General features: G+C 45.2%; 1 protein-coding gene across 4 annotated transcripts; it reads left to right on the top strand.

The window, feature by feature from the left end:
- Window positions 1–39808: 39808 nt before the first annotated feature.
- Window positions 39809–45727, top strand: LOC123180564 (glyoxysomal fatty acid beta-oxidation multifunctional protein MFP-a). 4 transcript variants are annotated; one of them, XM_044592632.1, is made up of 19 exons: window positions 39815–39964; window positions 40055–40317; window positions 40602–40673; window positions 40882–40941; window positions 41052–41108; window positions 41224–41291; window positions 41381–41462; window positions 41772–41827; window positions 41936–42238; window positions 42326–42412; window positions 42734–42911; window positions 43025–43146; window positions 43273–43436; window positions 43521–43775; window positions 43951–44072; window positions 44155–44276; window positions 44713–44861; window positions 44968–45106; window positions 45231–45727. In XM_044592632.1, exons 2-19 carry the CDS (start codon window positions 40224–40226, stop codon window positions 45279–45281), a joined length of 2181 nt encoding a protein of 726 aa, XP_044448567.1. In that variant the 5' UTR covers window positions 39815–39964; window positions 40055–40223; the 3' UTR covers window positions 45282–45727. The 4 variants fall into 4 exon arrangements, with proteins under 4 accessions (XP_044448569.1, XP_044448567.1, XP_044448566.1 ...); XM_044592631.1 differs by having other exon boundaries at window positions 39815–40317; XM_044592633.1 differs by having other exon boundaries at window positions 39817–40317; window positions 42737–42911.
- The last annotated feature ends 26362 nt before the right edge of the window (window positions 45728–72089 follow it).

Genomic DNA, 72089 nt, shown 5'->3' with positions numbered 1-72089 from the left:
TGGAGGTTGTGTGGAGAGGACAAAAAAGAGAAAGTCTCACATCAACGCGGCTAATCAACGGGCTATGGAGATGCCCATCAATTGATGTCAATGTGAGGAGTAGGGATTGCCATGCAACGGATGCACTAAGAGCTATAAGTGTATGAAAGCTCAAACTGGAAACTAAGTGGGTGTGCATCCAACTTGATTGCTCATGAAGACCTCGGGCATTTGAGGAAGCCCATCATCGGAATATACAAGCCAAGTTCTATAATGAAAATTCCCACTAGTATATGAAAGTGATAACTCAAGAGACTCTCTATATGAAGAACATGGTGCTACTTTGAAGCACAAGTGTGGTAAAAGGATAGTAACATTGCCCCTTTTTTCTCTTTTTTTTGAATGGGCTTCTTTGGCCCCCTTTTTTTATTTAGGCTTCTTTGGCCTCTCTTTTTTTTCTTGGGGCAATGCTCTAATAATGATGATCATCACACTTTTATTTACTTACAACTCGATATTACAACTCGATACTAGAACAAAGATATGACTCTATATGAATGCCTCCGGTGGTGTACCGGGATGTGCAATGATCTAGCGTAGCAATGATATCAAAAACGGACAAGCCATGAAAACATCATGCTAGCTATCTTACGATCATGCAAAGCAATATGACAATGAATGCTCAAGTCATGTATATGATGATGATGGAAGTTGCATGGCAATATATCTCGGAATGGCTATGGAAATGAATGCCATGATAGGTAGGTATGGTGGCTGTTTTGAGGAAGATATAAGGAGGCTTATGTGTGACAGAGCGTATCGTATCACGGGGTTTGGATGCACCAGCGAAGTTTGCACCAACTCTCGAGGTGAGAAAGGGCAATGCACAGTACCGAAGAGGCTAGCAATGATGGAAGGGTGAGAGTGCGTATAATCCATGGACTCACATTAGTCATAAAGAACTCATATACTTATTGCAAAAGTTTATTAGCCCTCGAAGAAAAGTACTACTATGCATGCCCCTAGGGGGATAGATTGGTAGGAAAAGACCATCGCTCGTCCCCGACCGCCACTCATAAGGAAGACAATCAATAAATACCTCATGCTCCGACTTCGTTACATAACGGTTCACCATACGTGCATGCTACGGGAATCACAATCCTCAACACAAGTATTTCTACAATCCACAACTACCCTCTAGCATGACTCTAATATCACCATCTTTATATCGCAAAACTATTGCAAGGAATCAAACACATCATATTCAGTGATCTACAAGTTTTATGTAGGATTTTATGACTAACCATGTGAATGACCAATTCCTGTCATCTCTCCAAATAGATATAAGTGAAGCAAGAGAGTTTAATTCTTTCTACAAAAGATATGCCCACGCTCTAACAAATATAAGTGAAGCAAAAGAACATTCTACAAATGGCGGTTTCCTATGTGTAGGGAAACAGGCAATCCAAACTTCAAATGATATAAGTGAAGCACATGAAGCATTCTATAAATCCATACTCAAAAGATTAAGTGAAGTGCAATGAGAATTCTATAAATCAACCAAGGACTATCTCATACCAGCATGGTGCATAAAATAAAAGTGAAAACTAAATGCAAAAGACGCTCCAAGATTTGCACATATCACATGAACGAAATGAATCCGAAAACATACCGATACTTGTTGAAGAAAGATGGGATGCCTTCCGGGGCATCCCCAAGCTTAGACGCTTGAGTCTCCTTCAATATTTACTTGGGGTGCCTTGGGCATCCCCAAGATTGAGCTCTTGCCTCTCCTCCTTCTCCTCACATCGAGACCTCCTCGATCTTCGAACACTTCATCCACACAAAAATCAACAGAAAGCTCGGTAAGATCCGTTAGTATAATAAAGCAAATCACTACTCTAAGTACTGTTGAAAACCAATTCATATTTTGTTTTTGCATTGTAGCTACTGTAATATAACTTTTCCATGGCTTAATCCACTAATAGAAATTGATAGTTTCATCAAAACAAGCAAACTATGCATCAAAAACAGAATCTGTCTAAAACAGAACAGTCTGTAATAATCTGAACATTCACCATACCTTTGGTACTCCAAAAATTCTACCAAAATTAGGAAAAATAAACAATTTTTATAGAAAGACAGTGCAAAAAGTTTCAGAACCATTTGACGTTCTAGTAAAAAATATAAAATCGTGCACTACAGCCAAAGTTTCTGTCCTGCACCGCACAAACCAAAGCATTGTAAACATCCTAAAGGCAAACCTTGGCACATTATTTTTATAATACAATGGAATTGTACAAGGGGATAATTATTTTTGTTGAAAAGTTTCTGTAATTAAGATTCACAAAGTTTCCGTGAGCATGAACAAAGTTCAAGGAGCTCCCCCACTTCAACAATGCTTCTCTCTTTCACTTTCACTTTCCTTTTTGAAAAGGTTTTAGGTTCCCCTCTTTAATTTTTTTTGTTTTAAAACTATTTAAAAGCACTCAACAGAAATAAATGACTCTCTAAAACTTCCGGGTTGTCTCCCTGGCAGCGCTTTCTTTAAAGCCATTAAGCTAGGCATAAAGTGCTCAAGTAATGGATCCACCCGGATCCCAAGGTATATCAAAGCCAATTTTAATTAACAATGATTTAGCATTTAGTAGTGAGCACAAAGTAACATATATCAAGCAATAACGAAGTATAACTCTCTTCCTATGCATCGGCATGTCATACAAGAACAATTCATGAACATCAAGTAAAGGCCAATACATAGCATAAGCAGTTTCTTGCAATTTTATCATGTTGGAAACATAGAGAGGTGGAGATATAGTTCCTCTCTCATAATAATTGCAAGTAGGAGCAGAAAGCACATTCATATTATATCTATCAAAATCATCATGTGTAGTAGTAAAACGCAACCCATCAATATAATCCTTAATAAAGGCAAACTTCTCCGATATAGTGTAGTCGGGAGAACTCAAAAAGATAATAGGACTACCATGTGTGGGTGCAATGGCAACAATTTCATGTTTAACATAAGGAACTATAGCAAGTTCATCTCCATAAGCATAATTCATATTGGCATCTTGGCCACAAGCATAGCAAGCATCATCAAAAAGGGATATTTCAAGAGAATCAACGGGATCATAACAATCATCAAAGCATTCATCCTTCGGTAAGCATGAAGGGAAATTAAACAATGTATGAGTTGAAGAGTTACTCTCATTAGAAGGTGGGCACGGGTGATCAATCCGCTCTTCCTCCTTTTGTTCTTCGCTCTCCTCCTCATCTTTTTCATCCAATGAGCTCACAATGTCATTAATTTCTTCTTCCATAGACTCCTACAAAATATTAGTCTCTTCTTGGACAGCGGGGGAGTCCTCAATATAAGGTTTAACATAGGCATTAGTAGCATAATTATCATAACAATAGTCAAGTATGGCAAAATTTCCAGATTTGTAAAGAGTAGCATCATACTTTTCAATCAAAGAAGCAATTTAATAAGCACCCTTAAAAGCAACAAATTCTTCAATTTGTTGAACATCATAGTAATTATAAACACCCTTGGCATACGAAGATACGATTCCATTATCACTAAACTCACATTGGTAGGGAAGGTGTTTCTTAGGGTTTTCAGAACAACAAGTAACATCATATATTTCACATAAATTCCAAGCATAGCATTGCAAACGATGAATTTGATCCAGTAAAAGTCTCCCTTTTTGAGATAAGCGGTGTCGCACATAACAAGCATGCTCATCTAAAGATTGGCCCTCAACTAAGCTAGTTGGGGTTTCAGCACGAGCACATAGGGATCGAAGATGATCCAAGTAAAAAGCTTCAGGAGTGTGATAGATTTTGAGTGGTTCTTCAACCATTGGTTCAGTAGGTACAACTAATTTTTTTGGTATTTTGCGTTTCCTACCCATAACTAAAGATAGAAAACAACTAAGAACAACAAATAAAAATTACTTAGTGATAAAGCAAATAAGCACACACGAGAATATTCACCCCATGCTATGACTCCCCGGCAACGGCGCCAGAAAAAGGTCTTGATAACCCACAAGTATAGGGGATCAATTGTAGCCTCTTTTGATAAGTAAGAGTGTCGAACCCAACGAGGAGCTAAAGGTAGAACAAATATTCCCTCAAGTTCTATCGACCACTGATACAACTCTCTGCATGCTTAACGTTCGCTTTACCTAGAACAAGTATGAAACTAGAAGTACTTTGTAGGTGTTGTTGGATAGGTTTGCAAGATAATAAAGAGCGCGTAAATAAAAAGTAGGGGCTGTTTAGATAAAGACACAATAAAGTAAATATAGCGAGTGTGGAAAAGTGGTGGTAGGAGTTGCGAAATTGTCCCTAAGCAATTGACTACTTTACTAGACCGATAGCAAGTTTTATGTGGGAGAGGCCACTAGTAGCATGTCATCCCTGACTTGGAATTCTATGCACTTATGATTGGAACTATTAGCAAGCATCCGCAACTACTAACGTTCATTAAGGTAAAACCCAACCATAGCATTAAGTTATATTGGTTCCCCTTCAATCCCGTATGCATCAATTTCTATGCTAGGTAGAAGCTTCTGTCACTCTTGCCCTCCAATACATAGTCCAATCAACATACAACTAACCCTATGGTGTGATCCACGCGCGCGCTCATATGATGGGCACCAAAGGATAGCAACATAACCACAAGCAAATTAAATCAATCATAGCAATTCATCAACCACCGATAGGACAACGAAAATCTACTCAGACATCATAGGATGGCAACACATCATTGAATAATAATATGAAGCATAAAGCACCATGTCCAAGTAGAGGGTATAGCGGGTTGCGGGAGAGTGGACCGTTGTAGATAGAGGGGGGAAGGTGATGGAGATGTTGGTGAAGATGGCGGAGGTGTTGGTTAAGATCGCAGTGATTGAGGGAGTCCTGGACTAAGGGGTCCTCGGGCGTCCGGCCTGTTATCCATGGGCCGGACTGATGGGCTGTGAAGATACCAAGGCCGAAGACAATACCCGTGTCCGGATTGGACTCTATTTGGCGTGGAAGGCAAGCTAGGCGACCTATTATGAAGATTCCCTCCTATGTAACCGACCTCATGTAACCTTAGATCTCTCTGGTGTCTATATAGACCGGAGAGCATAGTCCGGATAGGACAGATTCATTACCATATACTCATAGGCTAGACTTCTAGGGTTTAGCCATTACGATCTCGTGGTAGATCAACTCTTGTAACACTCATATTCATCAAGATCAATCAAGCAGGAAGTAGGGTATTACCTCCATAGAGCGGGCCCGAACCTGGGTAAACATTGTGTCCCCCGTCTCCTGTTACCATCGATCCTAGACGCACAGTTCGGGACCCCCTACCCGAGATCCGCCGGTTTTGACACCGACATTGGTGCTTTCATTGAGAGTTCTGCTGTGCCGTCGCCAAGAGGGTTGATGGCTCGCCTTGTTGTCAAGGATAATATCATCTCCGGAGGAGCCCTGACCCCAGGCGAGACCCTCCGGCTCGGCGGCTTCGTTATGACCGCCGGCTTGGCTCTTAAGCCGACGATGACCTCTCAAGTCATCGAAAATCGCCTCTGCGTTGATCCCGAATACTCCGCCCACATGGATCCAATGGAGTTATCGTCGTTGAACGAACTCCTTGATTGCATGGCCGCCTTGGGGGTCGATACAGACTACGATCGGGTCGGGCTTAAACCCGACCAGAGAGAAATTAAAACTCCCCCGATCACCCATCAGATAGCGGTAGTTGAGGAGGAGAGCAACTCTTCCACTATATTGAAGACAAACTATGTTCGGATCACCGGTCTCGAAGAGCCGGATAATGTCCCGCAGGAAAGTATGTCTCTTCTTCCGAACATAGAGTCGGATGACGAGCCTAAAAAATCAGTCGATATCCCGGGGCCCAAACTGTCCGGCCCGGTAGACATCCAAACTCCGGATCCGAAATCGGGTCAGGGCTCGGATTCAATTCCACCCACCCACCTGGACATAGATACTCTCAGGAGCATCAAACAACGGCCTGAGGAAACAGTCCACCACTTCTGGGCCAGATTCCTCCTTGTTAAAAATAAGGTAAAAGACTGCCGCGACGAAGACGCGATAGCAGCATTCCCCAACAGCTGCGTGGACGAAGGTATCCTTAACGCCATTAATCGCTGCCACATACCAAAGTTCGCTGACCTAGCAACTATTGTACAAAAGTACAGCGCGATGGAAAGCGCCTGGAAAGCTCGGGCGGCTTGCTGGGAACCATCCCGGCTCCCCCTACAAGCAAAAAGGACGCGCCCTCGTGGCACGCCCAGCCGAACAGTCAAAAAACATAAACCTATTACGTTGCACGGCACCGTAAGGATGGCTCAGTGGCCCATGCAAAATACACACGACGCCGGATACCGTGGCAACCCACAGCCTTAGAGCATGTTGGATACTCCGGCAGCTAGCCAAGAGCGGCGAGGATATCCTTATCAAGGACACCCCAGAACAACACCCTCCAGCACACGACGACAATAGAGTATTGTCAGTCTTCGAGACATTCGCTTCAAACAACAAGCATAAAAGGGCCCTGCGCGATCTCACCGAAGTTTGCCAGGTCGCTGTAATTGACCCTTGGAACGACACGGCCATAACCTTCAACGCCAATGACGAACCTAAATACAGAACAGTCCGAGCGCTAGCTGCCCTAGTCCTCAGTCCCATCATGGACGACTTTTCACTTACAAAAGTCCTCATGGACGGCGGCAGCGGATTAAACCTCATTTACGAGGACACGCTCCTCAAGATGGAAATAGATAGGAGCCGCATCGAGAAAAGCAGCACAACCTTTCGAGGTATCATTCCCAGCCGGGAAGCTCGGTGTGCAAGAAAAATTACACTTGATATGGTATTCGTTACGCCGGAGAATTATCGATCCGAAGAAATAACTTTCCAGGTGGCCCCTTTCAACATTGGGTACCACGCCCTGTTAGGGCGAGAGGCCTTCATGCACTTTCAAGCCATACCTCATTACGGGTATATGAAGCTAAAAATGCCCGGGCCCAATGGAATAATCACCCTCGTTAGCGATCCGGACATAGCCCTCCGCGCCGAGAATAAAACCGCATCCTTGGCCCTCAAGGCATTGTCTGAGGCCCTTGCGGCAAAAGAACTAACCGCACTACGCTCCACCGTGGATAAGGACGATGTGATCCTGGACAAACGACCCAAATCCACTTCCTTCAATCCACCAGAAGAAATAGTCAAATTTCAGGTCCATCCAACAGACCCGAAGAAGACAGTGTCCATCGGAGCGCAACTCAGCCCCGCAGTCGACGCTGCACTACGAGACTTCCTATGCGAAAACTAGGATATATTCGCCTGGCATCCTTCCGATATGCCAGGAATCCCGCGCAAGTTGGCCGAACATAGCCTCAACATACTAAAGGGATATAAGCCGGTCAAGCAAACTCTGCGGCGCTTTTCCGAACCCAAACGACAAGCTATGGGGGAGGAGCTAGCCAAACTCATCGAGGCCGGATTCATCAGAGACATCAAACATCCGGACTGGCTGGCAAACTTGGTAATGGTACCAAAGAAGGATAAATCCTGGCGCCTATGCGTCGATTTCAAAGACCTTAACAAGGCTTGCCCTAAGGATCCCTTCCCTCTTCCCCGCATCGATCAAATCATTGACGCTACCGCACGTCACGACTCACTGTGCTTCCTTGATGCATATTCCGGATACCATCAAATCAAAATGAAGGATTCCGATCAAGCCGCAACAGCATTCATCACGCCATACGGGCCGTTCTGCTTCAACACCATCCCTTTCGGGCTCAAGAACGCCGGCGCCACCTACCAACGCATGATCCAAACATGCCTCGAGAAACAGATCGGCAAAACAGTGGAGGCCTACATGGACGACGTCGTCATCAAAACTAGACACGTCAAAACACTAATAGACGACTTGCGTCTCACATTCAACAACCTCCGCACATACGACATCAAGCTTAACCCGGAAAAGTGCGTCTTCGGCGTCCCCACCGGTAAGCTATTGGGCTTCATCGTGTCCAATAGAGGAATTGAAGCAAATCCAGCCAAAATCCGAGCTCTATCACAACTGGCTACACCAACCGAACTCAAGCAGGTCCAAAAACTTGTTGGGTGCACGGCAGCTTTAAGCTGCTTTATCTCCAGGTTGGGAGAAAAGGCGCCGCTCTATCGCCTTCTACGGCGCACCGATAACTTCGAGTGGACAGACGCAGCGACGGCCGGACTGGAAGAAATAAAAGCCCTTCTGGCAAGCAACCCAATCCTGGCCGCACCAAACGCCAGCGAACCAATGCTCTTATACATATCAACAACACACCAGGTGGTGAGCGCCGTACTCGTCGTCGAACGAGAATAGGACGGACACAAATTCCCGCTCCAGAAGCCGGTATATATACTACGTATCCACCGTCCTCACACCATGCAAATCCCGGTACCCTCATTATCAAAAAATAGCATATGCAGTCTTCATGGCATCCCGAAAATTGCGACACTACTTTCAGGAGTGCTCTATCACGGTGGCCTCCAAAGTGCCCCTCAATGATATAATTAACGACAGGGACGCAACGGGCCGGATTGCCAAATGGGCCATTGACCTCCTGCCATTCGACATCACATACAAACCACGCAGAGCCATCAAATTCCAGGTACTGGCCAACTTCGTCGCCGAATGGACAGAAGTCGAACTCCCTAAAGAGTACGGCGCGTATTCCAACTGGGTGATGCATTTTGACGGCTCCAAGATGTTGGCAGGGCTAGGGGCGGGCATCGTATTAACGTCCCCTAGAGGAGATATCGTCCAGTACGTACTCCAAATATTATACACAGACTCCAACAACGCAGCCGAATACGAGGCCTTGCTACATGGCCTCCGGATGGCCGTATCAATGGGCATACAACGCCTGGAGGTGTGTGGGGACTCAAACCTCGCAATATCCCAAATAAATGGAGACTTTGATGCCAAAGATCCAAAGATGGCAGCTTATCGCAATGCCGTTTTGAAGATGTCGGCTTGGTTCGAGGGACTCGAATTTCATCACATCGCCCGCAAAAGTAACCAGGCGGCAGACGTCCTTGCTCGCATTGGCGCTAAGCGCGACCCCGTCCCACCTAACATCTTCCTCGAAAGACTCTTTAAGCCATCTGTGGTATGGCAAGGGGGAGATAGCAACGACAGTCCCGCTCCAAACACAAACATAGATAACAAACACGCCGACATCATCGGAGGTTCAACCACCGAAGTAACACCATCGGCCCACCTCATTATGGCAGTAATTGCCCCGTGGACCGAACCATTCTTGGCCTACTTTCATAGGAAGGACCTCCCAGAAGATCAGAACGAGGCTCGCCGCATAATCTGGCGTTCGAAGGCTTATAAAGTTCACGAAGGAGAGCTCTACAAGAAAAGCACCACCGGAGTCCTTCAAAGGTGTATCTCCGAGGAGGAGGGGCGGCAACTCTTGGCAGAAATTCATGCCGGTCTTGGTGGGCACCACGCCGCAGCCTGGGCACTTGTCAGCAAGGCCTTCCGTACAGGATTTTGCTGGCCTACGGCCCGGGCAGACGCACAGGACCTCGTCCAGCGCTGCGTTGGATGCCAACTCTTCGCCAACCAAAGCCATATGCCCCCAACCGCCCTACAAAAAATCCCCATTACATGGCCCTTTGTGGTCTGGGGCTTGGACATGGTTGGACCCCTTAAAGGGGGAAGCCATAAGAAAAAATATCAGCTGGTCATGGTGAACAAATTCACCAAGTGGGTAGAGGCTAGACCAGTTAAAACGGCCGAGTCCGGACCGGTGATTGCATTTATATCCGATGTGGTGCACCGTTATGGTGTCCCGCACAGCATCATCACTGATAACGCTTCCAATTTCACAGTCGATGAGGTGAAAACCTGGTGTGCTAATCTGGGCATTAAGCTCGATTACGCCTCTGTCTACCACCCGCAAACAAATGGTCAAGTTGAGCGAGCCAATGGTCTTATTATGAGAGGCATCAAACCCAGGCTAGTGCGGTCTTTGAAAGAATTAGACAAACACTAGGTCGAGGAGCTCGACTCCGTACTCTGGGGGTTGCGGACCACGCCCAACCGCACTACCGGATACACACATTTCTTCATGGTGTACGGCGCAGAGGCTGTATTGCCCTACGATATTATACATGACTCACCTCGAGTGCGCATGTACGAAGAGAAAGAGGCCGAGTTGGATCGTCAGGACAGACTAGACGCCCTGGAGGAGGAGCGCGACGTCGCCAAAGCTTGTTCAGCATTTTATCAATAGCAGGCTCGAAGATATCAAAGCAGAGAAGTACGGGCCAAGACTTACAACGTCGGCGAACTCGTTCTACGCTTGCCGGAGAAGAAAAAGGACAAACTCAAGCCCAAATGGGAGGCTCCCTTCATAATTGACGAATTTCTTACCGGAGGAGCGTACCGTCTTCGCGACGCATCAGACGATCGCCTAGAGCCGAACCCCTGGAACGCGGCCAGACTCCGAAGGTTCTATGCCTAGCGCCGAACCATTTGTTAGTCTCCTTCTCCCTTGTAGTTCCCATAACTCTTTCCCCATTTTACACAATTTTTTGCGCTTTAAAGCTCTCATTCGGCTCGACTGAACAGTGTTGACGTAGACTTTTTTACATACGTACGCCCATTATACCTGGGGGCTTCTTTCACAGAAGTTTGTTAATATTACTTTCTGAAGCATCAAGCTTATCATACATACACGTTTTTCCCGTATGTCTTTTTCTTCACCATTATATGCATCGATATGACTTAAGTTTTGGCCAAGTTGGGTTGCCTGGCTCCTGTGCTTACCCCTACGTTCCTGATTGTTTGGCTAGGTGGTAAAGGGAGCACCTCTGCGATTGTTACTGCCGGGTCATCCGAATGTGTACCTCAGACTGGGTGAAGCCGAAAGCTAGCGTTATTAAGGGAATATTCGGTCGGTGGATGAAAAATATTTTTTCAAATCACTCCATTGTGAACCCCCAGAAGCTATACACACTGTGATTTTCACATCACAATCCAGACATGTCTACTAATGCATGCACACCCAGGGAAAGGAACCCTTAACGGAACTATTCTCCCTGGAAGATGTTTCTTACAATCTCAATGTAATATAACATAACTGGCCAGATACAACTTGTCTGTTCAAGCAACTATGACCCCTACGCTTAGTTTTCCATGCATACCCCGGCCTATTCGACCGTGACGGTATTCAGAAACACTCCGCACCTTCGGGTCCGGAGGTTGAAGCGAAAAGGCCTGCCATGACAAATGATATACAATTCGGCTAGAAATTCCACATAGCAAGGAAAGTACATAGTCACTTGGACTCACACACTTCTGCCTCTATACCATCTAACAGGCAATCTAATTTACAATCCTGCTGGGAATATATGGCGGCCACCTCTACCTGGTCATATACTAAACTAACGGGAATTTCTTTCCCATTCGACCCTACCGGTCCGACCCGCGCCATGTGATTAGGATCAAGCTTGGTATACCAAGTTTTCACCATGGCCCAAGCCTCTCGCGCACCCTCTCGGCAGGCAGATATCTTCCATAGCCGGATACGTCGCCGCGCTCCTTTAAAGAGCTCTACAAGCTCCTCCATACTTCCTGGAGGGGAGGCGGATGGCCATAGAGCCTTGGCAACACTCCGCATCGCCAACCGCGCCTGTTCGTGCACCTGCGACAGCTTCTGCTGCAAATCACTCGATGATCCGGACACCTCTCTTCAGGACGGCCCGTTAATATACCTGCAGTCATAGCTACATCAGTTTCTCCGATCTCCGAACTACTTTCAAAACAGCTCAGATACATACTGAATATACCACCTCGCGGCTTCTTGTTTTCCTTCACGGAATCGGCTAGCTGGGCCCGCACATCTCTCAGCTTTTCGCCTAGCTGGGTCTTGCAATCCTGGAGCTAGTTTTTCTCAATAATGACCTGCTTCAGCACACGATCGCTTGTAGCTTGTAGCCTCTTGGCTTCTTGCTCATTTGCTTGAGCGATCTCCAAAGCCTCTTTGAATCCCCCCGACCATTATGTCATGGTATAAGCAAGACTGTCAATATTTTGGGCATATAAGTATATTTTCTTGTTGGAGGGGAATGTTACCAGGTGACGCCTTCTTGAACTCTTTTAGTTCGGCAGTAGTAGCATTTAGCTGCGTCCGACACTGTTCCAGCTCTTGGGATAGCAGGTTGATCTTCTCTGTAAGAACCTGGTCATACAACGGTCCTTGAATCAGTTGTACCAACTGCTTCCAGTCCCGGTGCTACTGGCATAGGCTATCCTTTTTGACAAAGTAACATTACCTGCACATATGTTAGATATTGCCTCATGGCTTTTCTAAGCCCGTCTCGAGCAGCTCGGATGTATGCGTCGCCCGATCTAAAGGCATTAAATGCCTCGTCCGAGAACGTCGGGTCTCGTAGAACAGCCCTGTAGCGCCGATGATTCATGGCACTCTCTACTTCCGAGTTGGTAACGGAAGTATTGTCCGAACCCTCTGCCGAAGGGCAGTTCGGCTTTGTTCCTACATCGGCCGCCGTCTCCCTGACCGGATCTAAATCTTGGTGGTTGGGAACGCGGCCGGCCGGACCCCCGGACACAGTTCGGCAGACCTTTCTCCTGTAATCGAACAGGCGCATAAGTCACAGCAAGATACGGCCGCTGAAAAAATATATTTATCCGTACCTCCTCGACGAGGTCCCGGCGGTGCCTTCACTGTCCCTCCTCTTCGAAGGCCTGCCTGGCGCAGGAACCGATTTTCTCGGTATTGTCAAACGCCTCCCCTGTAAAACGCGCGACAATGCGGTGGGTGAAGCAGAGTAAGAACGCCCTTTCAGAAAAGGTGTTTCTTGCTTACTTACCTGTGAAGCAGGAAGAAGACCAGGATAATCGGCAATGATGGCCACTTCCGTGCCATCATAGCTCGTCTGGTAAAACACCCCCTCCGCGAGCACCACAAATATATCCGGATCCTCTTCGAAACCGGGATCAAGCTCCCGGTTGTGGTCCTCTGGCTGTGGGGCGGGACTATGGGATCCCTCGGTGACCTTTCGCTAGTGCTGTAGTAAGCAAACAAACCAGAAATTTATCAAAGGCAATTCGGAGATGGAGGGAGTAAAAATAGAGGGGTCGGACCTTACCCAACTGGGAGGGTTATACATGGAGTACCCGTCTCTGAGCTTGATGCGAAGAGATTCCTTTTCCTCCCCTTTGAACAGTTCGGCTAATATCTTAGCCAAAGCGGCAGGGGTATCCAGACCTTTCCGGCTATAACGAGAGGCGTCATCCTCCCCATTATAGTCCCACATGGGAAGCCCTCTGTATTGGAGCGGCTGAACCCCTCGCGCTATGGAGATCGCCATCACCTCGATTACTGTGAGCCCGGACTGAGCGAGCTCTTTTATCTTGCTCATTAGCTGACGAACCTCCGCGTCGTCTCCTTCTTCAAGACTTCGGGGATGCCAACTGTGGCGTTTCTTCAGCGGGGCGACCGCAAATTCGGGAAGGCCCTTTCGAACCAGATCGGGAAGCCGAATGTCCTCGATATAGAACCATTCAGAGGGCCAACCATCAGGTGCCTTTCTTGGTGTGCCAGATGGATATCCGGTATCGGCGACGCACCATACTTCGGCTCCGCCCACTTCAAAAATAGACCCTTCGTGATTACGCGGGACGAGGCAGAACAACTTCCTCCACGACTCGAAATGAGCCTCGACGCCCAGGAATAATTCACACAAAGCAACGTAACCCGCAATGTGCAGAATGAAGGCCGGAGTGAAATTGTGAAGTTGAAGGCCGTAGTACTCCAGAAGCCCTCGGAGGAACGGATGGATTGGAAATCCAATGCCTCTTAGCAGGTAGGGGACGAAACACACTCGCTCTCCCCGGACGGATTGGGGAAGTCCTCTGCCTGAGCCCCCTCATTGAAGGAAGCTAGCCCCGTCCAAACAGGGACTAGCTCTACAGGGGGAAGGAATCCCTGCATTTGCAACTTCGTCAACTGGCTATGAGGCACAGAACACCTCTCCCACTCGCCTTTCTCTGGGCCGGGACGAGCGGAGGAGCTAGGAACGCTGGCCATGTTGGAATGGTCTCTCCTAAGCAGTCTCTGGCGATTTCTTCTGCGTGGCGCTGGATGGATCTAGATCTAATCCCTTTAAATAGGCGCCCTTCCTTACGTAGAGGGGGTGTTATTCGCAAAAATGCCCGGACTTTCCACATTCGCTTGACACGTGGAGGAGGAAGATTATTTAAAACGCGCGGAAGCCGAGGAGGCGACATTGGATCAATGGCCGAATACATCGCTTGGAGATCATCGAAGGAGGAACCCGCCTTGCAATGCCGAAGACCATGAGCGTGCCGAGCACCTCTCTATTGAAGACTGGTTCGGGGGCTACTGAGGGAGTCCTGGACTAAGGGGTCCTTGGGCGTCCGGCCTGTTATCCATGGGCCGGACTGATGGGCTGTGAAGATACGAAGGCCGAAGAAAATACCCGTGTCCGGATTGGACTCTATTTGGCGTGGAAGGCAAGCTAGGCGACCTATTATGAAGATTCCCTCCTATGTAACCGACCTCATGTAACCCTAGATCTCTCTGGTGTCTATATAGACCGGAGAGCATAGTCCGGATAGGACAGATTCATTACCATATACTCATAGGCTAGACTTCTAGGGTTTAGCCATTACGATCTCGTGGTAAATCAACTCTTGTAACACTCATATTCATCAAGATCAATCAAGCAGGAAGTAGGGTATTACCTCCATATAGAGGGCCCGAACCTGGGTAAACATTGTGTCCCCCCGTCTCTTGTTACCATCGATCCTAGATGCACAGTTCGGGACCCCCTACCCGAGATCCGCCAGTTTTGACACCGACAATGATGATGATGGTGGCCACGGTAGCGTTCCGGCGCCACCGGAAGAGAGGGGGAGAGGGGCCCCCTTCTTCTTCTTCCTTGACCTCCTCCCTAGATGGGAGAAGGGTTTCCCCTCTGGTCCTTGGCCTCCATGGCATGGGAGGGGCGAGAGCCCCTCCGAGATTGGATCTGTCTCTCTGTCTCTCTCTGTTTCTGCGTTCTGGGATTCTGCCCTTTCACCGTTTCTTATATATCCGGAGATCCGTAACTCCGATTGGATTGAAACCTTCGCCAAGATTTTTTTCCGAAAATTAGCTTTCTTGCGGCCAAAGAAGAGCAGCAACCACCTTACTGGGGGCCCACGATGGTCAGGGGCGCACCCAGCGGGGGCAGACGCGCCCCCCGCCTCGTGGCCACCTCGGCCACCGTCTTGCGTTGATTCTTCTTCCCATATTATCCAAATATTCCAAAAATATTCTCCGTCCGTTTTTATCCCGTTTGGTATGGGGTTTCTGCGAAACATAAAACATGCAAAAACAGGAACTGGCACTGGGCACTGGATCAATATGTTGGTCCCGAAAATAGTATAAAAAGTTGCCAAAAGTATATGAAAGTTGTATAATATTGGCATGGAACAATCAAAAATTATAGATACGATGGAGACGTATCATAGATCTCTGGACAACGGTCAAAACTATCCTTAGTGGAATAAGGATATGTTTCTCGATTATGGAGGTGACAAAAGGTTCTTCGTAAAGGGTTACGTCGATGCAAGTTTTGACACTGATCCAGATGACTCTAAGTCTCAATCTGGATACATATTGAGAGTAGGACCAATTAGCTAGAGTAGCTCCGTGCAGAGCATTGTTGACATAGAAATTTGCAAAATACATACGGGTCTGAATATGTCAGACCCGTTGACTAAACTTCTCTCACAAGCAAAACATGATCACACCTTAGTACTCTTTGGGTCTTAATCACATGGCGATGTGAACTAAGATTACTGACTCTAGTAAACCCTTTGAGTGTTGGTCACATGGTGATGTGAACTATGGGTGTTAATCACATGGTGATGTGAACTATTGGTGTTAAATCACATGGCGATGTGAACTAGATTATTGACTCTAGTGCAAGTGAGAGACTGAAGGAAATATGCCCTAGAGGCAATAATAAAGTTATTATTTATTTCCTTATTTCATGATAAATGTTTATTATTCATGCTAGAATTGTATTAACCGGAAACTTAGTACATGTGTGGATACATAGACAAACTGAGTGTCACTAGTATGCCTCTACTAGACTAGCTCGTTGAATCAAAGATGGTTAAGTTTCCTAACCATAGACATGAGTTGTCATTTGATTAACGGGATCACATCGTTAGAGAATGATGTGATTGACTTGACCCATTCCGTTAGCTTAGCACTTGATCGTTTAGTATATTGTTATTGCTTTCTTCATGACTTATACATGTTCCTATGACTATGAGATTATGCAACTCCCGAGTACCGGAGGAACACTTTGTGTGCTACCAAACATCACAACGTAACTGGGTGATTATAAAGGTGCTCTACAGGTGTCTCCGATGGTACTTGTTGAGTCGGCATAGATCGAGATTAGGATTTGTCACTCTGATTGTCGGAGAGGTATCTCTGGGCCCTCTCGGTAATGCACATCACTATAAGCCTTGCAAGCAATGTGACTAATAAGTTAGTTGCGGGGTGATGCATTACGGAACGAGTAAAGAGACTTGCCGGTAACGAGATTGAACTAGGTATTGAGATACTAACGATCGAATCTCGGGCAAGTAACATACCGATGACAAAGGGAACAACGTATGATGTTCTGATAAAGATCTTCGTAGAATATGTAGGAACCAATATGAGCATCCAGGTTCTGCTATTGGTTATTGACCGGAGACGTGTCTCGGTCATGTCTACATAGTTCTCGAACCCGTAGGGTCCGCACGCTTAACGTTCGGTGACGATCGGTATTATGATTTTATGTGTTTTGATGTACCGAAGATAGTTCGGAGTCCCGGATGTGATCACGGACATGACGAGGAGTCTCGAAATGGTCGAGACATAAAGATTGATATATTGGACGACTATATTCGGACACCGGAAGTGTTCCGGGTGATTTCGGAGAAAACCGGAGTGCCGGAGGGGTTACCGGAACCCCCCGGGGAAGTATTGGGCCTTAGGGGAGAGAGAGGGCAGCAGCCCAGGGGGAGTCCGAATTGGACTAGGGGAGGGGGCGCGGCCCCTCTTTCCCTCTCCCTCTCCCTCTCCTTCCTTCCCCCTTCCCCCTTCCTAGTAGGACTAGGAAAGGATGAATCCTACTCCTACTAGGAGGAGGATTCCTCCTCTCCTTGGGTGCACCAAGGGCCGGCTGGCCTCCCCCCTTGCTCCTTTATATACGGGGGCAGGGGGAACCCTAGAGCCACACAAGTTGATTGTTCCAAGCTGTGTGCGGTGCCCCCCTCCACCATATTCCACCTTGGTCATATCGTTGCAGTGCTTAGGCGAAGCCCTGCTCCGATAGCTTCACCATCACCGTCATCACGCCGTCGTGCTGACGAAGCTCTCCATCGAAGCTCTACTGGATCGTGAGTTCGTGGGACGTCACCGAGCCGAACGTGTGCAGATCGCGGAGGTGCCGTATGTTCAGTACTAGGATCGATCGATCACGAAGCCGTACGACTACATCAACCGCGTTGTCATAACACTTCCACTTACGGTCTACGAGGGTACGTGGACAACACTCTCCCCTCTTGTTGCTATGCATCACCATGATCTTGCGTGTGCGTAGGATTTTTTTTTTGAAATTACTACGTTCCCCAACAGGGGGCGCCGCGCCCTCCTAGTCCACTTCGGACCAGCCCATGGGGGGCGAGCGGCCACCCCTTGAGGCCCTTCTCTCCTTTCCCGTATGGCCCATTAAGGCCCACTACTTCCCCCGGCGAATTCCCGTAACTCTCCGGTACTCCGAAAAATACCCGAATCACTCGGAACCTTTCCAATGTCCAAATATAGCCTTCCAATATATCGATCTTTACCTCTCGACCATTTAGAGACTCCTCGTCATGTCCGTGATCTCATCCGGGACTGCGAACAAACTTCGGTCATCAAATCACATAACTCATAATACAAATCGTCATCGAACGTTAAGTGTGCGGACCCTACGGGTTCGAGAACTATGTAGACATGACCGAGACACATCTCCGGTCAATAAAAAATAGCGGAACCCAGATGCTCATATTGGCTCCTACATATTGTACGAAGATCTTTATCGGTCAAACCGCATAACAACATACAATGTTCCCTTTGTCATCGGTATGTTACTTGCTCGAGATTCGATCGTCGGTATCATCATACCTAGTTCAATCTCGTTACCGGCAAGCCTCTGTACTCGTTCCGTAATGCATCATCCCGCAACTAAATCATTAGTCACATTGCTTGCAAGGCTCATAATGATGTGCATTACCGAGAGGGCCCAGAGATACCTCTTCGATACACGAAGTGACAAATCCTAATCTCGATCTATGCGAACCCAACAAACACCTTTGGAGACACCTGTGGAGCATCTTTATAATCACCTAGTTACGTTGTGACGTTTGATATCACACAAGGTGTTCCTCCGGTATTCGGGAGTTGCATAATCTCATAGTCAGAAGGACATATATAAGTTATGAAGAAAGCAATAGCAATAAAACTAAACGATCATTATGCCAAGCTAATGGATGGGTCTTGTCCATCACATCATTCTCTAATGATGTGATCATGTTCATCAAATGACAACACATGTCTATGGTCAGGAAACATAACCATCTTTGACAAACAAGCTAGTCAAGTAGAGACATACTAGGGACACTCTGTTTTTGTCTATGTATTCACACATGTACTGAGTTTCCGGTTAATACAATTCTAGCATGAATAATAAACATTTATCATGATATAAGGAAATAAATAATAACTTTATTATTGCCTCTAGGGCATATTTCCTTCAGTCTCCCACTTGCACTAGAGTCAATAATCTAGTTCACATCGCCATGTGATTTAACACCAATAGTTCACATCGTCATGTGATTTAACACTCTATAGTTCACATCGCCATGTGACCAATACCCAAAGGGTTTACTAGAGTCAATAATCTAGTTCACATCGCCATGTGATTAACGCCCAAAGAGTACTAAGGTGTGATCATGTTTTGCTTGTGAGAGAGGTTTAGTCAATGGGTCTGCCACATTCAAATCCGTATGTATTTTGCAAATTTCTATGTCTACAATGCTCTGCACGGAGCTACTCTAGCTAAATGCTCCCACTTTCAATATGTATCCAGATCGAGACTCAGAGTCATCCAGATCGGTGTCAAAGCTTGCATCGACGTAATTCTTTACAACGAACTCTTTATCACCTCCATAACCGAGAAATATTTCCTTAGTCCTCTAAGGATAATTTTGACCAATGTCCAGTGATCTACTCCTAGATCACTATTGTATTCCCTTGCCAAACTCAGGGCATGGTATACAATAGGTCTGGTACATCGCATGGCATACTTTATAGAACCTATGGCTGAGGCATAGGGAATGACTTTTATTCTCTCTCTATCTTCTGCCGTGGTCGGGCTTTGAGTCTTACTCAACTTCACACCTAGCAACACAGGCAAGAACTCCTTTTTTGACTGTTCCATTTTGAACTACTTCAAAATCTTGTCAAGGTATGTACTCATTGAAAAAACTTATCAAGCGTCTTGATCTATCTCTATAGATCTTGATACTCAATATGTAAGCAGCTTCACTAAGGTCTTTCTTTGGAAAACTCCTTTCAAATACTCCTTTATGCTTTCCAGAAAATTCTACATAATTTCCGATCAACAATATGTCATTCACATATACTTATCGGAAAGGCTGTAGTGCTCCCACTCACTTTTCGTAAATACAGGCTTCACCGCAAGTCTGTATAAAACTATATGCTTTGATCAACTCATCAAAGTGTATATTGCAACTCCGAGATGCTTGCACCAGTCCATAGATGATCGCTGAAGCTTTGCACACTTTGTTAGCACCTTTAGGATTAACAAAATCTTCTGGTTGCATCATATACAACTCTTCTTTAAGAAATTCCATTTAAGGAATGTAGGTTTGACATCCATTTGCCAAATTTCATAAAATGCGGCAATTGTTAACATGATTCAGACAGACTTTTAAGCATCGACACAAGTGAGAAAATCTCATTGTAGTCAACATCTTGAACTTGTTGAAATTTTTTTTTGCGACAATTCGGTCTTTGTAGATAGTAACACTACTATCAACGTCTATCTTCCTCTTGAAGATCCATTTTATTCTCTATGGCTTGCCGATCATCGGGCGAATCAACCAAAGTCCATACATTGTTCTCATACATGGATCCTATCTCAGATTTCATGGCCTCAAGCCATTTTGCGGAATCTGGGCTCATCATTGCTTCCTCATAGTTCGTAGGTTCATCATGGTCTAGTAACATGACTTCCAGAACAGGATTTCCGTACCACTCTTGTGCGGAACGTACTCTGGTTGACCTACGAGGTTCGGCAATAACTTGATCTGAAGTTTCATGATCATCATCATTAGCTTCCTCACTAATTGGTGTAGGAATCATTGGAACTAATTTCTGTGATAAACTACTTTCCAAGGTACAATTACCTCATCAAGTTCTACTTTCCTCCCACTCACTTCTTTCGAGAAAAACTCCTTCTCTAGAAAGGATCCATTCTTAGCAACGAATGTCTTGACTTCGGATCTGTGATAGAAGGTGTACCCAACAGTCTCCTTTGGGTATCCTATGAAGACACATTTCTCCGATTTGGGTTCGAGCTTATCAGGCTGAAGTTTTTTCACATAAGCATCGCAGCCCCAAACTTTAAGAAATGACAGCTTAGGTTTCTTGCCAAACCATAGTTCATATGGTGACGTCTAAATGGATTTAGATGGTGCCCTATTTAACATGAATGCAGCTGTCTCTAATGCATAACCCCAAAAAGTATAGTGGTAAATCGGTAAGAGACATCATAGATCGCACCATATCTAATAAAGTACGGTTACGACGTTCGGACACACCATTACGCTGTGGTGTTCCAGGTGGCGTGAGTTGTGAAACTATTCCACATTGTTTTAAATGAAGGCCAAACTCGTAACTCAAGTATTCGCCTCTGCGATCAGATCGTAGAAACTTTATTTTCTTGTCACGATGATTTTCCACTTCACTCTGAAATTCTTTGAATTTTTCAAATATTTCATCGAGTAGATATACACATATCTGCTCAAATCATCTGTGAAGGTCAGAAAATAACGATACCCGCCGTGAGCCTCAACACTCATCGGACCGCATACATCAGTATGTATTATTTCCAGTAAGTTAGTTGCTCGCTCCATTGTTCCAGGAACGGAGTCTTAGTCGTCTTGCCCATGAGGCATGGTTCGCAAGCATCAAGTGATTCCAAAAGTCCATCAGCATGGAGTTTCTTCATGCGCTTTACACCAATATGACCTAAACAGCAGTGCCATGAATAAGTTGCACTATCATTATTAACTTTGCATATTTTGGCTTCAATATTATGAATATGTGTATCACTACGATCGAGACTCAATACACTATTTATATTGAGTGTATGACCGTAGAAGGTTTTATTCATGTAAATAGAACAACAATTATTCTTTGACTTAAATGAATAACCATATTGCAATAAACATGATCCAATCATATTCATGCTCAATGCAAACACCAAATAACATTTATTTTAGGTTTAACACTAATCCCGAAGGTAATGGGAGTGTGTGATGGTGATCTTATCAACCTTGGAATCACTTCCAACACACATCATCACCTCGCCCTTAACTAGTCTCTGTTTGTTTTGCAACTCCCGTTTCGAGTTACTACTCTTAGCTACTGAACCAGTATCAAATACCGAGGGGTTGCTATAAACACTAGTAAAGTACACATAAATAACATGTATATCAAATATACCTTTGTTCACTTTGCCATCCTTCTTATCTGCCAAGTATCTAGGGCAGTTCCACTTCCAGTGACCCTTTCCTTTGCAGTAGAAGCACTCAGTTTCAGGCTTGAGTCTAGCTTTGGGTTTCTTCACGGGAGTGACAACTTGCTTGTCATTTTTCTTGAAGTTCCCTTTCTATCCCTTTGTCCTTTTCTTGAAACTAGTGGTCTTGTAAACCATCAACACTTGATGCTCTTTCTTGATTTCTACCTTCACCAATTTCAGCATCGCGAAGAGCTTGGGAATTATTTTCGTCATCCCTTGCATATTATAGTTCATCATGAAGTGCTAGTAACTTGGTGATAGTGACTAGAGAACTTTGTCAATTACTATCTTATCTAGAAGATTAACTCCCACTTGATTCAAGCAATTGTAGTACCCAGACAATCTGAGCACATGCTCATTGGTTGAGCTATTCTCCTCCATCTTGTAGGCAAAGTACTGTCAGAGGTCTCATAACTCTCGACACAGGCATGAGTATGAAATACCAATTTCAACTCTTGGAAAATCTTATATGCTCCGTGGCATTCAAAACATTTTTGAAGTCCTGGTTCTAAGCCGTAAAGCATGGTGCACTGAACTATCAAGTAGTCATCATACCGAGCTTGTCAAAAAGTTCATAACATCTACATCTGCTCCTGCAATAGTTCTGTCACCTAGCAGTGCATCAAGGACATAATTTTCTGTGCAACAATGAGGAAAATCCTCAGATCACGGACCAAGTCTGCATCATTGCTACTATCATCTTTCAACTTATATTTCTCTACGAACATATCATAAATAAAACGGGGAAGCTATACGCGAGCTATTGATCTACAACATAGATATGCAAATACTATCAGGACTAAGTTCATGATAAGTTAAAGTTCAATTAATCATATTACTTAAGAACTCCCACTTAGATAGACATCCCTCTAATCATCTAAGTGACCACGTAATCCAAATCAACTAAACCATGTCTGATCATCACGTGAGATGGAGTAGTTTTCAATGGTGAACATCACTATGTTGATCATATCTACTATATGATTCACGCTCGACCTTTCGGTCTCAGTGTTCCGAGGCCATATCTGCATATGCTAGGCTCGCCAAGTTTAACCCGAGTATTCTGCATGTGCAAAACTAGCTTGCACCCGTTGTATGTGAACGTAGAGTTTATCACACCCGATCATCACGTGGTGTCTCGGCACGACGAACTATAGCAATGGTGCATACTCAGGGAGAACACTTATACCTTGAAATTTAGTGAGAGATCATCTTATAATGCTACCGCCGAACTAAGCAAAATAAGATGCATAAAAGATAAACATCACATGCAATCAGTATAAGTGATATGATATGGCCATCATCATCTTGTGCCTTTGATCTCCATCTCCAAAGCACCGTCATGATCACCATCGTCACCGGCTTGACACCTTGATCTCCATTGAAGCATCGTCGTCGTCTCGCCAACTATTGCTTCTACGACTATCGCTACCGCTTAGTGATAAAGTAAAGCAATTACATGGCGATTGCATTTCATACAATAAAGCGACAACCATAAGGCTCATGCCAGTTGCCGATAACTTTTACAAAACATGGTCATCTCATACAACAATTTATATATCATCACGTCTTGACCATATCACATCACAACATGCCCTGCAAAAACAAGTTAGACGTCCTCTACTTTGTTGTTGCAAGTTTTACGTGGCTGCTACGGGCTTCTAGCAAGAACCGTTCTTACCTACGCATCAAAACCACAACGATTTTTCGTCAAGTGTGCTGTTTTAATCTTCAACAAGGACCGGGCGTAGTCAAACTCGATTCAACTAAAGCTGGAGAAACAGACACCCACTAGCCACCTGTGTGCGAAGCACGTCGGTAGAACCGGTCTCATGAACGCGGTCATGTAATGTCAGTCTGGGCCGCTTCATCCAACAATACCGCCGAATCAAAGTATGACATGCCGGTAAGCAGTATGACTATTATCGCCCTCAACTCTTTGTGTTCTACTCGTGCATATAACATGTAAGCATAGACCTGACTCAGATGCCACTGTTGGGGAACGCAGTATTTCAAAAAATTTACCTACGATCATGCAAGATCTATCTATGTGATGCATAGCAACGAGCGGGAGAGTGTGTCCACGTACCCTTGTAGACCGAAAGCGTAATCGTTTAGTAACGCGGTTGATGTAGTCGAATGTCTTCGCGATCCAACCGATCCAAGTACCGAACGTACGCCACCTCCGCGTTCAGCACATGTTCAACTCGATGACGTCCCTCGAACTCTTGATCCAGTTGAGGCCGAGGGAGAGTTCCATCAGCACGACGGCGTGGCGACGGTGATGATGAAGTTACCGGCGTAGGGATTCGCCTAAACACTACGACGAAATGACCGAGGTGTGTAACTGTGGAGGGGGGCACCGCACACGGCTAAGACAAATCTTGAAGTGCCTTTGGGGTGCCCCCTGCCCACGTATATAAAGGAGGGAGGAAGAGGAGGCCGGCCCTAGAGGGGGCGCGCCAAGGGGGGGAGTCCTACTTGGACTCCCGGTCCAAGTAGGATTCGGCCCCCCCCTTTCCTATTCCAACTAGGAGAAGGAAGGGAAGGAGGAAGAGGGGAGAAAGAAGGAGGGGGGCGCCGCGCCCTCCTAGTCCAATTCAGACCAGCCCATGGGGGGGGGCGTGGCCACCCCTTGAGGCCCTTCTCTCCTTTCCCGTATGGCCCATGAAGGCCCACTACTTCCCCCGGTGAATTCCCGTAACTCTTCGGTATTCCGAAAAATACCCGAATCACTCGGAACCTTTCCGACGTCCGAATATAGCCTTCCAATATATCGATCTTTACCTCTCTACAATTTCGAGACTCATCGTCATGTCCGTGATCTCATCCAGGACTCCGAACAAACCTCGGTCATCAAATCACATAACTCATAATACAAATCGTCATCGAACGTTAAGCGGGCGGACCCTACTGGTTCGAGAACTATGTAGACATGACCGAGACACATCTCCGGTCAATAACCAATAGCGGAACCTAGATGCTCATATTGGCTCCTACATATTTTACGAAGATCTTTATCGGTCAAACCGCATAACAACATACGTTGTTTCCTTTGTCATCGGTACATATGTTACTTGCCCGAGATTCGATCGTCGGTATCATCATACCTAGTTCAATCTCGTCACTGACAAGTCTCTTTACTCATTCTGTAATGCATCATCCCGCAACTAACTCATTAGTCACATTGCTTGCAAGGCTCATGATGATGTGCATTACCGAGAGGGCCCAGAGATACCTCTCCGATACACGAAGTGACAAATCCTAATCTCGAAAATAATGTAGAATTATTCTGCAAAGCATAAAGGAGTGTTTGAAAGGAGTTTTTCAAATAAAGACCTCGGTGAAGCTGCTTACATATTGAGCATCAAGATCTATATAGATAGATCAAGACGCTTGATAAGTTTTTTCAATGAGTACATACCTTGACAAGATTTTGAAGTAGTTCAAAATGGAACAGACAAAGAAAGAGTTCTTGCCTGTGTTACAAGGTGTGAAATTGAGTAAGACTCAAAGCCCGACCAAGACAAAAGATAGAAAGAGAATGAAAGTCATTCCCTATGCCTCAGCCATAGGTTCCATAAAGTATGCTATGTTGTGTACCAGATCTATTGTATACCCTACACTGAGTTTAGCAAGGGAGTACAATAGTGATCTAGGAGTAGATCACTGGACAGCGGTCAAAATTATCCTTAGTGGAATAAGGATATGTTTCTCGATTATGGAGGTGACAAAAGGTTCATCGTAAAGGGTTACGTTGATGCAAGTTTTGACACCGATCCAGATGACTCTAAGTCTCAATCTGGATACATATTGAAAGTGGGAGCAATTAGCTAGAGTAGCTCCATGCAGAGCATTGTTGACATAGAAATTTGCAAAATACTTACGGATCTGAATGTAACAGACCCGTTGGCTAAAATTATCTCACAAGCAAAACATGATCACACCTTAGTACTCTTTGGGTGTTAATCACATAGCGATGTGAACTAGATTACTGACTCTAGTAAACCCTTTGGGTGTTGGTCACATATCGATGTGAACTATGGGTGTTAACCACATAAAGATGTGAACTATAGATGTTAAATCACATGGCGATGTGAACTAGATTATTGACTCTAGTGCAAGTGGGAGACTGAAGGAAATATGCCCTAGAGGCAATAATAAAGTTATTATTTATTTCCTTATATCATGATAAATGTTTATTATTCATGCTAGAATTGTATTAAACGAAAACATGATACATGTGTGAATACATAGACAAACAGAGTGTCACTAGTATGCCTCTACTTGACTAGCTCGTTGATCAAAGATGGTTATGTTTCCTAGCCATAGACATGAGTTGTCATTTGATTAACGGGATCATATCATTAGGAGAATGATGTGATTGACTTGACCCATTCCGTTAGCTTAGCACTTGGTCATTTAGTATGTTGTTATTGCTTTCTTCATGACTTATACATGTTCCTATGACTATGAGATTATGCAACTCCCGTTTACCGGAGGAACACTTTGTGTGCTACCAAACGTCACAACGTAACTGGGTGATTATAAAGGTGCTCTACAGGTGTCTCCAAATGTACTTGTTGGGTTGGCGTATTTCGAGATTAGGATTTGTCACTCCGATTGTCGGAGAGGTATCTCTGGGCCCACTCGATAATGCACATCACTATAAGCCTTGCAAGCAGTGTAACTAATGAGTTAGTTGTGGGATGATGTATTACGGAACGAGTAAAGAGACTTGCCGGTAACGAGATTGAACTAGGTATTGAGATACCGACGATCGAATCTTGGGCAAGTAACATACCGATGACAAAGGGAACAACGTATGTTGTTATGCGGTTTGACTGATAAAGATCTTCGTAGAATAAGTAGGAGCCAATATGAGCATCCAGGTTCCGCTATTGGTTATTGACCGGAGACGTGTCTCGGTCATGTCTACATAGTTCTCGAACCCGTAGGGTCCGCACGCTTAAAGTTAGATGACGACTTGTATTATGAGTTATGTGATTTGATTTACCGAAGGTAGTTCGGAGTCCCAGATGAGATCGGGGACATGACGAGGAGTCTCGAAATGGTCGAGACGTAAAGATCGATATATTGGACAACTATATTCGGACATCGGAAAGGTTCCGAGTGATTCGGGTATTTTTCGGAGTACTAGAGAGTTACGGGAATTCGTATTGGGCCTTAATGGGCCATACGGGAAAGAAGAGAAAGGCCTCAAAAGGTGGCCGCACCCCTCCCCATGGTGTGGTCCGAATTGGACTAGAGAAGGGGGGAGCCCCCTTCCTTCCTTCTCCTTTTCCCTTCCCCTTTTCCTATTCCATGTGGGAGGAGGAATCCTACTAGGATTAGGGAGTCCTAGTAGGACTCCACGCTTCTGGCGCACCCTAGGGGCTGGCCGGCCTCCCCTCCTCCATCCTTTATATATGGGGGCAGTGGGGCACCTCTAGATACACAAGTTGATATGTTGATCTATTCCAGCCGTGTGCGGTGCCCCCCTCCACCATATTCCACCTCGGTCATATCGTAGTGGTGCTTAGGCGGAGCCCTGCGTCGGTAGCAACATCATCATTGTCACCACGCCGTCGTGCTGACGGAACTCTCTCGTGAAGCTCTGCTGGATCGGAGTTCGCGGGACATCATCGAGCTGAACGTGTGCTGAACTCGGAGGTGCCGTACGTTCGGTACTTGGATCGGTCGGATCGTGAAGACGTACGACTACATCAACCGCGTTGTGCTAACGCTTCCGTTTTCGGTCTACGAGGGTACGTGGACAACACTCTTCCCTCTCGTTGCTATGCATCACCATGATCCTGTGTGTGCGTAGGATTTTTTTTGAAATTACTACGTTCCCCAACAGAAAGGAAAGGGGGCGCGCCACCTCCCCCTTCCTTCCCCTGGCGCCTATGCAAGGAAGGGGGGGCCGAACCAGGGCAGGAGCCCAAGAGGGATTCGGCCCCACTTGGGGCGCCCCTTGGCCTCTCCCCTCTCCCTCCCACCTATATATATGAGGGGGCGCCTAGCACACACAACATCAATTGTTAGCCGTGTGCGGCGCCCCCCTCCATAGTTTACGTCTCCGGTCATATCTTCGTAGTGCTTAGGCGAAGCCCTGCGCGGATTACTTAACCATCACCATCACCACGCCGTCGTGCTGACAGAACTGATCTACTACCTCGAAAACTTGCTGGATCAAGAAGGCGAGGGACGTCACCAAGCTGAACGTGTGCAGAACTCGGAGGTGCCGTATGTTTGGTACTTGATCGGTGGATCTTGAAGAAAGTTTGACTACATCAACCGCGTTGTGAAACGCTTCCGCTTACGGTCTACGAGGGCGTAGACACACTCTCCCCCTCGTTGCTATGCATCTCCTAGATAGATCTTGTGTGAGCATAGGATTTTTTTTGAAATTGCATGCTACGTTTCCCAACAATGGCATCCGGGCCAAGTCTATGCGTAGATGATATGCACGGGTAGAACACAAAGAGTTGTGGGCAGTGATCGTCATACTGCTTTCCACCAATGTCTTATTTTGATTCGGCGGTATTGTCGGATGAAGAGGCCTGGACCAACCTTACATGACCACATTCATGAGACCGGTTCCACTGACAGACATGCAAGTAGTTTTGCATAAAGGTGGCTGGCGGGTGTCTGTTTCTCCTACTTTAGTTGAATCGAATTTGACTGCGGCCGGTCCTTGTTGAAGGTTAAAACAGCAAACTTGATAAATCATCGGTGTGGTTTTGATGCGTAGGTAAGAACGGTTCTTGCTAGAAGCCTGTAGCAGCCACGTAAAACTTGCAACAACAAAGTAGAGGATGTCTAACTTGTTTTTGCAGGGCATGTTGTGATGTGATATGGTCAAGACATGATGTGATGTACGTTATTGTATGAGATGACAATGTTTTGTAAAAGTTATCGGCAACCGGCAGGAGCCTTATGGTTGTCTCTTTATTGTATGAAATGCAAACTCCATGTAATTGCTTTACTTTATCACTATCCGTTAGTGATAGTTGTAGAAGCAATAGTTGGCGAGACGACCACGACGCAACGATGGACATCAAGGTGTCGAGCTGGTGACGATGGAGATCATGACGATGCTTTGGAGATGGAGATCAAAAGCACAAGATTATGATGGCCATATCATGTCACATATTTTGATTGCATGTGATGTTTATCTTTTATGCATCTTATTTTGCTTAGTACAGCGGTAACATTATAAGATGATCCCTTAATTAAATTTCAAGGTATAAGTGTTCTCCCTAAGTATACACCGTTGCGACAGTTCGTCGTGTTGAGACACCACGTGATGATCAGGTGTGATAGACTCTGCGTTCACATACAACAGGTGCAAGACAGTTTTGCACATGCGGAATACTCGGGTTAAACTTGACGAGCCTAGCATGTACAGACATGGCCTCAGAACACTGGAGACCGAAAGGTCGAACGTGAATCATATAGTAGATATGATCAACATAGAGATGTTCACCATTGATGCCTACTCCATCTCACGTGATGATCGGACATGGTTTAGTTGATTTGGATCACGTATCATTTAGATGACTTGAGGGATGTCTATCTAAGTGGGAGTTCTTAAGTAATTTGATTAATTGAACTTAATTTATCATGAACTTAGTCCTGATAGTATTTGCAAATTATGTTGTAGATCAATAGCTCGCATTGTAGCTCCACTTTTTTTGATATGTTCCTAGAGAAAAATTAGTTGAAAGATGTTAGTAGCAATGATATGGACTGGGTCCGTGATCTGAGGATTATCCTCATTGCTTCACAGAAGAATTATGTCCTTGATGCACCGCTAGGTGACAGGCCGATTGCAAGAGCAGATGCAGACGTTAATGAATGTTCGACAACCTCAATATGATGACTACTTAGTAGTTTAGTGCGCCATGCTTTACGGCTTAGAATCGGGGCTTCAAAGACGTTTTGAACGCCATGGAACATATGAGATGTTCCAAGAGCTGAAATTGGTATTCCAGACTCATGCCCGTGTCGAGAGGTATGAGACTTCTGACAAGTACTTTGCCTACAAGATGGAGGAGAATAGCTCAACCAGTGAGCATATGCTCAAAATGTCTGGGTAGTACAATCGCTTGAATCAAGTGGGAGTTAATCTTCCAGATAAGATAGAGATTGACAGAGTTCTCAAGTCACTATCACCATGCTACTAGAACTTCGTGATAAACTATAATGTGCAAGGGATAACGGAAAAGATTCCCGAGCTCTTCGCAATGCTGAAATCGGCGAAGGTAGAAATCAAGAAAGAGCATCAAGTGTTGATGGTGAACAAGACCACTAGTTTCAAGAAAAAGGGCAAAGGAAAAGAAAGGGAACTTCAAGAAGAATGACAAGCAAGTTGCCACTCCCGTGAAGAAGCCCAAAGCTAGACCTAAGCCTGAAACTAAGTGCTTCTGCCGCAAAGGAATGGTCACTGGAAGCAGAACTACCCCAAATACTTGGCGGATAAGAAGGATGGAAAAGTGAACAAAGGTATATTTGATATACATGTTATTAATGTGTGCTTTACTAGTGTTCATTGTAACCCCAGGGTATTTGATACCGGTTCAGCTGCTAAGATTAGTAACTCGAAATAGGAGTTGCAAAATGAACAGAGACTAGTTGAGGGCGAGGTGACGATGTGTGTTGGAAGTGATTCCAAGGTTGATAAGATCACCATCGCACACTCCCTCTACCTTTGGGGTTAGTGTTGGACCTAAATAAATGTTATTTGGTGTTTGCGTTGAGCATGAATATGATTGGATCATGTTTATTGCGATATAGTTATTCATTTAAGTCAGAGAATAATTGTTGTTCTGTTTACATGAACAAAACCTTCTATGGTCATACACCTAATGTAAATGGTTTATTGAATCTCGATCTTAGTGATACACATATTCATAATATTGATGCCAAAAGATGCAAAGTTGATAATGATAGTGCAACATATTTGTGGCACTGCCGTTTAGGTCATATTGGTGTAAAGCGCATGAAGAAACTCCATGCAGATCGACTTTTGGAATCACTTGATTATGAATCATTTGATACTTGCGAACCATGCCTCATAGGCAAGATGACTAAAACTCTGTTCTCCGGAACAATGGAGCGAGCCAATGACTTGTTGGAAATAATACATACCGATGTATGCGGTCCGATGAGTGTTGAGGCACGCGGCGGGTATCGTTATTTTCTGACCTTCACAGATGATTTGAGCAGATATGGGTATATCTACTTAATGAAATACAAGTCTGAAACATTTGAAAAGTTCAAGGAATTTCAGAGTGAAGTGGAGAATCATCGTAACAAGAAAATAAAGTTTCTATGATCTGATCGCGGGGGTGAATATTTGAGTTACGAGTTTGGGCTTCATTTAAAACGATGTGGAATAGTTTCACAACTCACGCCACCTGGAACACCACAGTGTAGTGGTGTGTCCGAACGTCGTAACCGTACTTTATTAGATATGGTGCGATCTATGCTGTCTCTTACCGATTTACCACTATCGTTTTGGGGTTATGCATTAGAGATAGCTGCATTCACGTTAAATAGGGCACCGTCTAAATCCGTTGAGATGACACCGTATGAACTGTGGTTTGGCAAGAAACCTAAGCTGTCATTTCTTAAAGTTTGGGGTTGCGACACTTATGTCAAAAGGTTTCAGCCTGATAAGCACGTCAGTGAAATCCGTTTCCGTGATGCCTACACCAACTAGAGAGGAAGCTAATGATGATGATCATGAAACTTCGAATCAAGCTACTACTGGACCTCGTAGGTCGAACAGAGCACGTTCTGCACCAGAGTGGTACGGTAATACTGTCCTGTAAGTCATGTTATTAGACCATGGCAAACCTACGAACTATGTGTTGGAAATATGCCCTAGAGGCAATAATAAAATGGTTATTATTGTATTTCCTTGTTCATGATAATTGTCTGTTGTTCATGCTATAATTGTATTAACTGGAAACCGTAATACATGTGTGAATACATAGACCACAACATGTCCCTAGTAAGCCTCTAGTTGACTAGCTCGTTGATCAATAGATGGTTATGGTTTCCTGACCATGGACATTGGATGTCATTGATAACGGGGTCACATCATTAGGAGAATGATGTGATGGACAAGACCCAATCCTAAGCATAGCACAAGATCGTGTAGTTCGTTTGCTAGAGCTTTTCTAATGTCAAGTATCATTTCCTTAGACCATGAGATTGTGCAACTCCTGGATACCGTAGGAATGCTTTGGGTGTACCAAACGTCACAACGTAACTGGGTGGCTATAAAGGTGCACTACAGGTATCTCCGAAAGTGTCTGTTGGGTTGGCACGAATCGAGACTGGGATTTGTCACTCCGTATGACGGAGAGGTATCTCTGGGCCCACTCGGTAATGCATCATCATAATGAGCTCAATGTGACTAAGGAGTTAGCCACGGGATCATGCATTACGGTACGAGTAAAGTGACTTGCCGGTAACGAGATTGAACAAGGTATTGGGATACCGACGATCGAATCTCGGGCAAGTAACGTACCGATTGACAAAGGGAATTGTATACATGATTGATTGCTCGACATCGTGGTTCATCCGATGAGATCATCGTGGAACATGTGGGAGCCAACATGGGTATCCAGATCCCGCTGTTGGTTATTGACCGGAGAGTCGTCTCGGTCATGTCTGCATGTCTCCCGAACCCGTAGGGTCTACACACTTAAGGTTCGGTGACGCTAGAGTTGTAGAGATATTAGTATGCGGTTAACGAAAGTTGTTCGGAGTCCCGGATGAGATCTCGGACGTCACGAGGAGTTTCGGAATGGTCCGGAGGTAAAGATTTATATATGGGAAGTCCTATTTTGGCCACCGGAAAATGTTCGGGATTTTTCGGTATTGTACCGGGAAGGTTCTAGAAGGTTCCGAAGTGGGACAAACCTGCATGGGGGTACCCCACATGAACATGGGTAGTGGGGGCAAGGCCCCACACCCCTGGTCAAGGCGCTCCAAGATCCCACCTTAGAAGGAATAAGATCATATCCCGAAGGGATAAAATCAAGATCCCTAAAAAAGGGGGATAACAATCGGTGGGGAAGGGAAATGATGGGATTTCTTTTCCCCACCTTTGCCAACGCCCCAATGGACTTGGAGGGCAAGAAACCAGCCCCCTCCACCCCTATATATAGTGGGGAGGCGCATGGGAGCAGCACCCCAAGCCCTGGCGCCTCCCTCCCTCCCGTGACACCTCTTCCTCCCCGCTTGCGCTTGGCGAAGCCCTGCCGGGATCCCGCTACTTCCACCACCACGCCGTCGTGCTGCTGGATCTCCATCAACTTCTCCTCCCCCCTTGCTGGATCAAGAAGGAGGAGACGTCCCCGCTCCGTACGTGTGTTGAACGCGGAGGTGCCGTCCGTTCGGCGCTAGGATCATCGGTGATTTGGATCACGACGAGTACAACTCCATCAACCCCGTTCTCTTGAACGCTTCCGCGCGCGATCTACAAGGGTATGTAGATGCACTCCCCTCTCTCTCGTTGCTAGATGACTCCATAGATTGATCTTGGTGATACGTAGAAAATTTTAAATTTCTGCTACGTTCCCCAACACTATGAAGAAGCTATGATGAGCCCAGATTCCGACAGATGGCTTGAGGCCATGAAATCGGAGATAGGATCCATGTATGAGAACAAAGTGTGGACTTTGGTGGACTTGCCCGATAATCAGCAAGACATTGAGAATAAATGGATCTTCAAGAGGAAGACGGACGCTGATGGTAGTGTTACTATCTACAAAGCTCGACTTGTCGCCAAAGGTTTTCGACAAGTTCAAGGTGTTGACTACGATGAGATTTTCTCACTCGTAGCGATGCTTAAGTCTGTTTGAATCATGTTAGCAATTACCGCATTTTATGAAATATGGCAAATGGATGTCAAAACTACATTCCTTAATGGATTTCTTAAAGAAGAGTTGGATATGATGCAACCAAAAGGTTTTGTCAATCCTAAAGGTGCTAACAAAGTGTGCAAACTCCAGCGATCCATCTATGGACTGGTGCAAGCATCTCGGAGTTGGAATATACGCTTTGATAAGGTGATCAAAGCATATGGTTTTATACAGACTTATGGTGAAGCCTGTATTTACAAGAAAGTGAGTGGGAGCTCTGTAGCATTTCTTATATTATATATGGATGACATATTGTTGATTGGAAATGATGTAGAATTTCTGGATAGCATAAAAGGATATTCTAATAAGAATTTTTCAATGAAATACCTTGGTGAAGCTGCTTACATATTGGGCATGAAGATCTATAGAGATAGATCAAGACGCTTGATAAGACTTTCAATGAGTACATACCTTGACAAGATTTTGAAGGAGTTCAAAATGGATCAGTCAAAGAAGGAGTTCTTGCCTGTATTATAAGGTGTGAAGTTGAGTAAAGACTCAAAACCCGACCACGGCAGAAGATAAAGAGAGAATGAAAGTTATTTCCTATGCCTTAGCCATAGGTTCTATAAAGTATGCCATGCTGTGTACCAAACATGTTGTGTACCTTGCCATGAGTTTGGCAAGGGGGTACAATAGTGATCCAGGAATAGATCACTAGACAGCGGTCAAAATTATCCTTAGAGGACTAAGGAAATATTTCTCGATTATGGAGGTGATAAAGAGTTCGTCGTAAAGAGTTACGTCGATGCAATCTTTTACATCGATCCAGATGACTCCGAGTCTCAATCTGGATACGTATTGAAAGTTGGAGCAATTAGCTAGAGTAGCTCCATGCAGAGCATTGTAGGCATAGAAATTTGCGAGATACATACGGATCTGAATGTGGCAGACCTGTTGACTAAGCCTCTCTCACAAGCAAAACATGATCACACCTTAGTACTCTTTGGATGTTAATCACATAGCGACGTGAACTAGATTATTGACTATAGTAAACTCTTTGGGTATTGGTCACATGGCGATGTGAACTAAGGGTGTTAATCACATGGCGATGTGAACTAGATTATTGACTCTAGTGCAAGTGGGAGACTGAAGGAAATATGCCCTAGAGGCAATAATAAAGTTGTTATTTTATATTTCCTTATTTATCATAAAGGTTTATTATTCATGCTAGAATTGTATTGATCGGAAACCTTGATACATGTGTGAATACATAAACAAACACCGTGTCCCTAGTGATCCTCTACTAAACTAGCTTGTTGATCAAAGATGGTTAAGGTTTCCTAACCATGGACATGAGTTGTCATTTGATAACGAGATCACATCATTAGGAGAATGATGTGATGGACAAGACCCATCTGTTAGCATAGCATATTGATCGTTCAGTTTTATTGCTATTGCTTTCTTCATGTCAAATACATATTCCTTCGACTATGAGATTATGCAACTCCCTGATACCAGAGGAATGCCTTGTGTGCTATCAAACATCACAACATAACTAGGTGATTATAAACATGCTCTACAGGTATCTCCGAAGGTGTTGGCATAGATCGAGATTAGGATTTGTCACTCCGAGTATCGGCGAGGTATCTCTGGGCCCTCTCGGTAATACACATCATAAGAAGCCTTGCAAGCAAAGTGACTAATGAGTTAGTTGCAGGATGATGAATTACGGGACGAGTAAAGAGACTTGCCGGTAATGAAATTGAACTAGGTATGAAGATACCGACGATCGAATCTCGGCAAGTAACAAACCGATGGACAAAGGGAATAACGTATGTTGTCATAACGGTTCGACCGATAAACATCTTCGTAGAATATGTAGGAGCCAATATGGGCATCCAGGTTCTGCTATTGGTTATTGACCGGAGAGGTGTCTCGGTCATGTCTACATAGTTCTCGATCCCATAGGGTCCGCACGCTTAACGTTCGATGACGATATAGTATTATATGAGTTATGTGATTTGGTGACTGAATGTTGTTCGGAGTCCAGGATGAGATCACAAACATGACGAGCAGTCTCGAAATGGTCAAGAGGTAAAGATTGATATATAGGACGATGGTATTCGGACACCGGAAGTGTCCCGGAGGGTACCGGGTGAAGGAAATATGCCCTAGAGCCAATAATAAAGTTGTTTTTTATATTTCCTTATATCATGATAAATGTTTATTATTCATGCTAGAATTGTATTAACCGGAAACTTGATACATTAGTGAATACATAGACAAAACACAGTGTCTCTAGTAAGCCTCTACTAGACTAGCTCGTTAATCAAAGATGGTTAAGTTTCCTAACCATAGACATGTGTTGTCATTTGATAAACGGGATCACATCATTAGGAGAATGATGTGATGGACAAGACCCATCCGTTAGCTTAGCATAATGATCGTTACGTTGTATTGCTATTGCTTTCTTCAAGACTTATACATATTCCATTGACTATGAGATTATGCAACTCCCGGACACCGGGGGAATACCTTGTGTGCTATCAAACGTCACAACGTAACTGGGTTACTATAAAGATGCTCTACAGGTATCTCCGAAGGTGTTTGTTGGGTTGGCATAGATCGAGATTAGGATTTGTCACTCCGAGTATCGGAGAGGTATCTCTGGGCCCTCTCGGTAATGCACATCATAGTAAGCCTTGCAAGCAATGTGAATAATGAGTTAGTTGCGGGATGATGCATTACAGAACGAGTAAAGAGACTTTCCGGTAACGAGATTGAACTAGGTATGAAGATACCGACGATCGAATCTCGGGCTAGTAACATGCCGATGACAAAGGGAATAACGTATGTTGTCATAACGGTTCGACCGATAAAGATCTTCGTAGAATATGTGGGAACCAATATGAGCATCCAGGTTCCTCTATTGGTTATTGACCGGAGAGGTGTCTCAGTCATGTCCACATAGTTCTCGAACCCGTAGGGTCCGCACGCTTAACGTTCGATGACGATGTGTATTATATGAGTTATGTGATTTGGTGACCGAATGTTTTTCGGAGTCTCGGATGAGATCACGTACATGACTAGGACTCTCGAAATGGCCGAGAGGTAAAGATTGATATATTGGATGATAGTATTCGGACACCAAAAGTGTTCCGGAATGTATCAGGTACATATCGGAGTACCGGGGGGGGGGGGTTACCAGAACCCCCTGGGGGAAGATATGGGCCATAGGAGGGAGGCACACCAGCCCAGAAGGGGTGGCAACCCCCCCCCCCAAGGAAGGAGGCCGAATAGGATTAGGGGAGGGGGCAGCGCCCCCTCTTTCCTTCTCCCCCCCCTCTCTCTTCCCCTCTTTCCCCCTCCGGCAAAAGGAAAGGGGGGCTGAGTCCAACTAGGAGCTCAAGTAGGATTCCTCCTTCTTGGGCACGCCTAGAGCTAGCTCCCTCCCCTCCCTCCGTTATATACGTGGGGAGGGGGCGCCTAGAACATACATCAAACATTGTTAGCCGTGTGCGGCGCCCCCTCCACAGTTTACGCCTCCGGTCATATTCACGTAGTGCTTCGGCGAAGCCCTGCGCGGATCACTTCACCATCACCCTCACCACGCCGCCGTGCTGACGGAAGTCTCCCTTGACACTTTGCTGGATCAAGAGTTCGAGGGTCGTCATCGAGCTGATGTGTGCAGAACTCGGAGGTGCCATACGTTCGGTGCTTGATCGGTCGGAACGAGAAGAAGTTCGACTACATCAACCGCGTTAACAAACGCTTCCGCTTTTGGTCTGCGAGGGTACGTGGACACACTCTCCCCCTCTCGTTGCTATGCATCTCCTAGATAGATCTTGCGTGAGCGTAGGAAATTTTTGAAATTGCATGCTACGTTCCCCAACACCGAGTACATATAGGGTCACCGGAAGGGGTTCCGGGCACCCCCGGCAAAGATATGGGCTTAATGGGCCAAGGGAGGGACAGACCAGCCCACAAGGGGCTGGTGCGCCCCTCCACCAGGTCGGCCAGCCCTAGGGAAAGGAAAGGGGGAGGGCAAGTCCCTCCTTCCTTCCCCTCCTCAAGGGAGAAAGGAAAGGGGGCACGCCACCTCCCCCTTCCTTCCCCTGGCGCCTATACAAGGAAGGGGGGGGGGGCGAACCAGGGCAGGAGCCCAAGTGGGATTCGGCTCCACTTGGGGCGCCCCTTGGCCTCTCCCCTCTCCCTCCCACCTATATATATGAGGAGGGGGCGCCTAGCACACACAACATCAATTGTTAGCCATGTGCGGCGCCCCTCTACAGTTTACGTCTCCGGTCATATCTTCGTAGTGCTTAGGCGAAGCCCAGCGCGGATTACTTCACCATCACCTTCACCACGCCGTCGTGCTGACGGAACTCATCTACTACCTCAACAACTTGCTGGATCAAGAAGGCGAGGGACGTCACCGAGCTGAACGTGTGCAGAACTTGGAGGTGTCGTATGTTCGGCACTCGATCGGTGGATCGCGGAGAAAGTTCGACTACATCAACCGCGTTGTGAAACGCTTCCGCTTACGGTCTACGTGGGTACGTAGACACACTCTCCCCCTTGTTGCTATGCATCTCCTAGATAGATCTTGCGTGAGCGTAGGAATTTTTTTGAAATTGCATGCTAGGTTTCCCAACACTATCAGCTTCCTGCAAGCGAGCCAAGCTTTAGGATGGCAATGGGTCGGGTTTGGATTGGGTTGAACAATATCAAATCCATATCCATATCCATGCAGACAGTCTTTGCCCGCCCATGAAAAAAATCCACGGGTGGAAATTTTTGTCCATGTCCAAACCCGAAGGATATCCATACCCACTGGATATCCATTGGGTCCTCTCAAGACATATAAATAAGACATATCAAATTGTTAACATAAGGAGATAAGCTCTTCCATTCTTCACCTCGTGGCAAGCTAGGCATCACTTATGGTAAATCAACGTCCACTAACAACATATTTAGTATTTTTCTGAAAGATGAGAATGATGAGGAGATAAAAATAAGGGAAGGGGCGCTGGAGTACGTTACGGTGGGGATTGAATGTCAACTAATAAAAGTTACGACGGGGATTGCACAATTTCTTTTGCATGCTTTAGATAACAAAGTGTTAAATTGCAGTGGAACATGTGATAGTGGGGTAGGGATAGCAGATTTTTCCCTTAAGTAATACTATCGGGTCGGGTTTGGGTATACCCATGGGTACAAGATTATATCCATACCCTACCCATGAGTAATCAGGTCGGGTTTGGGCGTCGTCATGGGCACAAAAGCATATCCAAACTCCCGTCCTCCCGAGCTATTGTCTCGCCCCAAGCGAGACATAGCCGCTCCCTCCACACACGCCCTTACACTCAGCGTGTTTGGTTGGGGGGAGTTAGAGGTACGGAATGGGAGTTTAAGGTTGATGAGACTAAAATTCCGTTGATTGGTTGAAGGACTTGGGAATTAGCAAGGGAAGGGGAGGGGAAATTAGGAGGGCCAACTCCCATCGATCTCTACCTTGGGGGGACCCTGGTAATTCAGCAAAGGAATGAGAGTTGACATCTAAAAACAGATTTGGTGGCCCACCTCCCGCAGCTAAAGGAAAAAACCCACGAACATCGTAGCTAAATTCTTGGGCGGCATTAATTTTTCCTCCAAACAAACTGGCAAGCGCTAACTACTACTCCCTAATCTATCGTAAAAAAAAACTGCTCCCTAATCTGCAGATGCAACAGCAAATAGAATCACATCTCACGTAACCTCGTAACATATCCTTCCTTTTCTTTATTTATTGTGGGAATTCCCACAAATAATTCTCACCCGGTACCAAACGTGGGACTGGGACTAACAATCCACTTCCTATGTATAATCCCTCAGCCAACTCCCTCTCGTAAATTCCCATTCCCTTTACCGTAAACTACCAAACACGCTGTCTGTACATTTCATTCTTGACCATGGAGTGTGCGTCTGTGTGTTATAAACGAGAAGGATCGACAAGGGTTCCACAACATGTGCAGGATCGTCTCCCTACGCATGATAGTCTTCCAACATCTTAAACGTGGTGTGGTTTCCAGTTTCCACCTGATGGAACTGAACTTGAAGTAAGTAGGGCGCGTCGTCGTGTTTCTTCCCCGCTGCCGTCTCTCTCTCTCACAAATCCTCCTCCAACTCCGAACCAACTGACCCTGTAGCCGCGGCTGCCGGAAACCGAACAACTGCCGCCTTAATGGCGACCGGCTCCATTAAAATGGCCTCCGGCGTGGTGCGACCGCCGATCATCAAACGGACGCAGCAGCCGGCAGCCCTGCGAGCGGACGAGCGAGGGGGGAGATCCGAGGAAGCGGCGGGGAGGATCGATCGATGGCGAAGGGGACGACGGAGATGGAGGTCGGGTCCGACGGCGTCGCCGTCATCTACGTCGCCAACCCGCCCGTGAACGCCCTCTCCATCGACGGTGAATCAACACCTTCTCCCTCTCCTCCTTCTTTAGCCGGCATTTGGGAGAGAGATTCCCAGCAGCCTCCTTACCATTGTGCTGTGTCCTTGGAATAATTCTTATATACATTTGGGGAATAAGTATAGTACTGAATACCGATCATTTAGATGCAAATTATTCTGTCAAGTAGATCAACAGGTTCTCACAAACACTATTTGCTCCTTAAGACCTTGAAGAAGAATATTAGCCATTAATTATTCAAGTACTTTTGCCTAACAACTTTCTCGGCGTATATTTTTCAGTCTGGTATAGCTTGAAACGGCACTATGAAGAGGCGCTTCAAAGGGAAGATGTGAAAGCTATTGTTCTTACAGGTAATAGACAGTTTAAGATACAAGTATCATTTTGTGGATAATGTGCACTTCAAAAAATCCTTAAAAAAATGCACGCACCACAATCTTGCCGATTTTTTCTCATCTTTTACTCTGTAGCAGTTTTCCTTCATGTGAATCTTTTTAAAGATGTGTGTGGAAATTCTTTTTGTGGGAATTAATTTTCCTTATGTGTGGGAATTTTTAACAGGAAGTGGAAGGTCATTTTCTGCTGGACTCGACGTTAGTGTCTTCGCTGATATTCACAAACGTGCGCTTAGCCCCCATTAAGCAAATTTTCTGTCGAGATCAACATTTTACCGTGTCTCTACATACCTACTATGCCAACATTGACATACAAAATTTATATGTTTCTAATAGCGGAGCAGCTAAAGGATCACTGCATATTGATTGAAGCCATGACTGATATTTTCGAAGGTGTTTGAGCAATTCATCATCTTTTCTCAAATATCTTCCTGGCAATACACGTACCATTAGACTAGTAGACTTAAAAGTTCCATAATACATTTTTCGTGGGCGTTATCTCTGTCAGATGCTGGGAAACCATCAGTGGCTGCTATTGATGGCCCTGCTCTTGGTGGAGGTTTAGAAATTTCCATGGTACTGAGTTGACGTCCTTTCTTAGTTCTTCACCTTACAAGAGAAGTTTTGTGATAACAAGTCTTACTAAGTTTGAATACTTCTATTAGGTATGCCAAGCACGCATTTCAACTTCTAATGCTCAATTAGGCCTCACGGAGCTTCAGTTTGGAGTAATACCTGGATTTGGAGGTAGTGTCACTTTTATATTTTCTTACAGAAATAAGGCTATTATTATCTATACTTGATGTCGTAGCTGATCCAGTGATTTCCCTTGATTACACTAATATAGGAGAGAAAGTTAATGTATTGATGTTCCTTGTGATATGCTATGCACTCCAATTTTACCATATGCATCACAAAACATAATTAAGTTATTTCCCTTCCGTTGTTCCTTGTACCATGCCATGCAATAGATTATAAATTATTAATATGAAGGACTGCTATCATGGAATTGTACTTTATATGATGTGTTTGGCACTGGTCGATCCCACATTTCAGGAACACAGCGCCTTCCCCGCCTTGTTGGACTGACAAAAGCACTTGAAATGATGATGGTATGTTCATTTACTTCTCTCATTTCGCAAAATTCCTTCATTCATTCCTATGCTATTGCACATTAACTTCTTACATTGAAAACCTTGAAACACACTCATTTTCACCAGCTCTCGAAGCCAATAAAAGCTGAAGAAGCCCATGAGCTGGGTCTTGTCGACGCTGTTGTTTCACCTAACGATTTGTTGAATGATGCCCGCCGTTGGGCTTTGGACATCTGTGAGTCCAAAAGGCCATGGGTCCGAGCCCTCTACAAAACTGACAAGCTTGAATCCCCTGAGGTGGCCAGAGAGATCCTCAATTCTGCCAGAGTTCAGTCTCGGAAGCAGGCTGCCAATCTTCAGCATCCACTCGTCTGTATCGATGCTGTCGAAGAAGGTATAGTTTCAGGGCCACGAGCCGGGCTTCGGAAGGTATGATTTGCTTTACTTTTTAGCATTTGGCTTGACAAGAAAACTAGATTTAAGATTTCACCTGAGTTGTGTGCAACACAAATGCAGGAAGCCATGGCTTTTCAGGAACTCTTTTTCTCAGGTACATGCAAAAGCTTGATTCATGTGTTCTTTTCACAACGTGCGACATCAAAGGTAAAGAACAAGGAAAAAAATATTGTGCTTGTTCCGGAAAAAATGTCATGCATTTGAGTGCATTGCTTGAAGCCATGGGAGTATGAGATATACATGTTGTAGGCAGAATTATACCCACTTACCTGTAGCTATATTATAATGTATCACCTATGTTCTGAATTATAAGCCGCTTTGGATTTTTCAATATGGACTACATACGGACTGAAATGATTGAACAAACACACTAAAACGCGTCTATATACATCTGATTCAGAAAAAGGTTAGAACATCTTATAATTCGAAACGGAGGGAGTAGAATGCAAGTCTTATATCAAATTGCAGCAGGTTCCTGGGGTCACAGACTTAGGTTTGATGCCAAGGAAGGTATCTAAAGTTGCCATTGTTGGTGGTGGACCTATGGGTTCTGGAATCGCAACCACGCTGATACTAAGCCATTATCCTGTTATACTCAAAGAAATCAATGAGAAATTCCTAAACGCAGGAATTGGCAGGATCAAAGGTAGAGGATGGCTTAACATTACTTCATCACTTCCTATCTGAATATTCTTTCATCATGTTGTCCAGACCAACATGAAAATGGAAGGGGGTGCCTAACTATAACACTTTGATCAGAAAACTTGCAGAGTCGTGTAAGGAAAGGAAAAATGACCAAGGACAACTATGACAAGACCCTCTCACTTCTTACAGGTGTCCTCGATTATGAAAAATTCAAGAGTGTTGACTTAGCAATCGAGGCAAGTTCTATATCTAATTACCTTAGATCTGCTGCATCAAGCAAAGAATAGTAGGAGAGAGCCCTGCTGGAATATATCGCTTTCGCTATTTTAGTTAACCCGGCTATCCTTATGCTGCTTGTTCAGACAGTCGTAGAGAATGTGAAGTTGAAGCAGCAGATTTTTGCTGAGTTGGAGCAACACTGTCCTTCCCATTGTATTCTTGCCACCAACACTTCCACCATTGATCTTGACCTGATCGGAGAGAAGACAAATTCCCAAGACCGCATTGTTGGCACACACTTCTTCGCGTAAGGAAATGCTAAGCAGGTTCATAATAAACCCTTTAGTTGTGATTCCTGAACTACCTCCTAATCACTCCCTTTTTTCGACAGTCCAGCTCATATCATGCCTCTTCTCGAGATAGTCCGCACCCCTCGTGCCTCTCTGCAAGCAGTTGTCACCATGCTGGATGTGGGGAAGAAGATCAAGAAGACACCAATAGTGGTCGGAAACTGTACCGGCTTCGCGGTTAACCGGATGTTCTTTCCGTACACTCAGGCAGCACTCTTACTTGTTGATCATGGAATGGATGTTGACAAGATCGATCAGGCTTGTATTGAATTCGGGATGCCAATTGGTCCATTCAGGTATTTAGACAACACTAAATCTCTTCTGCGGTATCTAATCTCTCTCAATTCCGATGATTCAAACGGGAATGCTCATCAGTGGGACTGTCAGCATCATTTCGCTTGCCTCATGCACTTATGCTGATCAAATCATGTTGAATCACACACCATTTTCATTTAAAGAGCTTCTCTGCAGAATGACAGATCTGGTTGGTTTTGACGTTGCTCTAGCCACAGGCATGCAGTACCTTGAAAACTTCCCTGAGCGGGTCTACAAGTCAATGCTGATTCCTCTCATGACTGAAGACAAAAGAACAGGTAAAACTAATCAATTATAACGTGCAACGCTTCCTTGGTTCCCATTCGTGAGTATGTTTTTTTTGTTGTTGCTGTTCCACAGGTGAAGCCTCCCAAAAGGGGTTTTACAAGTATGAGGGTAAGAGGAAGGCGAGCCCTGATCCTGAAATCACGAGCTATGTCGAGGAGTCGAGGAGAATTTCAGGAGCCACACCTGATCCTGAGGTTTGGGTTCACTTTCCAGTGTTTTTACCAACGTTCCTTTGTTCTTCACTTCAGCAATATGACCTTTTCTTGAGGGTTTGTGAAAGAAAATTGAAAACGTCAACATATGTTTCCCAGTACACATTAAAAAAAGGTTCTTTATGAGGTTAGTGTTGGCTTGTAGATAGTACGTGTCGATGGTCAAATAAGCAAGGCAGCTTTCAATTAACCTGCTATCGTTGGTGAAATCTCATTATTTGGTGGACTAGATATAAGCTAAACTAGTTTCAGTATTGATGGCAGATAGATTGTCCCATTTATGCATACATTTATTTGGACTGAATGGATCTCTTACTCTCCATGCACACCATAATTCCAGTTAAAGGCATAATGTTGCTAGATATCAGAAACACCAATGGCCATTTCTAATCACCATGGTTCTTGTACATGGTGGCAGTTGCTCAAGATTGACAACAGCGCGATAGCAGAGATGGTGTTCTTCCCGGTTATCAACGAAGCCTGCCGTGTCCTGGGCGAGGGCATTGCCTTCAAGGCCTCTGACCTCGACATCGCCTCCATCTTCGGAATGGGTTTCCCGCCATACAGGTGCCATCTCCGAATCATTTATAATTTTGTATGCTAATAAGATGATTGGTCGAGCTCCCTGACTGCCGACGAACTGCTGAAGGAACCAATTGTGAAATGCAACCAGGGGTGGCATCATGCACTGGGCGGATTCCATCGGCGCAAGGCGCATTTGCACGATGCTGTCGGAGTGGGAGATGGAGTATGGCCAGTTCTTCAAACCTTGCAGCCACCTGTTGGAGAGGGCGGCTGAAGGTCTTCCTCTGGTGAGAACAATGTTTGTGCACACTGCAGTCTGGTTCTTCAGATATCCCAATTAAATTTTTGTGTGAGATTTCTGCGTGTATTTTCATTATTGTGTCCTGAAAATCAAATGAATTCCATTTGCAGAGCGCATCGGCGACGAAGACGATGAACAACCAGGCCAAGGGCAAGCTGTAGTTTCTTTTCCTCATTCTACCATCATTCGTTCTTTGCTAAGGTTGATGCAGAATAAGAATAACGTGGCTTCAAATCGCTTCAGACTGGGAAGCTGCTGAATCATGGAAGGGAAGAGCCAGAGACTGAATAAACAAGTAACGATTTGAAAAGAAGTTTCTTGTTATTTGGCCGAGGTGATTTCACAAAAATTGATCATGCAAAATGTGTCTGAATAAGAGTGATCAAAGATGTGCCGCACAAACTCCATTCGAATTGTATCAAATTTCGATCATTGCATATATCATGTGCAACTGGATTATATGCGGAGTTTAAATCTTGGTGTGTGAAAGAGGTGTTCAAGCAGGATGACCTAACAAGAGTTTGAACTTTGTACTCCTGTTTTGCAAGTATTTAGTGCACTATTAAGTTGTGTTTTATCATAAGCAGGTCACTCGTCTGAGATCATAAATGGTCTTGTTAATCGTAACTTTAGTGTCCCAATATCAATACCAGCACCAGTTAAGACTAATCACATTGTCATCTCTCATCTGTGAACATGCACTAAATAAGTATTGTAGAAACTAAATGTCTATCTCCTTGGTTGAATGGTTGTTAATATCTTAGATGTCCTTTCGTGGGAATCAACCCTGTCATTATTTGTATATTTTGAAAAGCAAACTATTCCAACCCAGAAAGGATTGGTCATGGAACTACAACCAAAAATAGCTCGGTGTCCATGTCCTCATGGAGGCAACCTCCCTTCCCTTTCTTTGACCGAGGTCTCACTTCGGTTTCTTTTGATGCCAAAGACCTGAACCCGTCTTACTCCCTCTGTAAACTAATATAAGACATAAAATGAGAGAAGTAAATGTACTTATCAAAAAGGGCAGATGCATAGGAAACAATTTAACAATAAGAACTCCTCGATTTTCTAATCCATGTGGCCATTCAATATGATCAATCTATATATCTAATAGATCCTTGCTGCCAGCAACTACTCGTGTTTTATTGCCCTCTGGTCCATCCACATCAACATGTTTTTTTGGGTCTAATTATTACTTTACAATTCCCTCTCCAGAGTGTTTATTTTCAGTCCACATAAATGTAGGCATGCATACACGACTCCACGAGTCTCGTGGCTTTAGGACAACAGACCGCATCAATATATGCATTCCATGCACCTATCAACTTGTACAGCCAAATCTTCGAAATTGATTGAGATGATTGCACAACCCCAGCCAGCAATACATCAATAGACACTAGTAGAAAACAGGGAAGTAGTCCCGGTTTCAGAGGGCCTTTAGACCTGGTTCTGGAACCGGGACAAAAGGGTCGGGACTAAAGCCCAAAACCTTTAGTCCCGGTTTGCTTACGAACCGGGACAAAAGGGGCTCCACGTGGCCGTTGCGGAGCTCCCAGGCAGGAGGACCTTTAGTCCCGGTTGGTAACACCAACCGGGACCAAAAGGCAGCCACACGTCAGCAACTCGTAGCCGCTGGGGTTTTTTTTGAAGGGGGGGGGGGGTTAGGGGTTTTGGAGGGTTAATTTAGGGGTTTCATATTGTGTTAGCTAGCTAATAGAGAGAAGTGACCTCTCTGAGGCTTCGGGCTCCGACTCTGGGCTCTTGGCTCTGAGGCTTCGGACTCCGACTCTGATTCCCCTCCCCCTTCCCCTTCTCGTTCGGCGTCTCCGCGAGGTGTGCCTGCTGCCCCGGCTCCGGCGCGGCGCCGGAAGTTTGCGCCTGGTGGGCGTGGACGTCCGGCCCCCGTTTCGGTGGTCGTTGATGGCTGGCCGCGCGTGTCGCGCGGGCGGCGTCGGGCCGCTCCGCCGTCCCCCGATCGTGGTATCCTTGGGTCGGGCTGTTGCTCCGCACAGGCGTCCGAGTCTGGCTCTCCTTCCCCTTCTCCGGCGTCTCTCCCCGTCTGTGCACCGTGCGTGGGAGCTTCCGCCGGCGGCTGCTCCGCCCGTAACCCTAGATCTGGGGGTGCTTCCTCTGGTAGTGCCTGCGCCTGGGCCGCGGGCCTCCGCGTCGCTGGGTGGACCTGTTGGGTCGGGGGGCCGCCTCGCCCTGGCTTGCATTTCGGAGTTCCCCCCTTCCCCGTCTGGCTCCTGGGCCTCGGGTGGCCCAGGCCCACCCCCTCTCTCCCTCACCAGCCCAACCCACCGGCCCCGGCCTGGCACGGTCCGGGTATTTATGGGTTCGGAAGGGTTCTCTCCCCCCACTTCTAGGGTTTCCAGCGTCTCTTTCCAACCTTCGTCGTCTTCGCTCCCCCATTCGTGTTTTTTCCAGATCTGCTCCTCCCCCTCCCCTCTCTCTCTTGTTCGCGTGCGTGGTCGCGATGGATCGCCCGCGCGGGTCCTCCAGCGAGGCATTGTCTAGCAAAAAGCGGAGGCGGGAGGGCTCGGCGGAGGGTGAGGCCGATTTGGAGTATGAGGCTGCCCGCCACTCCAAGCTTCAGGCGGAGCGCAGCCTTGCGGGGGGGGGGGGGGAGCCTGGTGGTCCTTCTTCCCTTGGATCTGGCTCGGTGGTGGCCGGTCCTTCGGTTCCGGGTGGATCTGCGTGGCATGCCTTGGATCCTTGGGAGGCGGCGGCCGTGGCGAGTCGGGCTGGCTCTGCTGGCTTGACCTCGCGTCCTCCTCCTCCTCATGGTGTCCCGGCCCCAGTGCGGGCTCCGGCGGCCCTTGTCGGTACGGCCCCCGCGGCTCTTCCGGGGCGCCGGACCGTTGTCCCTCCTCCGGTGGTCGTGGTCCTGTCGCTGCGTCTGGTCATGTTGGTGATGGTCTGCTTCCTCCGCCTCCCTCCGCTCCGGTGCATGTTCCTCCCCCAACCCAAGTTGCTAATCCCACCCTCACCTGTTTCGCGTGTCACCGTCCTGGGCATTTCCAATCTAGATGCCAAAATCCCCCCTTTTGTCTGATCTGCAGAGAGGAAGGCCACCTAACTGTGGACTGTCAAAATCGCATCAAACCTCCTGCTTTTGTGCATTATGGTCTCGACCTTCCTGGATGCTCTTTCTTCGCCCTCGACCGCGAGGTTCCCCATCGGTTCCGATCCCTGCCCTATCCAACTCCGGCATCATTACTGTCAAAGATAAGAAAATCACGCCCCAGATCCTTCTTGATGAGCTTCGCCTATGGGATGATGGGGGTTGGGATTGGCAGATCCGCCAACTTTCTGAGTATGAGTTCGTTGCGCTGTTCCCCTCCAAAGAAAGCCCACGGATGATTTTGTCTTGCACCAGTTTCACTCTTCCTCTAAACCAGTTGGTCGTAGCTGTCAAGGCAGCCTCCAATGGATCGAAAGCTATATCCTCTCTGACTGACGTCTGGGTCCTAGTCGATGATGTTCCACCTGTGCTCCACTCCACCACCTTCCTCATGGCTTTTGGTGTTCTGATTGGCAAACCTATCGAGGTTGATCCGGAGTCTCTTTGTGTCCTGGGCCCTGTCAGAATGCGGGTGTGGAGCATTGACCCTCTTTGCATCCGTGGCTCTGTTGATGTCTTCCCCTCCGCTGGTGGTTTCTGTTTCAGGGTTCGGGTGGAGGTTGATACGGCTCCGGTTTCGCCCCCGCCTCCACCACCCCAGCCACCTCGGGCGACGGAGACAAGGACAAGGACGATGATGGCCTCCCGAATGATTCTAACCATGGCAATGAAGATCACTTCACCCAATCTGAATGGGATGCGCTGACTTCTGAGGATCGACATCTGCTCAAGGAGAATGCTCCGGTGGGGGGCGGGAACAAGGACGCGTTGGATGGCGTTGGTGGGGGGGGGCTGCGGCTTCTGGTGGAGCTAGGGGCACCCCCTTCTCTGGTGTTTGCTCCAACATCCCAGCCCGCCCCGCCTCCCCATCCCTCTCTGGTATTGAAGACCTCCCCCCGACCGGCCCGGTGACCAAGAGAAAGAAGAAGAAATCCTCTGTCAAGAAGTTCTCAGCGCGCAGCAGGGCCTCCGGTGATTCCAAGCAGTCTGCGGCGGGGCTTTGCCGCAGGCTTGATGCTGATTTGGGCGCGGCCTCGGGCCCCTCGTTGGCGGCGGCTTCTCCGGGTCGCGCCCGTCCCGCGCCGGTGCGCTCTCCTGCTTCCACGGCCCGCAAGAGCGGGCGCATCTCCAACAGCGGCGAGCGGGTGGCTGATCGGGCGGTGCGACGCGCTGCGGCTAGGGATCTACCTCCCTCAAGTACTCCCCAAGGCTCTCCAACTCCCCCATCCCTGCTTCTTCTCCTGTTCGTCTAGTTCTTCAGTCGCAATCCAATGCTCATCTTTTGCGTATCTTAGAGGATGTAGGTATTTCTTGTGACCCTAGTTTTGGGTCTCCCTCTTCGTTATTGGATATTATCCGGGCTAATGAAGTGGCACAGGCAGATATTGCTAGATCTAAGGAGGTCGCGTCTAGGGCTGACGCCTCACTGGTTGTGGCCGGTGGGGTCGAGGGGGGACCTGAAAGGGATGAGGCTCCCTCCGCTGCGCTTCGGCGCGGGGCTGGCAAACGTTCTAAACCCTGCATTGCCCCTAGTAGGTCGATTCTTCGCATTAAAAACCTATCTCTTCGATGAAGGCCTTATTTTGGAATATTAGGGGTTTCGGCGCTAGGGGGCGCAGGGACCAACTCAAAGATCTTGTCCGCTCTAAGAACATAGATATCATTGGCCTTGTTGAAACGCCTAAACCTTCCTTCTCTTCGAACGAACTCTCTGCAGTGGCTGGGTGATGATCTTCCACCAAATAAACCAACTAGCATCAACTACAAGGAGTAACCCACATGTACCAATCTGAGGCTTTGGGACAAAGATTGGATACAAGAGATGAATTAGGGTTTTAGAGGAGATGGTGCTGGTGAAGATGTTGATGGAGATTGACCCCCTCCCGATGGGAGGATAGTTGGTGATGACGATGGCGATGATTTCCCCCTCCCGGAGGGAAGTTTCCCCGGCAGAACAGCTCTGCCCGAGCCCTAGATTGGTTCCGCCAAGGTTCCGCCTCGTGGCGGCGGTGTTTCGTCCCGAAAGCTTGCTTATGATTTTTTTCCAGGGTAAAAGACTTCATATAGCAGAAGATGGACACCGGAGGCCTGTCAGGGGGCCCACGAGGCAGGGGGCGCGCCCAGGGGGGTAGGGCGTGCCCCCCACCCTCGTGGATGGTGGGTGGCCCCCCTCTGGTACTTTCTTCGCTCAATATTTTTTATTAATTCCAAAAATAACTTTCGTGGAGTTTCAGGACTTTTGGAGTTGTGCAGAATAGGTCTATAATATTTGCTCCTTTTCCAGCCCAGAATTCCAGCTACCGGCATTCCCCCTCTTCATGTAAACCTTGTAAAATAAGAGAGAATAGGCATAAGTATTGTGACATAATGTGTAATAACAACCCATAATGCAATAATATCGATATAAAAGCATGATGCAAAATGGACGTATCAACTCCCCCAAGCTTAGACCTCGCTTGTCCTCAAGCGGAAGCCGATAACGAAAAATATGTTCACATGTTTAGAGATAGAGGTATCGATAAAATAAAATACGGACATGAGGGCATCATGGTCATTCTTATAACAGCAACATATATAGATATTGTCATATGATTTCTTATGCTCAAGTAACAATCTATTCACAATGTGAAGTATGAATCAGAAACTTCATTGAGGATTAACAAACTATGATCTCGGTCATTGAAGCAATTGCAATTTATCATAACATCGGAAAGAGTCAATATAAGAGCTTTTCAGCAAGTCCACATACTCAACTATCATTTAGTCTTTCATAATTGCTAACACTCACGCAATACTTATGGGTATGGAGTTTTAATCGGACACAGAGAAAGATAGGAGCTTATAGTGTTGCCTCCCAACCTTTTACCTCAAGGGTAATGTCAACAATAATAATTCATGCTAACTTACATCCAATTGGATATATATATATATCAGGATCTTTCCAACACAATGTGCTTGCCAAAGGAGAAAATGTAAAAAGGAAAGGTGATGATCACCATGACTCTTGTATAAGGTATAAGACAAGAATAAAAGATAGGCCCTTCGCAGAGGGAAGCAGAGGTTGTCATGTGCTTTCATGGTTGGATGCACAAAATCTTAATGCGAAAGAACGTCACTTTATATTTCCACTTGTGATATGGACCTTTATTATGCAGTCCGTCGCTTTTATTTCTTCCACATCACAAGATCATATAAAGCTTATTTTCTCCACACTAATAAATCATACATATTAAGAGAGCAATTTTTATTGCATGCAACAATGACAACTTACTTGAAGGATCTTACTCAATCCATAGGTAGGTACGGTGGACTCTCACGGCAAAACTGGGTTTAAGGATATTTGGAAGCACAAGTAGTATCTCTACTTGGTGCAAAGAATTTGGCTAGCATGAGGGAGAAAGGCAAGCTCAACATGTTGAATGATCCATGACAATATACTTTATTTCGGATATAAGAAAACATAACCCATTACGTTGTCTTCCTTGTCCAACATCAACTCTTTAGCATGTCATATTTAAATGAGTGCTCACAATCATAAAAGATGTCCAAGATAGTATATTATATGTGATAACCTCTCTTTCTTTACTACTTCCTATTAATTGCAACGATGACCAAAACTATGTTTGTCAACTCTCAACAACTTTTATTCATCATACTCTTTATATGTGAAGTCATTACTCTCCATAAGGTCCATATGATCTCTTTATTTCTTTTTATTCTTTCTTTTTCTTATTATTCCCTAAAGATCATAGAAAGATAACCAAAGCCCTTGACTCAACACTAATCTTTATTAATATAGCTCACGGACTCGATTACATAGAAGGATCATAAGGCAAAACTCAAAACTAAATCATACTAAAACTTTATTCTACTAGATCAAAATATTACCAAAAGGATCGAACTAAGAAAAACGGTAAAGATAGGAGTGTGATGGTGATACGATACCGGGGCACCTCCCCCAAGCTTGGCAGCTGCCAAGGGAGTGCCCATACCCATGTGATTATATCTCTTTCCTCGGAGGTGGTGATGATAGAGTTGTTGATGATGTAAATTGTGCTTTCAGCTTCTTCATGTTGTAATTGAGAAGAGCAATTTCCTCATTTAAATCATTGACCTCTGATTCCAGCTTCAAGATCTTGTCACATAAGTCTCCTTTGCTTTTCTGCCGGAAACGAGAAGGAATAGATCGGTTGTTAGACAGTCTAGCCCTCTTAGGGAGACTAGACTTCTTGAACTTCACGTGCATATCCCTAGGTTGAGGTAGAGGGACATCCTCCTCCTCTGAACTTGAATCATTGATCCTCATCAAATGAGCATCCTCTTCCTCATCCGTAGTTCGACCACAAGGAGATAGATCCCCGTAGGTCTTTGGGTCAGCAATAAGGTGTGAGACATAGCTCTCTCCGTACGAGTCTTGAGAAGACATCTTGATCTAATCTGCGACAGAAACAACTCGAAACAAAAACAGAGGATATTCGTGTGATACGGGGGTCAAAACCTTCGGGAGATTATATAATGAATTTTTACCGGCAAAAAGAAGTATCGTGCAAGAAAACGGAGTCCGGAGAGCACATGAGGTGCCCACGAGGCAGGGGGCGCGCCCTCCACCCTCGTGGACGCCTCGTGTCCTTCCCGGACTACTTCTTATTTTCCTATTTTCTTAAATATTCGAAAACGGAGAAACATTGCCATTAGAACTGTTTTGGAGTCGGTTTACTTACCGTATCACATACCTATTCCTTTTTGGAGTCTGAAACGTTCTGGAAGGTGTCCCTTATGTATTCCTCTGGGGTTACAGTTTCAGTAACATTAGTTTCAACATTTATAGGATTACCTGAGAATAATGTTTGATCCTTTGACCGTTCACCACCTTCAGATTTGTGCCTTCGAAGTTGTTGATTTTTATGGCACTGGAACGATAGACCTCCTCGATAATGTAAGGACCTTCCCATTTAGAGAGAAGTTTTCCTGCAAAAAAATCTTAAACGAGAGTTGAATAGCAACACATAATCACCTACATTAAACTCACGCTTTTGTATCCTTTTGTCATGCCATCTTTTAAATTTTTCTTTAAACAATTTGGCATTCTCATAGGCCTGGGTTCTCCATTCATCAAGTGAGCTAATGTCAAATAACCTCTTCTAACCGGCAAGTTTGAAATCATAATGAGCTCTTTAATAGCCCAATATGCCTTGTGTTCTAGTTCGAGAGGTAAGTGACATGCTTTTCCATAAACCATTTTATACGGAGACATACCCATAGGATTTTTATAGGCAGTTCTATAGGCCCATAATGCATCATCAAGTTTCTTAGACCAATTCTTTCTAGATCTATTAACAGTCTTTTGCAAAATTAATTTGAGCTCTCTATTACTCAATTCTACTTGACCACTAGACTGCGGGTGGTATGGAGATGCAATTCTATGATTAACGTCATACTTAGCAAGCATTTTATGAAAAGCACCATGAATAAAATGTGAATCACCATCAGTCATTAAGTATCTAGGGACTCCAAACCTCGGGAAAATAACTTATTTAAGCATCTTAATAGAGGTGTTCTGATCAACACTACTAGTTGGAATAGCTTCTACCCACTTAGTAACGTAATCAACAGCAACTAAAATATGTGTATACCCATTAGAGGAAGGAAACGGTCCCATATAATCAAAGCCCCAAACATCAAATGGTTCAATAACAAATTAATAATTCATAGGCATTTCGTGACGTCTACTGATGTTACCAATTCTTTGACATGTTGGGGAACGTAGTAATTTCAAAAAATTTCCTACGCACACACAGGATCATGGTGATGCATAGCAACGAGAGGGGAGAGTGTGTCCACGTACCCTCGTAGACCGAAAGCGGAAGCATTAGCACAACGCGGTTGATGTAGTTGTACATCTTCACAATCCGACCGATCCAAGTACCGAACGTACGGCACCTCCGAGTTCAGCACACGTTCAGCTCGATGACATCCCACGAACTCCAATCCAGCAGAGCTTCACGGGAGAGTTCCGTCAGCACGACGGCATGATGACGGTGATGATGTTGCTACCGACACAGGGCTTCGCCTAAGCACCGATACCGAGGTGGAATATGGTGGAGGGGGCACCGCACACGGCTGGAATAGATCAACAGATCAACTTGTGTGTCTAGAGGTGCCCCCCTGCCCCCGTATATAAAGGATCAGGGGGAGGAGGCCGCCGGCCAGGAGGAGGGCGCGCCAGGGAGGAGTCCTACTCCCATCGGGAGTAGGACTCCCTCTTTTCCTAGTTGGAGTAGGAGGGGGAAAGGAAGAGAAGGAGAGGGGAGGAAGGAAAGGGGGCGCCGCCCCCTCCTTGTCCAATTCGGACTAGAGGGGGAGGGGGCGCGCGGCCAGCCCTAGCCGCCCCTCCACTTCTCCACCAAGGCCCATCTTGGCCCATTAAACTCCCCGGGGGGTTCCGGTAACCCCCCGGTACTCCGGTATATGTCCGAAACTCCCCGAAACCATTCCGGTGTACGAACATAGTCATCCAATATATCGATCTTTACGTCTCGACCATTTCGAGACTCCTCGTCATGTCCGTGATCACATCCGGGACTCCAAAATATCTTCAGTACATCAAAACACAAAAACTCATAATACAATCGTCATCGAACTTTAAGCGTGCGGACCCTACGGGTTCGAGAACTATGTAGACATGACCGAGACACGTCTCCGGTCAATAACCAATAGCGGAACCTGGATGCTCATATTGGCTCCTACATATTCTACGAAGATCTTTATCGGTCAAACCGCATAACAACATACGTTGTTCCCTTTGTCATCGGTATGTTACTTGCCCGAGATTCGATCGTCGGTATCTCAATACCTAGTTCAATCTCGTTACCGGCAAGTCTCTTTACTCGTTCCGTAATACATCATCCCGCAACTAACTCATTAGTTACAATGCTTGCAAGGCTTATAGTGATGTGCATTACCGAGTGGGCCCAGAGATACCTCTCCGACAATCGGAGTGACAAATCCTAATCTCGAAATACGCCAACCCAACAAGTACCTTCGGAGACACCTGTAGAGCTCCTTTATAATCACCCAGTTACGTTGTGACGTTTGGTAGCACACAAAGTGTTCCTCCGGTAAACGGGAGTTGCATAATCTCATAGTCATAGGAACATGTATAAGTCATGAAGAAAGCAATAGCAGAATACTAAACGATCAAGTGCTAAGCTAACGGAATGGGTCAAGTCAATCACATCATTCTCCTAATGATGTGATCCCGTTAATCAAATGACAACTCATGTCTATGGCTAGGAAACATAACCATCTTTGATCAACGAGCTAGTCAAGTAGAGGCATACTAGTGACACTCTGTTTGTCTATGTATTCACACAAGTATTATGTTTCCGGTTAATACAATTCTAGCATGAATAATAAACATTTATCATGATATAAGGAAATAAATAATAACTTTATTATTGCCTCTAGGGCATATTTCCTTCAGTCTCCCACTTGCACTAGAGTCAATAATCTAGATTACACAGTAATGATTCTAACACCCATGGAGCCTTGGTGCTGATCATGTTTTGCTCGTGGAAGAGGCTTAGTCAACGGGTCTGCAACATTCAGATCTGTATGTATCTTGCAAATCTCTATGTCTCCCACTTGGACTTGATCCCGGATGGAGTTGAAGCGTCTTTTGATGTGCTTGGTTCTCTTGTGAAATCTGGATTCCTTTGCCAAAGCAATTGCACCAGTATTGTCACAAAAGATTTTCATTGGACCCGATGCACTAGGTATGACACCTAGATCGGATATGAACTCCTTCATCCAGACTCCTTCATTTTCTACTTCTGAAGTAGCTATGTACTCCGCTTCACATGTAGATCCCGCCATGACGCTTTTTTTAGAACTGCACCAACTGACAGCTCCACCGTTCAATGTAAACACGTATCCGGTTTGCGATTTAGAATCGTCCGGATCAGTGTCAAAGCTTGCATCGACGTAACCATTTACGACTAGCTCTTTGTCACCTCCATAAACGAGAAACATATCCTTAGTCCTTTTCAGGTATTTCAGGATGTTCTTGACCGCTGTCCAGTGATCCACTCCTGGATTACTTTGGTACCTCCCTGCTAAACTTATAGCAAGGCACACATCAGGTCTGGTACACAGCATTGCATACATGATAGAGCCTATGGCTGAAGCATAGGGAACATCTTTCATCTTCTCTCTATCTTCTGCAGTGGTCGGGCATTGAGTCTTACTCAACTTCACACCTTGCAACACAGGCAAGAACCCTTTCTTTGCCTGATCCATTTTGAACTAATTCAAAACTTTATCAAGGTATGTGCTTTGTGAAAGTCCAATTAAGCGTCTTGATCTATCTCTATAGATCTTGATGCCCAATATATAAGCAGCTTCGCCGAGGTCCTTCATTGAAAAACTCTTGTTCAAATATCCCTTTATGCTATCCAGAAATTCTATATCATTTCCGATCAACAATATGTCATCCACATATAATATCAGAAATGCTACAGAGCTCCCACTCACTTTCTTGTAAATACAGGCTTCTCCAAAAGTCTGTATAAATCCATATGCTTTGATCACACTATCAAAACGTTTATTCCAACTCCGAGAGGCTTGCACCAGTCCATAAATGGATCGCTGGAGCTTGCACACTTTGTTAGCTCCCTTTGGATCGACAAAACCTTCCGGTTGCATCATATACAACTCTTCTTCCAGAAATCCATTCAGGAATGCAGTTTTGACATCCATTTGCCAAATTTCATAATCATAAAATGCGGCAATTGCTAACATGATTCGGACAGACTTAAGCATCGCTACGGGTGAGAAAGTCTCATCGTAGTCAATCCCTTGAACTTGTCGAAAACCTTTTGCAACAAGTCGAGCTTTATAAACAGTAACATTACCGTCAGCGTCAGTCTTCTTCTTGAAGATCCATTTATTCTCAATGGCTTGCCGGTCATCGGGCAAGTCAACCAAAGTCCACACTTTGTTCTCATACATGGATCCCATCTCAGATTTCATGGCTTCAAGCCATTTCGCGGAATCTGGGCTCACCATCGCTTCTTCATAGTTCGTAGGTTCGTCATGGTCTAGTAACATAACCTCCAGAACAGGATTACCGTACCACTCGGGTGCGGATCTTACTCTGGTTGATCTACGAGGTTCAGTAGCAACTTGATCTGAAGTTTCATGATCATCATAATTAGCTTCCTCACTAATTGGTATAGACGTCACAGGAACCTGTTTCTGTGATGAACTACTTTCCAATAAGGGAGCAGGTACAGTTACCTCATCAAGTTCTACTTTCCTCCCACTCACTTCTTTCGAGAGAAACTCCTTCTCTAGAAAGGATCCAAATTTAGCAACAAAAGTCTTGCCTTCGGATCTGTAATAGAAGGTGTACCCAACAGTCTCTTTTGGGTATCCTATGAAGACACATTTCTCCGATTTGGGTTCGAGATTATCAGGTTGAAGCTTTTTCACATAAGCATAACAGCCCCAAACTTTAAGAAACGACAACTTTGGTTTCTTGCCAAACCATAGTTCATAAGGCATCGTCTCAACGGATTTCGATGGTGCCCTATTTAACGTGAATGCAGCTGTCTCTAGAGCATAACCCCAAAACGATAGCGGTAAATCAGTAAGAGACATCATAGATCACACCATATCTAGTAAAGTACGATTACGACGTTCGGACACACCATTACACTATGGTGTTCTAGGTGGCGTGAGTTGCGAAACTATTCCGCATTGTTTCAAATGTACACCAAACTCGTAACTTAAATATTCTCCTCCACGATCAGATCGTAGAACTTTATTTTCTTGTTACGATGATTTTCAACTTCACTCTGAAATTCTTTGAGCTTTTCAAATGTTTCAGACTTATGTTTCATTAAGTAGATATACCCATATCTGCTTAAATCAACTGTGAAGGTGAGAAAATAACGATACCCGCCGCGAGCCTCAACATTCATCGGACCACATACATCTGTATGTATGATTTCCAACAAATCTGTTGCTCGCTCCATAGTTCCGGAGAACGGCGTTTTAGTCATCTTGCCCATGAGGCATGGTTCGCAAGTACCAAGTGATTCATAATCAAGTGATTCCAAAAGTCCATCGGAATGGAGTTTCTTCATGCGCTTTACACCAATATGACCTAAACGGCAGTGCCACAAATAAGTTGCACTATCATTATCAACTCTGCATCTTTTGGCCTCAATATTATGAATATGTGTATCACTACTATCGAGATTTAATATAAATAGACCACTCCTCAAGGGTGCATGACCATAAAAGATATTACTCATATAAATAGAACAACCATTATTCTCTGATTTAAATGAATAACCGTCTCGCATCAAACAAGATCCAGATATAATGTTCATGCTCAACGCTGGCACCAAATAACAATTATTCAGGTCTAAAACTAATCCCGAAGGTAGATGTAGAGGTAGCGTGCCGACCGCGATCACATCGACTTTGGAACCATTTCCCACGCGCATCGTCACCTCGTCCTTAGCCAATCTTCGCTTAATCCGTAGTCCCTGTTTCGAGTTGCAAATATTAGCAACAGAACCAGTATCAAATACCCAGGTGCTACTGCGAGCATTAGTAAGGTACACATCAATAACATGTATATCACATATACCTTTGTTCACCTTGCCATCCTTCTTATCCGCCAAATACTTGGGGCAGTTCCGCTTCCAGTGACCAGTCTGTTTGCAGTAGAAGCACTCAGTCTCAGGCTTAGGTCCAGACTTGGGTTTCTTCTCCTGAGAAGCAACTTGTTTGCTGTTCTTCTTGAAGTTTCCCTTCTTCTTCCCTTTGCCCTTTTTCTTGAAACTGGTGGTCTTGTTGACCATCAACACTTGATGCTCCTTCTTGATTTCTACCTCCGCAGCCTTTAGCATTGCGAAGAGCTCGGGAATCGTCTTATCCATCCCTTGCATGTTATAGTTCATCACGAAGCTCTTATAGCTTGGTGGCAGTGATTGAAGAATTCTGTCAATGACGCTATCATCCGGAAGATTAACTCCCAGTTGAATCAAGTGATTGTTATACCCAGACATTCTGAGTATATGCTCACTGACAGAACTATTCTCTTCCATCTTGCAGCTGTAGAACTTATTGGAGACTTCATATCTCTCAATCCGGGCATTTGCTTGAAATATTAACTTCAACTCCTGGAACATCTCATATGCTCCATGACGTTCAAAACGTCGTTGAAGTCCCGGTTCTAAGCCGTAAAGCATGGCACACTGAACTATCGAGTAGTCATCAGCTTTGCTCTGCCAGACGTTCATAACATCTGGTGTTGCTCCTGCAGCAGGTCTGGCACCTAGCGGTGCTTCCAGGACGTAATTCTTCTGTGCAGCAATGAGGATAATCCTCAAGTTACGGACCCAGTCCGTGTAATTGCTACCATCATCTTTCAACTTTGCTTTCTCAAGGAACGCATTAAAATTCAACGGAACAACAGCACGGGCCATCTATCTACAACAACATAGACAAGCAAAATACTATCAGGTACTAAGTTCATGATAAATTTAAGTTCAATTTAATCATATTACTTAAGAACTCCCACTTAGATAGACATCTCTCTAATCATCTAAGTGATCACGTGATCCAAATCAACTAAACCATGTCCGATCATCACGTGAGATGGAGTAGTTTTCAATGGTGAACATCACTATGTTGATCATATCTACTATATGATTCACGCTCGACCTTTCGGTCTCAGTGTTCCGAGGCCATATCTGCATATGCTAGGCTCGTCAAGTTTAACCTGAGTATTCCGCGTGTGCAACTGTTTTGCACCCGTTGTATTTGAACGTAGAGCCTATCACACCCGATCATCACGTGGTGTCTCAGCACGAAGAACTTTCGCAACGGTGCATACTCAGGGAGAACACTTATACCTTGAAATTTAGTGAGAGATCATCTTATAATGCTACCGTCGATCTAAGCAAAATAAGATGCATAAAAGATAAACATCACATGCAATCAATATAAGTGATATGATATGGCCATCATCATCTTGTGCTTGTGATCTCCATCTCCAAAGCACCGTCATGATCACCATCGTCACCGGCGCGACACCTTGATCTCCATCGTAGCATCGTTGTCGTCTCACCAACTATTGCTTCTACGACTATCGCTACCGCTTAGTGATAAAGTAAAGCAATTACAGGGCGATTGCATTGCATACAATAAAGCGACAACCATATGGCTCCTGCCAGTTGCCGATAACTCGGTTACAAAACATGATCATCTCATACAATAAAATATAGCATCATGCCTTGACCATATCACATCACAACATGCCCTGCAAAAACAAGTTAGACGTCCTCTACTTTGTTGTTGCAAGTTTTACGTGGCTGCTACGGGCTGAGCAAGAACCGTTCTTACCTACGCATCAAAACCACAATGATAGTTCATCAAGTTAGTGTTGTTTTAACCTTCTCAAGGACCGGGCGTAGCCACACTCAGTTCAACTAAAGTTGGAGAAACTGACACCCGCCAGCCACCTATGTGCAAAGCACGTCGGTAGAACCAGTCTCGCGTAAGCGTACGCGTAATGTCGGTCCGGGCCGCTTCATCCAACAATACCGCCGAACCAAAGTATGACATGCTGGTAAGCAGTATGACTTGTATCGCCTACAACTCACTTGTGTTCTACTCGTGCATATAACATCTACGCATAAAACCAGGCTCGGATGCCACTGTTGGGGAACGTAGTAATTTCAAGAAAATTCCTACGCACACACAGGATCATGGTGATGGATAGCAACGGGAGGGGAGAGCGTGTCCACGTACCCTCATAGAACGAAAGCGAAAGCGTTAGCACAACGCAGTTGATGTAGTCATACGTCTTCACGATCCGACCGATCCAAGTACCGAACGTACGACACCTCTGAGTTCAGCACACGTTCAGCTCGATGACGTCCCGCGAACTCCAATCCAGCAGATCTTCACGGGAGAGCTCCGTCAGCACGACGGCGTGATGACGGTGATGATGTTGCTACCGAAGCAGGGCTTCACCTAAGCACCGCTACGATATGACCGAGGTGGAATATGGTGGAGGGGGGCACCGCACACGGCTGGAATAGATCAACAGATCAACTTGTGTGTCTAGAGGTGCCCCCTGCCCCCGTATATAAAGGATCATGGGGAGGAGGCCACCGACCAGGAGGAGGGCGCGCCAGGGAGGAGTCCTACTCCCACCGGGAGTAGGACTCCCTCTTTTCCTAGTTGGAGTAGGAGGGGGAAAGGAAGGGAAGGAGAGGGGAGGAAGGAAAGGGGGCGCTGCCCGCCCCCTCCTTGTCCAATTCGGACTAGAGGGGGAGGGGGGGCGCGGCCAGCCCTAGCCGCCCCTCCTCTTCTCCACTAAGGCCCATCTTGGCCCATTATACTCCCCGGGGGGTTCCGGTAACCCCCCGGTACTCCGGTATATGTCCGAAACTCCCCGAAACCATTCCGGTGTCTGAACATAGTCATCCAATATATCGATCTTTACGTCTCGACCATTTCGAGACTCCTCGTCATGTCCGTGATCACATCCGGGACTCTGAACTATCTTCGGTACATCAAAACACAAAAACTCATAATACAATCGTCATCGAACTTTAAGCGTGCGGACCCTACGGGTTCGAGAACTATGTAGACATGACTGAGACACGTCTCCAGTCAATAACCAACAGCGGAACCTGATTGCTCATATTGGCTCCTACATATTCTACGAAGATCTTTATCGTTTAAACCGCATAACAACATACGTTGTTCCCTTTGTCATCGGTATGTTACTTGCCCGAGATTCGACCGTCGGTATCTCAATACCTAGTTCAATCTCGTTACCGGCAAGTCTCTTTACTCGTTCCATAATACATCATCCTGCAACTAACTCATTAGTTACAATGCTTGCAAGGCTTATAGTGATGTGCATTAGCAAGTGGGCCCAGAGATACCTCTCCGACAATCGGAGTGACAAATCCTAATCTCGAAATACGCCAACCCAACAAGTACCTTCGGAGACACCTGTAGAGCTCCTTTATAATCACCCAGTTACGTTGTGACGTTTGGTAGCACACAAAGTGTTCCTCCGGTAAACGGGAGTTGCATAATCTCATGGTCATAGGAACATGTATAAGTCATGAAGAAAGCAATAGCAGAATACTAAACGATCAAGTGATAAGCTAATGGAATGGGTCAAGTCAATCACATCATTCTCCTAATGATGTGATCCCGTTAATCAAATGACAACTCATGTCTATGGCTAGGAAACATAACCATCTTTGATCAACGAGATAGTCAAGTAGAGGCATACTAGTGACACTCTGTTTGTCTATGTATTCACACAAGTATTATGTTTCCGGTTAATACAATTCTAGCATGAATAATAAACATTTATCATGATATAAGGAAATTAATAATATCTTTATTATTGCCTCTAGGCATATTTCCTTTAGTCTCCCACTTGCACTAGAGTCAATAATCTAGATTACGCAGTAATGATTCTAACACCCATGGAGCCTTGGTGCTGATCATGTTTTGCTCATGGAAGAGGCTTAGTCAACGGGTCTGCAACATTCAGATCCGTATGTATCTTGAAAATCTCTATGTCTCCCACCTGGACTTGATCCCAGATGGAGTTGAAGCATCTCTTGATGTGCTTGGTTCTCTTGTGAAATCTAAATTCCTTGGCCAAAGCAATTGCACCAGTATTGTCACAAAAGATTTTCATTGGACCCGATGCACTAGGTATAACACCTAGATCGGATATGAACTCCTTCATCCAGACTCCTTCATTTGCTGCTTCCGAAGTAGCTATGTACTCCGCTTCACATGTAGATCCCGCCACGACGCTTTTTTAGAACTGCACCAACTGACAGCTCCACCGTTCAATGTAAACACGTATCCGGTTTGCGATTTAGAATCGTTCGGATCAGTGTCAAAGCTTGCATCGACGTAACCATTTACGACTAGCTCTTTGTCACCTCCATAAACGAGAAACATATCCTTAGTCCTTTGCAGGTATTTCAGGATGTTCTTGACCGCTTTCCAGTGATCCACTCCTGGATTACTTTGGTGCCTCCCAGCTAAACTTATAGCAAGGCACACATCAGGTCTGGTACACTGCATTGCATACATGATAGAGCCTATGGCTGAAGCATAGGGAACATCTTTCATCTTCTCTCTATCTTCTGAAGTGGTCGGGCATTGAGTCTTACTCAACTTCACACCTTGCAACACAGGCAAGAACCCTTTCTTTGCCTGATCCATTTTGAACTTCTTCGAAACTTTATCAAAGTATGTGCTTTGTGAAAGTCCAATTAAGCGTCTTGATCTATCTCTATAGATCTTGATGCCCAATATATAAGCAGCTTCACCGAGGTCCTTCATTGAAAAAGTCTTGTTCAAATATCCCTTTATGCAATCCAGAAATTCTATATCATTTCCGATCAACAATATGTCATCCACATATAATATCATAAATGCTATAGAGCTCCAACTCACTTTCTTGTAAATACAGGCTTCTCCAAAATTCTGTATAAATCCATATGCTTTGATCACACTATCAAAACGTTTATTCCAACTCCGAGAGGCTTGCACCAGTCCATAAATGGATCGCTGGAGCTTGCACACTTTGTTAGCTCCCTTTGGATCGACAAAACCTTCCGGTTGCATCATATACAACTCTTCTTCCAGAAATCCATTCAGGAATGCAGTTTTGACATCCATTTGCCAAATTTCATAATCATAAAATGCGGCAATTGCTAACATGATTTGGACAGACTTAAGCATCGCTACGGGTGAGAAAGTCTCATCGTAGTCAATCCCTTGAACTTGTCGAAAACCTATTGCAACAAGTCAAGCTTTATAAACAGTAACATTACCGTCAGCGTCAGTCTTCTTCTTGAAGATCCATTTATTCTCAATGGCTTGCCGGTCATTGGGCAAGTCAACCAAAGTCCACACTTTGTTCTCATACATGGATCCCATCTCAGATTTCATGGCTTCAAGCCATTTCGCGGAATCTGGGCTCACCATCGCTTCTTCATAGTTCGTAGGTTCGTCATGGTCTAGTAACATAACCTCCAGAACAGGATTACCGTACCACTCGGGTGCGGATCTTACTCTGGTTGATCTACGAGGTTCAGTAGCAACTTGATCTGAAGTTTCATGATCATCATAATTAGCTTCCTCACTAATTGGTATAGACGTCACAGGAACCGGTTTCTGTGATGAACTACTTTCCAATAAGGGAGCAGGTACAGTACCTCATCAAGTTCTACTTTCCTCCCACTCACTTCTTTCGAGAGAAACTCCTTCTCTAGAAAGGATCCAAATTTAGCAACAAAAGTCTTGCCTTCGGATCTGTAATAGAAGGTGTACCCAACAGTCTCTTTTGGGTATCCTATGAAGACACATTTCTCCAATTTGGGTTTGAGCTTATCAGGTTGAAGCTTTTTCACATAAGCATCGCAGCCCCAAACTTTAAGAAACGACAACTTTGGTTTCTTGCCAAACCATAGTTCATAAGGCGTCGTCTCAACGGATTTCGATGGTGCCCTATTTAACGTGAATGCAGCTGTCTCTAGAGCATAACCCCAAAACGATAGCGGTAAATCAGTAAGAGACATCATAGATCGCACCATATCTAGTAAAGTACGATTACGACGTTCGGACACACCATTACGCTATGGTGTTCCAGGTGGCGTGAGTTGCGAAACTATTCTGCATTGTTTCAAATGTAGACCAAACTCGTAACTTAAATATTCTCCTCCACGATCAGATCGTAGAACTTTATTTTCTTGTTACGATGATTTTCAACTTCACTATGAAATTCTTTGAACTTTTCAAATGTTTCAGACTTATGTTTCATTAAGTAGATATACCCATATCTGCTTAAATCATCTGTGAAGGTGAGAAAATAACGATACCCGCCGCGAGCCTCAACATTCATCGGACCACATACATCTGTATGTATGATTTCTAACAAATCTGTTGCTCGCTCCATAGTTCCGGAGAACGGCGTTTTAGTCATCTTGGCCATGAGGCATGGTTCGCAAGTACCAAGTGATTCCAAAAGTCCATCAGAATGGAGTTTCTTCATGCGCTTTACACCAATATGACCTAAACGACAGTGCCACAAATAAGTTGCACTATCATTATCAACTCTGCATCTTTTGGCCTCAATATTATGAATATGTGTATCACTACTATCCAGATTCAATATAAATAGACCACTCCTCAAGGGTGCATGACCATAAAAGATATTACTCATATAAATAGAACAGCCATTATTCTCTAATTTAAATGAATAACTGTCTCACATCAAACAAGATACACATATAATGTTCATGCTCAACGCTGGCACCAAATAACAATTATTCAGGTCTAAAACTAATCCCGAAGGTAGATGTAGAGGTAGCGTGCCGACCGCGATCACATCGACTTTGGAACCATTTCCCACGCGCATCGTCACCTCGTCCTTAGCCAATCTTCGCTTAATCCGTAGTCACTGTTTCGAGTTGCAAATATTAGCAACAGAACCAGTATCAAATACCCAGGTGCTACTGCGAGCATTAGTAAGGTACACATCAATAACATGTATATCACATATACCTTTGTTCACCTTGCCATCCTTCTTATCCGCCAAATACTTGGGGAAGTTCCGCTTCCAGTGACCAGTCTGTTTGCAGTAGAAGCACTCAGTCTCAGGCTTAGGTCCAGACTTGGGTTTCTTGTAACATCCCAAATTTCCAATTTGGAATGTTATACATAGATCATCATTGCATATCATGTTTTGTTGCATTTTGACAAATCCTCGATAAATCCTAAGCAACTCAAGGACCCTCGGAGAGAGTTGGGGATTTTCTCGAATTTTCAAATTTGATTTTCCAACGAGGATTTTGGTTTTAATTATTTTTCTCTCGGGAAAAATATTTCAATTTTAAAAATAAAGGAGAGGAGAAAATATGACTTCTCCAAAACATTTGAAATACTGGAGGAAAAAGGTTAAAATCATTTATTGGCCTTTATTTGGATTTTATTTGCAATTTTTATTGCATTAAAAAATATTGCATGTTTACAAAATATTTATTTTTGATTATAAAAATGTTCACCTTATTTTAGATTTTCTAACTAGACGGGGAAAATTTATTTCATATTTTTCTGATTTTTATTTATTTTTCTACGTATTATTTTCTGCGGAATATTTTTTTAAAAAAAACGCCCGCGCCGACTGGGCCAAAGGCCCAGCCGACGGACCGCTCGCGCCTTCCTCTTCCCGCATGGGATCGCCGCCCGAGTCCGGCCGCCGCACGACGCCCACCGGCCGACCCCTTCCCCAAGCCGCCGCCCCCCTCCTTAAATAACCGCCCCTCGTCTCTCTCCTCACCTCGAGCCGCCGCCGCCGCCCCTCGCCGCCCCTCGCGCCCCCCGAGCCCGAGCCCCGCCGCCCGAGCCCCGCCCCGCCGGAGCCCCTCGCCGGAGCCCGCCGTCGAGGTACTGCCGCCGCCCGTTCCGTCGTTGCCGGTTTTCTGTAAAAAAAACCCTTCGTTTAAAAAAAACCCTAGATCGGTTTTTTTTCGGTTTTATTATTTTGCGAGCATTCACCGAACCGTTCGTTTTAACGAACGCGTTCGTCGGTTTTTCTCTGTTAACGAACGTCCGTTATTTAACCGTTCGTCCGTTTTTCTTTTTCGTCGGATTTTCTCGTTATTTTCTCAGATTCGATTTTTGATCGAATTTTCGAATCTGTTTAACTTCTCGCTCGTTTATCGGAATCAGGCGATTCAAGCGCCTAGAGTTTCGTCTCGAAATTCTCTTTCCGTTTAACCTACTCAAACAAGTTGTTGCTACAGTAAAATTTGACCTAGATCCAGATTAGCAAACGAAGTTTCTTTCTTTCGCCGTTTGACTTTCGTTGCTTCTTTCGAGTTGATTCTTTTTGCAAACCGGAGTTCTTAAGTTGAACTTTCTGGTTGGATCTTTCATTCGAGTTTTACCTGTGCATTAGATGAGTACTGATTGTATGCTTGTTTGTTTGCGATAGAGTACCCGGAGTGTGCCGCTTGTTACTTCGACTCGCTAGGTTTTGCGGATCATCAGCAAGGCAAGTAACACTTTGATCATACCCCGTTCATACCCAGTTTTATTGCATTAGATCTATTTCCTCAAACACTTGCATGATTAGGATCTAATTAAATTGTGGGTATTGGGAAGTAGTTGAGGTAGTACCTATTACCTGTTTTCTTATCAAACCCTTGGGAGTTACTTCTACGTTGCTTTTATTATTGCCATGCTATGCTCGTAGACGTGGATTGGGTTTGAGTGATATTCATGACAGATGTGAGATGTTTATTAATGGTTCAACTTAAGGTGGCAACTAAAACTCACATCTGGGTGGATTGAGGCACCTGGAGAACCCAGTGTTGTCTGTATGTATAAGGTCCGCCACCCAGGCTCAAAGGGATCATAAGATTATTCATGCTAGAAACTTCCGTGTGCAGCCACAAGCTATTATGGGCTCTAGCATAGCTGAGTAGGTTACAGGATCTCTTGAAGAGGTGGACTAGCAGATGTAGGGGAAAGTAGGTGTACCGGTCCATCCAGAGTAAAGAGTGATTGTTTCTGAAAGACTGTGTCTCGGTCATCCGTTTCTCAAACATCATGCAGTGCGAGAATCAAGCGGAGGCGATCGAGTCTTGTGGGGAAAAGTGCACAAACCTCTGCAGAGTGTACAAACTGATCATGATTAGCCGTGTCCCCGGTTATGGACAACTTGAGTATCTAGTACCTGGATTATCATTTGAATCTCATCACCGTGATACTTATAATTAATTTTGTTGGGTTAATGATGACACTTAATTGGGATTGAGTTGGAGGTACCTTCTCAATGTTTCAACCACCATGATAGTTAAATAAAATTTATTCCTTTGAAGTAGGATAAAATTGGCTTTTCGCAAAACTGTAACCATAGAGCTTTCCACCAGCCATATATGCATATAGTATAGCATTATTATTGTTCATTGTTCTCTATGTGTTACTTTGCCAGCATATTCTATGTGCTGACCCGTTTTCGGGCTGCAACGTTTCATGTTGCAGACTTTTCAGACGACGAGTAAGGTGCCTTAGGTCGTGGTCTTATACTCAGTGATGCCGCTGGAGTTGATGGACTCACTTATCTTCCAAGTCTTCCGCTGTTATCGTTATTAGATGGCCTTAAGCCATGTTTATCATACTTAATCTCTTTGGAGATATTCGATGTAATAAGTGTGTGATTGCTACTCTGTTATAAATCCTCCATTTGTACTGTGCGTGTCAGCATTACTGATCCAGGGATGACACTGGTGCACAGCAGCACAGGCCATTTGAGGTCTGGTCGCTACAAAGTTGGTATCAGAGCACACGCTGACTATAGGACACGACCACTAAGCTTAAGCCCTAGAAAGCTTCTCTCTTCTCATTTCTGACCCCTCTCCACTTTCTACTCTTTTAGGAATGGCGAATGCAAGGAGCAAGTTCATGCAACCAGATGAAGACACGCCGTTTGGTCGACACTTGAAGGAAGTCACCAAGTACTTGAACATAGGAATACCAAGCGTCACCGGAACCTACAACGCCACATTACCTGAAGAGGAGAGCTGGAAGATTCAAGTTATCATTCCAGGAAGGACGTTTGTGCCAATTACGGAACCCATGAGATTGGTTTTCGAAGCACCAACTTGGAGTTTAGGGAAGAGCATGGCCGCACACATCGCCATGGGACGCATTGGAGAAGTCTATCACCAGGAGCTTAAGGATACAATTTACCAAATTTGTGGACGTCGAGACGCGCAATGGGAGATGATCAAGACCAAGAAGGATGGATCAATTGCAGCTTTCATCCAGGAGCAGAACCACCATATTCGACGCCAGGAGAATCAGATGTGCACGGATAAGGAAGAACTGAAGAAGGCATTCACGAAGATCAAGGAACTCCAAGAAGAACTCAAGGCTACACGCGAAGATTACTTGGAGGAAATCAACGCACTAGTAGGGAAGATTGACGACCTGGAGAATAAGATTGGAGCATTCGTGGGAAATCCAGTGCCAAAAGCAGAAGTCGACGAATGCACTTGTCCGGATAACTACATCATCATCGACGACACCGACTCGGAACCAAGTGAAGACGAATGGATTGATGAAGCTGGAGCAGACATCATGGAGTCTTCAACGGATCAGAATTTTTAGTAGACCACCATATCAGTAGTAGTCTTCCCCCATTTAGTAGTATAGTTCAAGCACTTTGTAACGCTAGTTAGATCGATTGTTTTGCCTTGTTTGGATTGATTGAGTGATATTGATTGAATTTGTCTCATGAGCATATGGGTAGTGTTTTCTCTCTAGACCTCATTCTATTCTTAACTCTCATCTTTTCTAAACCTATCAGATGCCTCCGAGACGCGACACCGGATTTGTTTTCCCGCCAGAGATCACCCAGTTGATTCAGCAACAGAATGCCCTGATGCAAGTGTTAGTTCAGAACCAAGGCAACAACAACAACAACAACCCACCGCCACCACCACCTGTTGATCACTTAGCCCGTTTCTTAAGGCTAAACCCGCCGGTGTTTTCCAGTAGCACCGAGCCGATTGTTGCAGATGATTGGCTCCGCAAAGTTGGAAGGGAGTTGACCACTGCAGGATGCACAGATGCGGAAAGAGTGCGTTTTGCCGCACATCAGCTTGATGGACCCGCAGCATCATGGTGGGAGAATTATACAGCCACGCACCCTATTGACACTGTCACATGGGACCAGTTTCAGCAAGCTTTCCGTACAGCTCATGTTTCAGCAGGAGCTATGGCTATGAAGAAGCGTGAGTTTCGCAACCTACGCCAAGGAGGACGCACCGTAGGCCAGTATGTGGAGGATTTCAGTAAGTTAGCACGTTATGCACCAGATGACGTTGCTACAGATGCAGCCAAGCAGGAGAAGTTTTTGGAAGGATTGAATGATGAACTGAGTATGCAGTTGATGGTAGCAACCTTCAACAACTACCAGGAGCTGGTAGATAGAGCTCTCATGATTGAAGGGAAGCAACAGCAGATTGAAAACCGTAAGAGGAAGTATGGACAAGGGAAGTACAATTCTGGAGCCCAGCAGAAGCCACGATTTACCCCGAAGCCGGGAGTACAGTTTCAGCATACCCATGGAGGAGGTAGTTCGCACAACCATAACGGCTCCAAGAATGGTAATGGGAATGGAGGAGGAAACGGACAGAACCGCACCAACCCATCTACCCCAACCAAGAGAGATCTAAGTCACATTACTTGTTTCAAGTGCCAGAAGACGGGACATTATGCTACTGATTGTCCCGAAGCCCAAAATGGAAATGGCAATGGAAGCTCTGGGAAGAAGCCGAACCCGTTCAACAAAGGACATGTGAACCACGTGAGCGTGGAGGAGGTTGAAGCTCAGCCTGATGCAGTAATAGGTAAGTTTTTGGTTAAGTCATTTACTGCAACCGTTCTTTTCGATACTGGTGCATCGCATTCATACATATCAAGGGGATTCGTAAACAAGTTTAAGATGTCCACCCAAGTTCTCAAAAGCCCCATGTTAGTAACCTCGCCAGGAGCAGAGTATATGGCCACCCAAGGATGTTTTCAGATACCGTTGGCCATTGGTAGGCATGTTTTCCCCTCAGACCTCATTGTTTTGGAATCGCAAGGTTTGGATGTGATTTTGGGAATGGATTGGCTATCGTTGTATGGAGGAAACATCGATTGTGCCAGCAAGACGATTTTGCTTACCACCCCGGAAGGAAAAAGGATCAAGTATGTATCCCGGCATATGCCGAAGAGGACTCAAGTGAATTCCTTATCAGGAGTTGTACAGGAGGAAGTACCAGTGGTGAAGGATTATCCGGATGTATTTCCAGAAGAGTTGCCAGGCATGCCACCAGATAGAGACATTGAGTTTTTGATTGAACTTTTGCCAGGCACAGGGCCAATATCTAAGAGACCGTACAGGATGCCCGCAAAGGATTTGGAGGAAATTAAGAAGCAGATCAAGGAGTTACTGGATAAAGGCTATATTCGCCCAAGTTCGTCACCTTGGGGATCACCAGTACTTCTAGTGGAGAAGAAAGATGGATCACTAAGGATGGTTGTTGATTACCGAGGATTGAATGAAGTGACCATCAAAAACAAGTACCCACTGCCGATGATCAATGATTTGTTTGACCGCCTACAAGGAGCTAAAGTATTTTCCAAGATCGATCTACGATCAGGATACCATCAGTTAAAGATTCGAGAGCAGGATATACCTAAGACGGCATTTACCACCAGATATGGATTGTATGAGTATACCGTTATGTCATTTGGACTGACTAACGCACCGGCCTATTTCATGAACCTGATGAACAAAGTGTTTATGGAGTTTTTGGATAAGTTCGTCGTGGTGTTCATTGATGATATTTTAATCTTTTCCAAGGATGAAGAAGAGCATGAGGAGCATTTACGATTGGTACTTGAGAAGCTCAGAGAACATCAGTTATATGCCAAGTTCAGCAAATGTGAGTTTTGGCTGAAGGAAGTTGGATTCCTTGGACATGTTATTTCTGGAGAAGGAATAGCAGTAGACCCTGCCAAGGTTGACACAGTGACAAGTTGGGAATCACCCACGACAGTTGGAGAAATCCGGAGTTTTCTTGGACTTGCAGGATACTACCGGAGATTTATCGAGAATTTCTCAAGGATTGCTAAGCCCATGACTGAGCTATTGAAGAAGGACACCAAATTCAATTGGACTGAGGAATGTGAAGCTAGTTTCCAAGAGTTG

Source organism: Triticum aestivum, chromosome 1D (assembly GCF_018294505.1).
Source record: "Triticum aestivum cultivar Chinese Spring chromosome 1D, IWGSC CS RefSeq v2.1, whole genome shotgun sequence".
NCBI classification, from domain to species: Eukaryota; Viridiplantae; Streptophyta; class Magnoliopsida; order Poales; family Poaceae; genus Triticum; species Triticum aestivum.
Note: the sequence above shows the minus strand (reverse complement) of the source record. Positions and strands in the feature narration are given on the sequence as shown.

Excerpts from the sequence above, each read along its gene's own strand:
- LOC123180564 (XM_044592632.1), top strand. The coding sequence starts at position 40,224 with ATGGCGAAGGGGACGACGGAGATGGAGGTCGGGTCCGACGGCGTCGCC. Across the intron at positions 40,318-40,601 it reads GAACGCCCTCTCCATCGACG|TCTGGTATAGCTTGAAACGG; the intron begins GTGAATCAACAC and ends TATATTTTTCAG. Across the intron at positions 42,239-42,325 it reads CACGAGCCGGGCTTCGGAAG|GAAGCCATGGCTTTTCAGGA; the intron begins GTATGATTTGCT and ends ACACAAATGCAG.